Genomic DNA, 72,089 nt, shown 5'->3' with positions numbered 1-72,089 from the left:
ATATGTACTCAAAATGATTGGGTACATAGAAAACCTACAGAGGTTGGGATTCCCACTTGGCCAAGAGCTGGCCACTGACCTGATTTTGCAATCCTTGCCAGATAGTTATAGTCAATTTGTTCTAAATTACAACATGAACGAAATTGACAAGTCACTGCCCGAGCTACTTAGCATGTTGAGAACTGCTGAGCTCAACCTTAAGAAGGTTAAGCCCAACTCTATTCTGATGGTTCAGAAACACAAGGGCAAGGGCAAGCCCAAAGGTAAGGGAAAGTCCCAAGCCAAGGGTAAAGGCAAGGCACTGAAACCCAAAGGAGGGGTTGCCAAGGATGCTACCTGCTTCCACTGCGGTCAGACCGGGCACTGGAATAGGAACTGCAAAGTGTACCTGGAAGATCTTAAGAAGAAGAGAAGTGAGACTTCCACTTCAGGTATATATGTTATAGAAGTCAATCTATCTATTTCTTCATCATGGGTATTAGATACCGGATGTGCTTCTCACATTTGTACTAATGTGCATGCGCTGAGAAATAGTAGGGCATTGACGAAGGGTGAGGTGGACCTACGCGTAGGCAATGGAGCACGGGTTGCTGCTGTTGCTGTAGGAACTTATTCTCTATCTCTACCATCTGGGCTTGTACTAGAATTGGATGATTGTTGTTATGTGTCTACTTTTACTAAGAACATTATATTAGTTTCTTGTTTAGACAAGAAAGGCTTTTCATTTATAATAAAGAACAAATGTTGTTCAGTTTATTTAAATGATATGTTCTATTGTAGTGCACCTCTGATGAACGGACTCTACATTCTAGACCTTGAAAACCCTATCTATAACATAAGTACCAAGAGGTTCAAGTCAAATGAATGAACCAAACCTATATCTGGCACTGTCGCTTAGGTCATATAAATGACAAACGCTTATCCCAACTCTATAAAGATGGTTTGCTGGACTCATTTGATTTTGAATCATATGAGACATGCGAGTCATGCCTACTGGGCAAGATGACCAAGACTCCATTTAGTGGACACAGCGAGAGAGCGACTGACTTGTTAGGACTTATACATAGTGATGTATATGGACCTTTCAATGTCGCTGCTAGGGGTGGTTATAGGTACTTCATTACATTTTCTGATGATTTCAGTAGATATGGTTATGTGTATATGATGACACATAAGTCAGAATCCTTTGAAAAAAGTTCAAAGAATTTAAGAATGAAGTACAAAACTAGCTTGGCAAGAGTATTAAGATACTTCGATCAGATCGAGGTGGAGAATACCTTAGCCATGAGTTTCGTGACTATCTAGCTGAGTGTGGGATCCTATCCCAACTCACTCCTCCTGAAACACCACAGTGGAATGGTGTATCCGAAAGGAGGAATCGTACCTTATTAGATATGGTACAGTCTATAATGAGTCACACAGATCTTCCTATGTATCTTTGGGGCTATGCTCTAGACATAGCAGCCTTCATTCTCAACCAAGTTCCATCTAAGGCTGTAATAAAGACACGATATAGGATATGGACTGGGAGAGATGCCCAGGTGTCTTTTATGAGGATTTGGGGTTGTGAGGCTTACGTTCAATGTCAAGTCTCAGACAAATTGGGACCCAAATCCAATAAGTGCTATTTTATTGGATATCCCAAGGAAACAAAGGGAAATTACTTCTACATTCCCAGTCAACAGAAGATAGTTGTGGCTAAGACTGGGGTATTTCTAGAAAGGGATTTTGTTTCTAGAAAAACTAGTGGGAGTACATTCGATCTTGAAGAAGTCCAAGATGTGAACCATAGCATTGAAGCCTCGATGGAAGTTGAACTGGAACCACAAAGTGTTGTGGATGATGTTGTTCCACAAGGAGTTGAGGAACAACAACCAGTTCAAGTAGATCTACCTCTTCGCAGGTCTGATAGGGTACGTCGTCAGCCTGAGAGATATTCATTTCTCTTGTCTGACCATGATGACGTTGTGCTCATTGAGGATGAGCCTACCTCCTATCAGGAAGATGTGATGAGACCAGATTCCGAGAAATGGCTAGAGGCCATGAGATCCGAGATGGAATCCATGTACACTAACCAAATATGGACTTTGGTTGATCCACCTGAAGGGGTCAAACCCATTGGGTGTAAGTGGGTCTTTAAGAGAAAGACTGACATGGAGGGACTTATTTATAAGGGTCGCTTGGGAGCAAAAGATTTCAAGCAAATTCATGGTATTGACTATGATGAAACTTTTTCTCCAGTAGCGATGTTTAAATCCATTCGGATCATGCTTGCTATTGCAGCGTACCACGATTATGAGATCCGGCAGATAGATGTAAAAACTGCGTTTCTGAATGGAAACCTGCTCGAGGATGTGTACATGACACAACCTGAGGGTTTTGTAGATCCACAGCATATTGGCAGAGTATGCAAGCTGCATAGATCCATAAATGGACTAAAGCAAGCTTCTCGGAGCTAGAATCTTCGATTCAATGATGCAATCAAACAGTTTGGTTTCATCAAGAATGAAGATGAACCTTGTGTCTACAAGAAGGTTATTGGGAGCATAGTTGTCTTTCTTATAAATTATGTGGATGACATACTACTCATTGGAAAAGACATCCCTTTGCTGCAGTCTGTCAAGACTTGGCTAGGGACTTGTTTCTTAATGAAGGACTTAGGTGAAGCATCCCGCATTCTAGGTATACAGATCTATACAGATAGATCTAAAAGATTGCTTGGCCTAAGTCAGAGTACATACATTGACAAAGTATTATTACGATTTGCCATGCAGAACTCCAAGAAGGGATTTCTACCGATGTCACATGGTGTGAATCTTTCGAAGACTCAAGGTCCCTCTTCTAGAGAGGAGAGAGACCGCATGGATCAGATCCCTTATGCTTTAGCCATAGGATCTATCATGTACGCCATGTTATGTACTCGTCCTGATGTCTCGTATGCTTTGAGCATGACGAGCAGATACCAGTCAGATCCAGGTGAAAGTCACTGGATAGTGGTCAAGAATATTCTTAAGTACTTGAGAAGAACTAAAGAATATTTCTTGATATATGGAGGCGATGACGAGCTAGCTGTAAAGGGTTACAGTGATGCTAGCTTCCAAACTGACCAGGATGATTATCGATCACAGTCGTGTTTTCAAAAAGGGAAGAGTTCGAAGCAGGACACAGTCGCTGATTCTACAACAGAGGCCGAGTATATTGCTGCATCAGAAGTAGTAAAGGAGGCAGTTTGGATCCGTAAGTTCATTACTGATCTTGGGGTGGTTCCTAGCATAGCTGATCCGATTGAGCTCTATTGTGACAACAATGGAGCAATTGCACAGGTTAAGGAACCTCGCTCACACCAGCGGACCAAACACATACTACGGCGCTTCCATCTCATTCGAGAGATTATCGATAGAGTAGATGTGAAGACTTGCAGAGTACCCACTGAGTACCCACTGAGGCTAACATCGCAGATTCCTTGACCAAGGCTTTGGCATAGAGAAAGCATGATGGTCACACTAGGTCATTAGGCCTTAGAGCCTATACTGATTGGCACTAATGCTAGTGGGAGATTGTTAGTTAGAGCCCTAGAGCCAATCATTTGATGATTGTTGTATGGACTCATTTTATCATATTCTTATGTATATAAAGGCATTTGTTTATGATTATTATGCTTACTTGTATTGGTGGCAAATAACTAAGAATAATAGCGTCCTTGAGTAGAAGGTTCTTACCTATATCAATCGATTGGTTGAATCGATATTGAGATAATATAGAGAACACTACTCTTAATCATTTCTAGTCAAGTATTAACATTCAGGGACAATGTTAATGCGACAAGACTAGCATGTAGGTCAACTCGATGACTTGATCTCACAAGTCATGGATATAGAGATATCAAGTTGACACATGGGTATGCATTGAAGAATGTATACCTAATGACCCGTCATGAGAAAGTATCATGGATCGTTATATGAGTGTCATATACTTTCTCATGTGGCTATTAGTATGACTATTAGCCCTTGGACCTAAAGTCACCATGGTTCCCTACATAAGGAGTTACATACTTTGGCTTCTTTAAACGTCACCCGTAACTGGGTGGACGATAAAGGTAATTACTGGGTATGTAACAAATTATGCGGAGGGATGTGAGTGATGTAGATGGGATCTATCCCTCCTATATGACGGGAGTGACATCATTATTCTTGATAGAGTGAGACCACTAAGTGCATGGTCATGCCCAAATGAGTCAATATGAGATGTTGAGCTCATTTGATTGAGTGAGTCTACTTGGGATTCAAGATTTAGATTGATTAGAGGATGACACAGTCTATGCCTCATATTGATCAATCTAGATGCCAAGGATAGAAGGACACTTGTCATATATTGTGAGGGGTCACAATTAGTAGTCACAAGGTGATGTTGGATCTCAACATTCTTGTAACTTGGGTAGTAATGATGTATTGCTAGATACCGCTCATTACTTATGCTTCTAAATGGGTTTAGGAGCATTGCCAACGTTACAAGAACCTATAGGGTCACACACAAAGAGCAATTAGATGGAGATTAGGTTCATATGATCAACCAAGAGGATTAGGTTCATGTGATGAACCAAATTGGATTAAGAGTAATCCAAAGTAAACTAATTGAGTTAGACTCAATTTGGTTCATGTGTTAAATAAGTTTAATTTGGACTTAGACTCATTGAACCAATTTAATTCAATGAATAGAGATTCATTAAATTAAAATTGACTTGAATTAATGGTTAGATTTGATCAACCATGGGAGAGAAGTGGTCAAGTTTGACTTGACTTGAGAGGAAGATGAAAGGTCAAGTTTGACTTGACCATTGCCACCTCATTTGTGAGTTGGCATTAAGTGGACTAATGATGATGTGCCACATCATCAAGGCTAGCACATGTATGTGCCACCTCATGAGGGAGATCAAGAGTTGTGACTCTTCAAATCCCATGGAGGTTTATAAGCCTCAAAAGGTGGTCGACCACTAAATTCACAAGTGTGAGTTTTATTTGGTTTTGGTAACCTCCTTCTTCTTCCACTCTACCTTTCTTCTCTCCCTCTCCTCCACCATTGCTAATCCTCTAAGGTTGCTAGCACATCTTTAGAGGTTCTCTCCATTGATTTGTTCGTGTGGATACACATAGAGGGTTGTACACTTGACAACCTTGAGATTCGGCGAACCTTGGACGAGCGGGATTTACGAAGGGCTTCACATCATGGGTAATCTCTTTTTCTTTGTAGATCTAGTGTAGATCTAGGTTAGAGAAACTCGTACACGTGGAAAATTTTATTTTATAACTTCGCACGAATCCGGTGGCATGGGATTCGGGGTTTCCACAACGTAAAAAGCGGTTATTGCGACCTGAAAAACCCAACAGTAGATGACTTTCGGTGGGCAACAACTATAATATCGCAAAGTTTACAATTGATTATTACAATTAGTGCACTAATGAAAATATACCGACAGTACAAGAGATGTAGACGTAGTCGTTGAATGTCGGAGTAGCAGAGCGTCGCAACAGCGTTTGGAGCAGTACATGGAATAGCGCAGGTTGTTCTGTTCGAGATTGATCTTGAAGCTGCACCCCGAGGCCTCCTTTTATATCTCTGCAAAGTCTGATCCAGTTCCCCAGGGTTCGGGATCAAGTTTGACCTGAGACGGATCGGTCGACCGATCCCCTGTTCGGTCGACCGATCAGGCGATCTCCTCCTATCTGATCCGCCCGATCCTCTCGCTCCGCTTCGATCTGGTCAAACTCCATCCGAGGTTCGGTCGACCGATAAGTAGGTTCGGTTGACCGATAAGTCGAAGCCAAACCCTGGTTTGGTCGACTGATCCCAAGGTTCGGTCGACCGATCCACTAGTCGAGCCTGGTCTAACCTCTGAAGATCTGATATGCTTGGTTGGGGGTTCAGTCGACCGATCTCATGGCTCGGTCGACCGATCCCGGTCATTTCTAACTCTACACAAAAATGTTAGTCTCCTGCAACACAGAGTTAGAACATAATAGATAATATATAAGCAAATAAACTGACAGCCTTCGGACTGTCCGGGTCTGACTTCGGGTTTCCGACTGGAAACCCTAGGTCGACCCGATGCCTACTGTTCCCTCTACGGGGAACGCGTCCTCACCTACTCCACTCAAGAGATTTACCTGTTGCCAGTGCGATCCTCCAGATCGACTAGTCTTTTGCTCAGCGTTCGAAGCTTCCGGACTTTCTGCTGGACTTCCGCTTCTCGGCCCGTCTAGTCTTTCACCTGGTTCGCGACACCAGGACTTTCCACCTAGGGTTACCCCCCTAGGACTTTTGCCTGAAGCTCTCGACCCGCCAAGACTTTCCACATAGGGTTACCACCCCCTATGACCTAGGGTTACCACCCCTTAGGGTTTTCCACCTGCCTAACCGTAGCTAGGACTTTTGCCTAAGAAACCTTTGGACTTTCCTGCAAACTTGTTCAACATGTTAGAAAACAAAACACCTTAACTTTAAACCCTTTGACATAATCAAAATATGATAGGACTTTCCACCTACGGTTACCCCCCCCCTAGGACTTTTGCTTGAAGCTCTCGACCCGCCAAGACTTTCCGCATAGGACTACCACCCCCTATGACATAGGGTTACCACCCCCTAGGGTTTTCCACCTGCCTAACCGTAGCTAGGACTTTTGCCTAAGAAACCTTAGGACTTTCCTGCAAACTTGTTCAACATGTTAGAAAACAAAACACCTTAACTTTAAACCCTTTGACATAATCAAAATATAGGTTCGATCGTCGGATGCTTCACGCACCAACAGAGTTAGCTTTGGCTAAATCACCCAAAACTTAATATGATTCGTAGGTAACTAATTATCAATTACATCTCTATGCAACTCTTGTTTATAGGATCAAGATCCGCATGTATATTAAAACTTGAGTTAGCTTTGGCTAAATCACCCAAGAGTTAATATAAATTTGATTTTGACCTATCTACCAACCATTGGAAAATGCCTATAGTTAAACCCGATACAATTGAGTTTAACTAGTTTTACTCAATCTGATTGAGTTTGAACTCACCCAGACGTTGATAGGTGGGACCAAGATTGTCCCTCCGCACCCTACCAAGATAATATGCGTTGATCTGCTTTGGCAGATTCAACAACAACATGTGATCGAGGTAGTGATGGGTATCACGGCATGGTAGGCATTTTGAGTTGACACGATTAAGATCTAATCTAATCGTTGATGTGTATCATATACTCGATTTAGATCTAATCTAATCGTGGTGCATCATATACGCGATTTAGATCTAATCTAATCGTTAAGGCACTAATTAATTACTCTACTCTAGCATGTATCACATATACACACACAAGCAATTAATTAAATTATGGTTAGTCATGGCCCTACTACGATCTTCTCAAGCCAATGAGAAGATCTGATGGTCAACCTAGGGACAACAACTTCTCCAAGCTCCTCCCTTTGACCGCCATGTGTTGCTCGCACCCTCCTCGTAACTCCTCCTCGAGTGGACCTTCCACCGCTCCAATTTTGTACATTACAAATTTGAAACTCGAGTTACATTCAAGTCTAAACTATTTTATAATAGGAAATAAAATATAAAAGCACGACGCGCAGGTCGCGTATCACATATACAACACGCACAATCGCACAAAAATGGCGTGCAAGCCATATTATGAATTACAACACATGCAACTAATCCAATTGGGGTTTTTGGGTCATGACCATCAAAAATCATACATAATTCTAAATTATGTATTTTATATAAATTTCTGTGATTTTATTACTGTTTTTATGATTTTATGAGTCGCAACTTCCCGGCGGACCCGTTTAGCGGTTTTCGGGTGCGATCGCGGGGCAATGCCCCTTGCGGGGTTGGGGCAGCACCCCTTCTCATGAAATGAGTCTCACGAGTATCCCACGATGATCTTACAGCACCCTAAGCCACTGTCCCAAAACATTTTGGGTGAGACCTTGCCATTTCGGAAGGTGTTTCTCGGTAGTCGAAGCCTACAAGTGACCAAACACTTGTTGCTTCGCTTCTACGAGAAAAATACCCATAAAATACATAAAAATAGTAATATACAGAAACTTATAGATCTGTAGTTTTTCATAAAAATCAAAATAAAACACGTACACGCTTCGCACGTGGCTCTGATACCACTATTGGAACATTCGAGCCGCAAAAACCGCTTTTTACGTTGCGGAAACCCCGAAGTCCCATGCCACCGGATCCGTGCAAAGATTAAAAGAATAAAAATTTCATGTACATGTTTTCTAACCTAGATCTACACTAGATCTACATGTTAAGGAGTTTATACCTTTGATGCAAAGTCCTTCGCTTATCCCGCTTGTCCAAGGTTCGCCGAATCTCAAGGGTGTTAAGTGAACACCCCTCTATGTGTATCCACACGAACAAAAAAGGTGGAGAAGAAACCTTAGAGTGTGCTAGCACTCATGAAGGTTTTGGCCAAGGTGGAGGAGAGAGAGAGAAGAAGAAGCAAGGAGAAAGAAGATGGAGTTACACAAGCACACAAAAAATGCACACTTAAGTGGTCGTCCACTTAATGAAGGAGTTTTTATCTCCATGGTATACCAAGGGTCACAACTCTTGGTCTCCCTCATGAGGTGGCACACACTCATGTAACCTTTGATGATGTGTCACATCATCATTGGCCGACCCTATGCCAAGTCACAATGACATGGCACTTGGTCAAGTCAAGGTCAAGTCAAACTTGACTCTTCATCTTCCCTCTCAAGTCAAGTCAAACTTGACTTAAATTCTCCCATGGTTGATCAAATTCAACCTTTGATTCAAGTCAATTTAATTTAGTGAATCTCTATCCATTAAATTAAATTGATTCAATGAGTCATAATCTAAATTAGACTCATTGGACAAATGAATCAAATTGAGTTCAACTCAATTAGTCTAGTTTGGATTACTCTTAATCCAATTTGGTTCATCACATGAACCTAATCCTCTAGGTACACCAAATGAACCTAATCTCCATCTAATTACCCTTTATGAGTGACCCTATAGGTTCTTGTAACGTTGGCAATGCTCCTAAACCCATTTAGAAGCATAAGTAATGAGCGGTATCTAGCAACACATCATTACTACCCAAGTTACAAGAATGTTGAGATCCAACATCACCTTGTGACTATTAATTGTGACTCTTCACAATATATGACAATGTCCTTCTATTCTTAATATCTAGATTGATCAATTTGAGGCATAGACGGTGTCATCCTCTGATCAATTTAAATCTTGAACTCCAAGTAGACTCACTATAATCAAATGAACTCAATATCTCATATTGACTCATTCGGGCATGGTTATGCACTTAGTGGTCTCACTCTATCAGGAATAACGATGTCACTCCCGTTATATAGGAGGGATAGATCCCATCTACATCACTCACATCCCTCCGCATAATTTGTTACATACCCAGTAATCTCCTTTATAGTCCACCCAGTTACGGGTGATGTTTGACGAAGCCAAAGTATGCAACTCCTTATGATCCATGGTGACTTCAGGTCCAAGGACTAATAGTCATACTAATAGCCACATGAGAAAGTATATGACACTCATATAATGATCCATGATACTTTCTCATGGCGGGTCATTCAGTATACATTCTCCAATGCTTACCCATGTGTCAACTCGATATCTCTATATCCATGACTTGTGAGATCAAGTTATCGAGTTGACCTACATGATAGTCTCGTCGCATTAACATTGTCCCTGAATGTTAATACTTGACTAGGAATGATTAAGAGTAGTGTTCTCTATATCATCTCACTATCAATTCAACCAGTTGATTGATATAGATAAGAACCTTTTACTCAAGGATACTATTATACTTAGTTATTTGGCACCAATACAAGTAAGTATAATAACCAAAACAAATGCCTTTATATATATAGGAATATGATACAATGAGTCCATACAACAATCATCATATGATTGGCTCTAGGGATCTAACTAACACGAATCTGTGTAATCCACAGGGAGTAAATCATCTGTCTTGTAAACCAGCATATAATCTCTAGTCCTTTTCAGGTAGTTCAATATATCCTTTACGGCAGTCCAATGTCCTTGCCCTGGGTTACTTTGACATCTGCTAACCATGCCCATGGCAAAACAGATATCCGGTCTCGTATATAGCATCTCATACATTAGGCTCCCTACAGCTGAAGCATAAGGAACTACCTTCATGCCCTCTATCTCCTTTGATGTCTTAGGACACATATCTTTAGATAAAGGTACTCCATGCCGAAAAGGTAGAAAACCTTTCTTGGAGTTTTGCATGTTAAAACGAGCTAGGATAGTGTTGATATATGAAGCTTGGGATAAGGACAATATACTTTTCTTGTGATCCCTTATTACTTTGATCTCAAGAATATGTCAACATTCTCCCAAGTCCTTCATATCAAAACACTTGGACAACCATACCCTTACTTCTGATAACATTTTGACATTGTTGCCAATGAGCAAAATATCATCTACATATAGTACAAGAAATACCACCACATTTCCGTTACGCTTCTTATATATACAAGACTCATCCGGACACTGAATGAATCCATAAGACTGGATAACTTTATTAAACTGGATGTTCCAAGATCTCGAAGCTTGCTTTAGTCCATAAACTGATTGAGCTTACATACAAGATTCTCTTTGTACTTCGCAATGAATCCCTCTGGTTGCTTCATATGGATGTTTTCTTCAAGACTTCCAATAAGTAAAGCTGTCTTGACATCCATTTTCCAAATCTCATAATCCATATGAGCAGCAATAGATAAAAGAATCCGGATAGACTTAAGTATGGCTACCGGTGAAAAGGTTTCCTCATAATCGATTTCCTCTTTCTGAGTATACCCTTTTTGCAACAAGCCTTGCTTTGAAAGTTTTCACCTTCCCGTCTGTCCCTCTCCTTCTTTTGTAGACCCATTTACACCTAATGACTTTTACACCATTTAGTGGTTCTACAAACTCCCAGGCCTGATACATAGATTCTTTTTCAGAGTTCATTGTTCTTTGTCAAGATGCTGCATCTTTATCTTGGAGTGCTTCATCATATGTGCAGGGATCAGGTTCATGTTCACCAAGGATCTAGTCTGAAGACTCTCCCAAAAATATGAATCTATCAGGTTGTCGAACAACCTTCCCACTACGACGTGGCACTGCTTGTAATTGTGCATCATTTGTGACACGTGTTGCAGTTTCTTGTGGTATCTCATCTTGTACTGTTGGTACTAGAATTAGACGTGTCCTCTCTTACTTCTTCAAGAATAATTTTACGCATAGGCTTGTGGTTCATTACATAGTCCTCTTCTAACAATCGGGCATTGGTGTTAACAATGACCTTCTGATCTTTAGGACTGTAAAACAAACCACCTTTCGTTCCTTTAAGATATCCCAAAAACAAGCAGACTTCTGTACATGATTCTAACTTATCAGCGTCTCCCTTCAGCACATGTGCTGGACTTCCCCAAATCTGAACATGTCTTAGACTAGGCTTACGTCCATTCCATAGTTCTATGGGAGTAGAGGATACTGATTTAGAAGGTACTAAGTTGAGAATGTACGTTGTCGTTTCCAGAGCATATCCCCAAAATGAATTTGATAATTCAGAATAACTCATCATTGATCTAACCATTTCCATAAGAGTCCTATTCCTTCATTCTGCCATACCATTCTGTTGGGGTGTACCAGGTGCAGACAATTGGGATTAAATCCCGACCTCTGATAAATAATTACTAAACTCTCCTGAGAGGTACTCGCCACCACGATCATCCTGTAGTGTCTTGATACTTTTACCATGACGTTTCTCCACATCAGCCTTGTACTCTTTGAACTTATCAAAGCACTCAGACTTCCGGCGCATCAAGTAAATGTACTCGTATCTCGAATAGTCATCTATAAAAGAGATGAAATATTCGAAACCACCTCTTGCCTGGATAGTCATAGGTTTACACAAATCAGAATGAACCAATTCCATCACATCTTTGGCTCCATACCTTTTAGCCTTAAAAGGTCTCTTGGTCATTTTTCCTTCCAAGCAAGACTCGCGGGTTGGAAAGTTTTCCACCACCAATGAACCCAAAAGTCCATCGGCTATTATCCTTTGAATCCTACTTAAGTTAATATGACCTAGCCTTAGATGCCAAAGATATGTTTGGTTCATATCCGAAAGTTGCTTTCTCTTATTAGAATTAGAAGATGTGTTATTAATTTCCATTTGTTGCATTGTGGGAGTTATTGGATTAAGAGTATATAAATTGCCAACCAACGTACTAAAACAGATAACTTCCCTTTTTTTCTTGATAACAACTTTGTCATCAAAAGAAATAGTATATCCATCCTTAAATAGTTTAGAAATTGAAATCAAGTTCTTTCTAAAACTTGGTACGTAAAGACAATTTATCAAAATCAATGTTTTATTCTTATCAAAAGATAAATTAACATCTCCCACTACAACAGCCGCCACTCTCGTAGCATTGCCCATGTAGACGGTGATTTCCCCTTCATGTCGTCGTCGGGTTTCCTAGAACCCCTGCAATGAATTGCAGACATGATCAGTGACTTCTGCATCTACACGCCAGGTACCGATAGATAACACTACTAAACATGTTTCAACAACTAATGAATAGGATACACATTTATTGTTCTCAATTTTGTGAGGACAATCTACTTTTTGTTTCCAATCAATATAATTGGGACTTGTAAGTGTATTCTCTAATATAACAGCTAGGGGATTGATAAACATTTGAAATCCTAAAAATCACAAAATATTTGGTCAAGCCCTTAAAATAATATTGATTCCTCAATATCATTTAAATTCACCAACACCTCAAAACACCGTGAATTTTGTATGCCACATTAGTGTGGACGTATACAAACTCAAACATTTGTAAGAGGAGATTTTACCCATTAATTTTATTATCTTGTCAACTTAACTTTATGATAAATAAAATTAATAGTTGGTTTATCTTCGATCAAACATTTGGTTAAAAACTTAGGATTTAAAATAATATTGATTCCTCAAATAATATTATTTAAATTCACCAACACCTCAAAACATCGTGAATTTTGTATGTCACGATAGTGTGGACGTATACAAATTCAAACATTTATAAGAGGAGGTTTTACCCATTAATTATCTTATCAAGCTAACTTTATGACAAATAAAATTACCTCAAATACCATAAATTTTGTATGCTACGATAGTGTGGACGTATACAAATTCAAACATTTGTAAGAGGGGGTTTTACCCATTAATTTTATTATCTTGTCAACCTAGCTTTCTGACAAATTAATAGTTGGTTTTTCTTCCGTCACACAAATAATAGTAGTGACTCCGATGGGGAGGATACTATTAAATGCGTCTAAGTGTATACCATTAGCTGATACTTAGTCCATTAAATAGGATTGTGCCCCTTCAGATGGAGAAGATCACATGCTCCTAAATAATTTCGTATAATCATCCATTAAGGAAGTTTGATCTAGTGATCCGCAAACATACTCATCCGATGTGGAGGAAGGCACTCAGAGCCAACGTGCAAGTTTGAATGCATCACGTACAAACTAGTAAAGGAGGCCGTGGAATTTAAATAATTCCTCTCCCACTTAGTTATTTAAAAACGATACATTTTAACATGCACACAAGCACACAAACACAGCACACACATCACAGCATAAAAGGCAATAAATATGAAAGTTAATTTTCCAACTATTATGGCCTCATCCATAGCTATCCTCCGAATGCCGCCAACCCTAGCTGCCAAAGGGTTTACGTCGTCGCATCCATCATACTTCCTTTTCTGCTGCACCTCCGGTGCTCAATTAGTACCACACCTCGCAAGGATATGATCCATGATAAAAATAAAATTTTACATATATAGATCCTATATTCCACAAAGGAATGTACATAAAGTCTAGATCGAACAAAATATAAAATCCTAAAACTAATACAGCTCCTACTGTATTTAATAAATACAATCATGCACACACATAAAATGCCCTCGATATGTCCGAGGGTCCAATCACACATAATCACAATAGGTCATAATAGTTGGAGTCTGCAACCATAGAGTTAATCTATTTGCACATCCTACTATTTTCATGCCTAAAATATGTATGACATGTGCATAATTTGTTGGGACTTTCGGGCCGTAAAAATCGCTTTTTGCATTGCGGAAACCCCGAAGTCTTGCCACGGATCCGTGTGAAGATATATAAAATTATCATGTACATGTTTCCTAATCCTAGATCTACACTAGATCTACAAAAAAGGGGTTTATACCTTTGAAGCGAAGCCCTTCGTAAATCCCGTTCATCCAGAAGGGTTGCCAGATCTCAAGAGTGTCAAATATACACTCCTCTATGTGTATCCACACGAACAATAGGTGGAGAAAAACACAACTAAGAGTGTGCTAGCACCCTTAGAAGGTCACGGCAATGGAGGAAGAGAGGGAAATAAGAGAGGAAGAGAGGAGGAAGAAGATGGCTTCAATGAGCACACAATGCTCTTCACTCATGCAATAATGTGGCCGACCACTTCATGAGGGGTTTAATACCTCCATGGAATATCAAGAGTCATGGCTCTTGATCTCCCTCATGAGGTGGCACACCTTGATGATGTGGAACACCATCATTGTCCTGCCCCATGCCAAATGGTTTTGGTCAAGTTAAACTTGACCAATGAAGTGGCATTTGGTCAAGTCAAATTTGACCCTTCATCTTCCCTCTCAAATCAAGTCAAACTTGATTTAAATTCTCCCATGGTTGATCAAATCTAACCATTGATTCAAGTCAATTTGATTTAATGAATCTCTATTCATTAAATTAAATTGATTCAATGAGTCATAATCTAAATTAGACTCATTCAATACATGAATCAAATTGAGTCCAACTCAATTAGTCTAATTTAGATTACTCTTAATCCAATTAGGTTCATCATATGAACCTAATCCTCTTGGTTCATCATATGAACCCATTCTCCATCTAATTTCCCTTTGTATGTGACCCTATAGGTTCTTGTAACGTTGGCAATGCTCCTAAACCCATTTAGAAGCATAAGTAATGAGCGGTATCTACCAACACATCATTACTACCCAAGGTACAAGATTGTTGAGATCCAACATCACCTTGTGACTACTATTTATGACCCTTCACAATATATGATAATGTCCTTCTATCCTTGACATCTAGATTGATTAAATTGATGCATAGACCGTGTCATCCTCTAATCAATCTATATCTTGAACTCCAAGTAGACTCACTCTAAACAAATGAACTCAATATATCATATTGACTCATTTGGGCATGGTCATGCACTAAGTGGTCTCACTCTATCAAGAATAATGATGTCGCTCCCGTCATATAGGAGGGATAGATCCTATCTACATCACTCACATCCCTCCACATAATTTGTTACATACCCAGTAATCGCCTTTATAGTCCACCCAGTTACGGGTGACGTTTGACGAAGCCAAAGTATGCAACTCCTTATGTAAGGAACCATGGTGACTTCAGGTCCAAGGACTGATAGTCATACTAATACTCACATGAGAAAGTATATGACACTCATATAATGATCCATGATACTTTCTCATGGCGGGTCATTCAGTATGCATTCTCCAATGCATACCCATGTGTCAACTTGATATCTCTATATCCATGAATTATGAGATCAAGTCATTGAGTTGACCTACATGGGAGTCTCGTCGCATTAACATTGTCCCTGAATGTTAATACTTGACTAGGAATGATTAAGAGTAGTGTTCTCTATATCATCTCACTATCGATTCAACCAATCGATTGATATAGATAAGAACCTTCTACTCAAGGACGCTATTATACTTAGTTATTTGGCACCAATACAAGTAAGTATAATAACCATAAAGAAATGCCTTTATTAATATATAGGAATAGGATACATCGAGTCCATACAACAATCATCATATGATTGGCTCTAGGGCTCTAACTAACAATCTCCCACTAGCACTAGTGTCAATCAGTGTAGGCTCTAAGGCCCAATGACCTAGTGTGACCATCATTCTTTCTCTCTGCCAAAGCCTTGGTCAAGGGATCAGCTATGTTAGCCTCTGTGGGTACTCTGCAAATCTTCACATCCCCTCTATCGATGATCTCTCGAATGAATGAGATAGAAGTGCCGTAGTATGTGTTTGGTCCGCTGGTGTGAGCGAGGTTTCTTAGCCTGTGCAATTGCTCCATTGTTGTCACAATAGAGATCTATAGGATCTGCTATGCTAGGAACCACCCCAAGCTCAGTAATGAACTTACGGATCCAAACTGCCTCATTTGCTGCTTCTGATGCAGCAATATACTCTGCCTCTATTATAGAATCAGCAACTGTGTCCTGCTTCGAACTTTTCCAGCTCACAGCACCACCATTTAAGCAAAACATGAACCCAGACTGCGATCTATAGTCATCTTGGTCAGTTTGGAAGCTGGCATCACTATAACCCTTTACAGCTAGCTCATCATCGCCTCCATATATCAAGAAATATTCTTTAGTCCTTCTTAAGTACTTAAGAATATTCTTGACCGCTATCTAGTGACACTCACTTGGATCTAACTGGTATCTGCTCGTCATGCTCAAAGCATACGAAACATCAGGACGAGTACATAGCATGGCGTACATGATAGATTCTATGGCGGAAGCATAAGGGATCGTATCCATGCGGTCTCTCTCCTCTCTAGAAGAGGGACTTTGAGTCTTCGAAAGACTCACACTATATGACATCGACAGAAATCCTTTCTTGGAATTCTGCATGGTAAACCGTAGTAATACCTTGTCAACATATGTACTCTGACTTAGGCCAAGCAATCTCTTAAATCTATCTCTATAGATCTTTATGCCTAGAATACGGGCTGCTTCACCTTACAATAAATTGTAATAATTTTTGGGCAAACCAGAAATCATGTCTAAGTCCATCATGAAGTTTCTGAGCCATTCAGCTTCTATGGTGGAATCCGAAAAGCACCTATGCTTAACACTCTTCCATTGTTATGCCTTCACTTCCTAAAGTAAACACAAAACCCCGAGGTCGACTTACTATGGTCCTTATATGATTGGAAGTCAAAATTCGTGTAACCTTCTGGGAGCAAATTATCTACTTGATAAACCAACATATAATCTCTAGTCCTTCTCAGGTACTTTAATATATGCTTAACAATAGTCCAATGTCTCTGTCCAGAGTTACTTTTGATATCTGCTAACCATGCTCACGGCAAAGCAGATATCCGGTCTCGTGCATAGCATACATTAGGCTTCCGATAGCCAAAACATAAGGAGTTGCCTTCATGTCTTCTATCTCCTTTTATGTCTCCGGAGACATCTCTTTAGATAAAGTTACTCCATGTCTAAAAGGTAGAAAACATTTCTTTGAGTCTTGCACACTAAAACGAGCTAGGATCGTATCGATATATGAAGCCTGGGATAATCATAATATTCTTTTCTTGCGATCCTTTATTACTTTAATCCCAAGAATATGTGCATTCTCCCAAGTCCTTCATATCGAATTGTTTGGACAATCATACCCTTACTTCTGACAACACTTTGATATTGTTTCCAACTACCAAATATGTCATCTATGTATAGTACAAGAAATATCACCATGTTTTCATCACACTTCTTGTATACACAAGACTCATCCGGATACTGAATAAATCCATAGGTTTGGATTACTTCATTAAACCGGATGTTCCAAGACCTTGAAGCTTTGCTTCAGTCCATAAATAGACCGATTAAACTTACATACTAGATGCTCTTTGCCCTTTGCAATGAACCCCTCTGGTTGCTTCATATGGATGCTTTCTTCAAGACTTCCATTAAGGAAAGCTGTCTTGACATCCATTTGTCAAATCTTATAATTCATATGAGCAGTTATAGATAAAAGAATCCGGATAGACTTAAGTATGGCTACCAGTGAAAAAGTTTCCTTTTTCAACAAGCCTTGCTTTGAAAGTTTCCACCTTCCCGTCTATCCCTCTTTTCCTATTGTAGACCTATTTACACTCAATGGCCTTTACACCATTTGGTAGTTCTACAAGCTCCAGACTTCATTTGTGACACATGTTGCAATTTCTTATGGTATCTCATCTTGTACTATTGGTACTAGATTAGACGTGTCCTTTATTACTTCTTTAAGAACAAATTTACTTATGGGCATGTGGTTTATTACATAGTCCTCTTCTAAAAATCGAGCATTAGTGCTAACAATGACCTTTTGATTTTTAGGACTATAAACCTCCTTTATAAACCTCCTTTCTTTTCTCTAGGATAACTCATAAACAAGTGAACTCTTGTTCTTAATTCCAACTTATCAGTGTCTCTCTTCAGCACATGTGCTAGACTACTCCAAATCCAAATATGCTTCAGACTAGGCTTACACTCATTCTATAATTCTATGGGAGTAAAGGGTTCTGACTTTAGAAGGTCCTATGTTCACTTCCATTTTCAGAGTATATCCTTAAAACGAATTTGGTAATTGATCTAACTATTTCCAAAAGAGTCCTTTTCCTTCGATCTGCTACACCATTCTGTTGGGGTGTACCAGGTGCAGTTAGTTGGTATTGAATCCCAACTTCTAATAAGTGACTCCTAAACTCTCCTAAGAGGTACTCGCCACTATGATCTCACCGTAGTGTCTTGATACTTTTACCTTGACGTTTCTCCACATCTGCCTTGTATTCTTTGAACTTATCAAAGCACTTAGACTTGCGGCGCATCAAGTAAATGTACTCGTATCTCGAATAGTCATCTATAAAAGAGAGACGAAATATTTGAAACTACCTCTTGCCTGAATAGTCATAGGTCTACACAAATAAAAATGAACCAATTTCAACACTTCTTTGGGTCTATACCCCTTAGACTTAAAAAGCCTCTTGGTCATTTTTTCTTCCAAGTAAGATTCGCTGGTTGGAAAGTTTTCCACCACCAATGAACCCAAAAGTTCATTGGCTATTATTCTTTGAATCCTACTCAAGTCAATGTGACCTAGCCTTAGATGCTAAAGATATGATTGGTTCATTTCCGAAGGTTGCTTTCTCTTATTAGAGTTAAAAGATGTGTTATTAATTTTCATTTGTTGCATCGTGGGAGTTATTGGATTATAAATTGTCAACCAACGTACCAGAACAGATAACTTCTTGATAACAACTTTGTTATCAAAAGAGACAGAACATCAAGCTCTTTAATAGTTTAGAAACCAAAATCAAATTCTTTCTAAACTTGGTACGTAAAGATAATTTCTCAAAATCCATATTTTATTCCTATCAGAGGATAAACATCTCTCACTACAACAGCTGCTACTTTTACAGTAGTGTCCATGTAGACAGTGCTTTCCCTTTCATGTAGTTGTCGAATTTCCTGGAACCCTGTAATGAATTATAGACATGATAAGTGACACCTCGTATCTACACACCAGGTACTGGTAGATAACACCACTAAATATGTTTTAACAACTAATGAATAAAATACACCTATATTGTTCTCAGTTCTGAGAGGACAACCCATCTTAATGTCCAAGTCTTATTTCCAATCATTATAATTGGGACAACTAAGTCTATTTTATAGTATAACAACTAGGAGATTGACAAACATTTGAAATCTTAAGAATCACAAAAATATTTGGTCAATACAAACACCTCAAAATCCCCGTGAATTTTATATGCCACGATAGTGTGGACGTATACAAAATTAAACATTTGTAAGAGGAGAGTTTTACCCATTAATAACCTTGTCAATCTATCTTTATGACAAATAAATTACCTCAAACACCGTGAATTTTGTATGCCACGATAGTGTAGACGTATACAAATCCAAACATTTGTAAGAGGGGGTTTATCCATTTTATTATCTTGTCAACTTGACAAAGAAACTTACCTCAAACACCGTGAATTTTGTATGCCACAAGAGTGTGGACGTATACAAAATCTCAACATTTGTAAGAGGGAGTTTTAATTTTATTATCTTGTCAACCTATCTTTATGACAAATTAATAGTTGGTTTTCCTTTGGTCACACAAATAATAGCAGTGACTCCGATGGGGAGGATACTATTAAATGTGTCTAAGTGTATACCATTACTTGATACTTAGTTCATTAAATAAGATTGTGCCCCTTCCGATGGGGAAGATCACATGCTCCTAATTAATTTCCTATAATCATCCAAGATGGAAGTTTGATCTAGTGATCTGCAAACAAACTCATTCGATGGGGAGGGAGGCACTCAGAGCCAACACGTAAGTTTGTTGCATCTACAAACAAGTAATGGAGACTGTGGAATTTATTAAAAAATTCCTCTCCCACTTAGTTATTTAAGGTGAGGAATTTTAACCTAGCAAGCACACATCACACACATAACAGTAAATAAAAGCCATAAATATGGAAATCAATTTTCCAACTATTATGGCATTTTCCATCACTATCCTTCACGTGCTGCCAGCCCTAGGGTTCATGCCGTCGGGACCATCGAGCTTCCTTTTCCGCTACGCCTCTGGTCCTCCAATAGCACCACACCTCGCAAGGATACGATCCATGACAGAAATAGAATTTTACATATATCGATCCTATATTCCACAAGGGAATGTACATAAAGTCTAGATCGAAAAAAAAAAAGTAAAATCCTAGGGCTAATACAGCTCCTGCTGTATTTAATAAATACAATCATGCACACACATAAAATGCCCTTGACATGCCCAAGGGTCCAATCACACACAATCACATTAAGCCAAAATAGTTGGAGCCTGCAACCACAAAGTTAGCATATCCTACTATTATCCTGCCTAAAATATGTATGGCATGTGCATAATTAAACTGAAAGTCAAACACATAGAGGCAAACCCTAGCTCTGATACCAATTGTTGGTTGGTCCTAGGAAGATCATACCGGTTTCACTGTATACAAATTTGTACAAGTGTCGAACCTTTCCTAACAACCTATTGTGTTCTTTAGAAATTAAATTCAGAATCGCAAACGGACCTTAATATTATTGATTCCAAATTTAACTTATCTGTTTTTAATGGTTTAGACTTGGATCGCAAGCAGAACTTAACACTATTGATCCAAATCTACCTATGTTACAAATTTAATTAAATATTTATTTCAAAAATTGGCTCTCAAGTCAAACATGGCGAGGCACATGACCTTCTTGGGTATGGGAGCATCCACCACTGCCTCGACAAAGCCTCTTAATGAAATTCAATATTTAATTTCCTAAAATAACATTAGGTTTAACCAAAAAGAACAATCGAATCACAAGATCAAAAAAATAAAAAAAAACACAACTTCAAATATCTAATCCGAAAATCTAGAATCATATGCCTCTTGTGTTTGGAGTTCATACAAAGAAAAAACTAGTATGATGCGGAAATAATTACTAGTTATACCTTTCTTTGTATGCAACGACCTCTTGATCTTCTACCGTATTCCTCTTCTTATCTCGGACGTTGTGTGGGCAATGATCTACTGAGATGAGAACCACCCAAGCCCTTCTTCTTCCTTCACCAAGTTTCGGCCACCAAAGCTCCTCCAAGGATGTAGAGGTTCGGCCACCACCACCAAGCTCCAAGGGATGCTAGAAACAAAACCTCCTTTCTCTCCTTCCCCTAGCTAGAATCGGCCACCAAGGACTCCTTCTTGTGTTGATGCTGCCAGCCACAAAGGAGGAAGAGAAAAAGAGAAGAGCTAGAAACAATGGCCGGCCATCACCAAGGAAGAGAGGGAGGAAAAATATAATAGAGTTAGCTCCCATGAAGGCACCCCTACCCCCTCTTTTATAATCCTTAGTCTTGGTAAATAAGGAAAATTTAAATAAAACCTTCCTTATTTTTTTTGCCATGAAAAGGAAAATTTAATTGATTAAAAATACTTTCCTTTTCATGAATCAAGTGGTCGACCACCTCATAGCTCCAAGCAAGGAAAGTTTTAGCACAAAATTAAAACTTCCTAATTTGTTTCCGGAAATTTTAAAATAAAAATTTCTCTAATAATTTTTCCCTTCATGGTTGGTTATAAAAGGAATTTTATAAATTAAAATCTCTCTATTAAAAAATATGGATGATTTCCAAAAAGGAAAGTTATCTTTAAAATTAAAATCTTCTTTCAATCTACAAATAAGGAAAGATATCAAATCTTTTCTTAATCCTTTGTAGAAACTTATAAAAGGAAAAATTTATAATTTTAAAACTCTCTTTTAAATCATGAACATGGTTACAAAAAAGGAAATTTTTCTCAAAATTAAAATCTTCCTTTCAATCTACAAATAAAGAAAGATATCATATATTTTCTTAATCTTTTGTAGAAAGCTATAAAAGGAAACATTTAAATTTTAAACTCTCGTTTAAAACCATGGAATCTACATAAGAAAAATTTTAAAAATTAAAACCCTTTTAATTTGATTAGGGTCGGCCACTTATGCTTGGGCTCCAAGCATTGGCCGGCCACCTACTTGGCTCATCCTATTGGTCTTGGCCGGCCCTAGCTTGGGTTCCAAGCTAGCTTGGTCGGCCCCATTAGGATAGGTAGAAAGGTGGGTATAGGTGGGTATAATTCTCTATATACAAGAGGCTATGATAGGGACCGAGAGGAGGAATTGGTTTTGGTCTCCCGATGAAATTAAGCTTCCCGTGTTCACCCCGAACACCCAACTTAATTTCATCAATAATAATTCATTCCACTAAAGAATTATTATTGAACTACCGCACCAATCCCAAATTACATTTTGGGCTCCTTCTTATCATGAGTGTGTTAATCTCCCTATGTTTAAGATGTCAGATGTCCACTAATTAATTGAGTTACTGATAACTCACTTTAATTAATATCTTAGTCCAAGAGTAGTACCACTCAACCTTATTGTCGTGTCGGACTAAGCCCACCTGCAGGGTTTAACATGACAATCCTTATGAGCTCCTCTTGGGGACATTATCAACCTAGATTACTAGGACATAGTTTCCTTCTATAATCAACAACACACACTATAAGTAATATCATTTCCCAACTTATCGGGCCTATTGATTTATTGAGCTAAATCTCACCCTTTGATAAGTCAAAGAAATAAATACTAAATATATGTGCTTGTTATTATATTAGGATTAAGAGCATACACTTCCATAATAACTGAGGTCTTGTTCTTTTATTAAGTCAGTATAAAAAAAACTTACCTTAAATGGTCCTGCTCAATACACTCAGAGTGTACTAGTGTAATTTATCAGTCAAGATAAACTAATACCTAATTACACTACGACTATTCCAATGTTTGTTCCTTTTCATCTCAGTCGTGAGCTACTGTTTATAATTTATAAGGAATTGATAACATGATCTTTTGTGTGTGACACCACACACCATGTTATCTTCAATATAAATTAATCAAACAACTACATTTAACTTATAAATGTAGATATTTGACCAATATGATTCTTATTTCTAAGTAAATATTTATACAAAAAGCTAGACTTTTAGTATACATTCCAACAACTTTGTGAGGGAATTTGAAGAGATCCTTCAACTTTCTTGGTGATCTCCTCTCCATCTCTGTTCTAGATCTGATTGGGCACTAGGGGAGAGGGCTCTTCCTCTAAGTCGGATCCTTTCTGAGTAGTGATTTGGGGATCTCCCACAGTTTGTCTGCTCCTCAGCTCAATACGGTTACAGTGTTCCACTGGGTTTATATCAGGCTTTCCTGGAAATGTTCCCTATGCTCTTGAAAAAGACTAGGATATCTGGGCTATCTGGTTGTCTTGCATCTTCTGATGTTTTTCTGAATTTTCCAGTCTTTGAGTCAATTGCTTGATCTCATTCTTCATCTCTTTTTGCTCTGAGAGAGCTTCTTCAAGCATCTTTTTGATTCTGGACAGCTGTGAAGGTTGTTGTTGTTGATAATGTAAGGAACTAGATGCGCTAAACACTCAAACACGCAGCGGAAAATACTAGTTCCTCCAGAAGATCCATGCGAAGGGAAACAAAAACTTATACTAAGTTAGATCTAAAATATGATGGAGTATACCTTTGTTGCGTACTCACGGACTCCCGACAGCTCGGATCTTAGCACAAACACACGCTCGCGCCTCTATGGTATCCACACGAACAAGGGTTCGTTTGTCTCACAAACTCACTAAGTGGAGATGCCTACCACCTAAGGTTGTGCTAGCAGCCTTAGAAAGAGGATTCGGCCAAGAGGAGAAGAGAGGGAGGAGATGATGAAGAAGTTATGAAAAATGAGAAGAAAAATGGCTTAAGGATTTTCATCTAATGAAAATACTTAATAATCATTAATTCCATTAATGAGCCTTAATGCTCATTCACTCTCCATTAGGGATCACATTTGAAAACTCCTCATTTTCAAAACTCCTCATTTTCAAATCAAATTTGAAAATTGAATTGAATGAAATGATTCATTGAATTCAAAATTCAATGAATGCCTCCATTAAGTCTCACTTGAGTCTAACTCAAGTCTAATCCACTTGAGTCTAACTCAAGTCTAATTCAATTGAGTCTTACTCAATTAATCCTCATACAATTCAAATTCATTGAATCACTATTTCATTAATTTGAATTGACTTTCTCTAGTCTAGTTTGAATTGGACTTAATCTAATAATTAGATTCAATTGAGTCTAACTCAATAAGTCCAATTCGGATTAGACTTAATCCAATTATTCATCATATGAATATATCTCCAAATCTACTTGTTCTTTGTGTGTGACCCAATAGGTTCTCGTAATATTGGCAATGTACCCAAATCAACATTTAGATACATAAGCAATGAGTGGCATCTAGCAAGGCATCATTGCTACCCAAGTGACGAGAAGGTTAAAATCTGACATAACCTGTCCGTGGCTATTATCTTGTATGACTTGGTCCCTCTATTTTTGATATTTAGGTTGATCAATGAGGCATAGACCGTGTCATCCTCTTATCAACCTTTGTGTTTCCTGTTCTCTAAGTAGACACATTCAATCAAATAAACTCAATATCTCATATTGACTCATTTGCACATGGCCATGCTTTCTTGTGTCCAACTAATCAAGGGGCCCACAGATATCGCTTCCGTCATATGGAAGAGATTGATCCTATCTACATCACTCACATCCCTCCGCATAATTCATTACATACATAGTGATCGACTTTATTGTCCACCTTGTTACATGTGACGTTTGTCGATACCAAAGTACACAACTCCTTATGTAGGGAACTGTAGTGACTTCAGGTCCAAGGACTATTCATACCAATAGTCACATGAGAATGTTTATGATACTCATATAACGATCCATGAAACATTCTCATGGCGGATCATTCAGTATATATTCTCTAATATATACCCATGTATCAACCTAATATCTCGTATCCATGACTTGTGAGATTAAGTCATTCGTTGACCTACATGCTAGTCTCAATACATTAATATTGTCCTTGTATATTAATGCTTGACTAGGAATAGTTAAGAGTAGTGTTCTATATATATCTACATATCTCATTATCAATTCAACTAATTGATATATTGTAGATAAGAACCTACTACCCAAGGACATTATTATATTTATTCAATTGCCACTGAACTGAAATAAATATAATAATCAACTTTGCCTTTTATTTATAATAAAATATGATACAAAAATGTGCCCATTACAATCATCTCATAATTGACACTAGGGTTAATACTAATAGATAAGTCTGTTGTCCAGATGGGTAGCTCTGTTGTCCAGGTTGATAGCTTTGTTTTGCTGGTCCTTGGTCCTGATTATTCCGATATGAGAAATTTGGGGGGTTCCTCCATCCAGGGTTGTATGTGTTGGAGTACGGATTGTTTTACTTCTGGTTGTAACTGACTATCGCATCGCATTGCTCAAGTTGGTTTATCTGTGCCTGTATTGGCCCTAGGGGGCAAGTATCTTGAGCATGATCCATACTTTCGCAAGTTTCACAAATACAAACTATTGCATTGGTTGTGTTGCTTCCCATGGCCTCAAACTTCTTGGTCAGGGCGTCCAGCTTTGTAGACATTAGTGTGACTGCATCTACGTCAAATTTTCCTGACACCTTTATTGGATTCCCTGAGAAAGAACTACAAGATCTTTCATTTGCCCACTGATGGTGGTTCTGTGCCACATTCTCTATGATATCTTCAGCTTCATTAAGGCTCTTGTTCATTAGTGCTCCTCCTGCTGCAGAATTGAAGGATACCTTCATGTGATAGTTGAATCCATTGTAGAATGTGTGTAGAATCAACCATTTCTCAAGGCCATGATAGGGGCACTGTCTCAGCATACTTTTGAATCTGTCCCAGGCTTCAAATAATGATTCTGACTCTATCTGTTTGAAGCTTCCGATCAAATTCCTCATGTGAGTAGTTTTGCTTGGCAAAAATTTTTATTCACACTGCTCCCAAGATGTTATGTTGTTTGTTGGAAGAGAATTTAGCCACTACTTGGCTCTGTCTTTCAGGGAGAATCCAAAAAGAAGTAGTCTTACTGATTCTGGAGGGACCCCATTCACTTTCATAGTACCGCAAATCTCGTAGAAAAGCTCTAAGTGATGGTTTGGATCATCGTGCGGTCCTCCTCCGAATTGATTCTACTGAACCATGTGGATTACTATAGGCTTGATTTCAAAATTATTGGCTTCGATTGGTGGTCGAGTGATGCTAGATCGAACCCCTCGTGCATAAGGTGTTGCGTAGTCCTTTAACAATTTGTCAGTCATCTCTGAAGATTCCTATGCGGCTTGAAATTCTTTCTGTAGGTTTCTTCTTCTCAGGAAAGTCCTATCGATCTCTAGATCAAACGGTAGAAGTTATCCTGAAAGATTAGCTCTTCGCATGTAAAAACAAGATACAGAATATAGTAAAGAAGAAAGTGAAATAATATTATATATATATATATATATATATACAGGATTTTTAATAAAAAATGTAAAAAATAAAGAAAAGTAAAAATAAAATTATTTATCTCTAAAATGTAAAATATTAGAAAAAGAAAAGATAAAGGAAAAAGAAACTAAGTCTAGTCTAATCTAATATGACTTTCGCTAATGTTATAGACATAGTCTCCGACAACGGCGCCAAAAACTTATTACAAACTACAAGTGCACAGATTCATCGTCAGTAATAAAGATTATCGATCCCACGATGACTGGTTATAAGCACTAGCGATGGATCACTTTGGATTAGCTAAACTACTGATGGTTGTAAGTTATCTAAAGAAACGAGATTGGGAAGCAGAAACGAGAACTAGAAAAGTAGAAGCAATTGACTTAATTTATGAAGAGTCCTAGGAGTTTAGTTTCATTGTGGTGGTATTAGCGTATCACATTCTATCCTTTACTCATTGTCCATCAACATGCATTCGCCGGAAGCTAAAGCAACTATCCTTAAGTACCAAATAGAGAAGATCCCTATGAAATCCTATTACGATTAACCCCTGTCACTAGGGCGCCTCGGTAAATCACAAGAACGCAACTCTAATTGGTGTCATTAAGGATAGAAATAAGGAGCTTAGTTTGGTCTCTTACTTCCTTGTGGAAAAGTTGCCTCTCCTTTCAAGGAAGTACCCTAGATGTCCGTGAACGGGTTACCCCTGTCACTAGGGCCCCTCGGGTGTATAATCTAAGATATTCCCTCTACGAGGTTGGCAATTCCTACACAATCAATTAACACGATATAGAGATCGAGTAGTCGAAACAAAACAAGCGAAATCATCCAATGAAATAAAGCATCAATATGAGTATTACATCAAAACCAATCCACAATTACTCCCTCATCCTAGAACAAGGAATCTACTTCATAGACGCCGGAGAAAAACTCGAAGACATAATGTAAATAAGCATCCTCAAACAAGAAGAGAGAAAGAAGAAGTATGTGTATCCAACGACGACGAGTGATCTTCGGATCCAATCCTTTGCTTCTGGAGTTGATGTGGTGATGAAAGATCACTGAACAGAGGTCCTGGACGGCATGGAACGGCACCAAGGTGATTCTCCTATTGATGGCTCGCTTCTTGGCTCTCCCCCTTGAGAAGAAGGGTTAAAACCCTTTTATAGGCAAGGGCACGACTGTGGCGGCACAGCCGTGCCAATATGGCACAGTTGTGCCCTTTCTTGTCTCTAGTTGCGCTGCATGACCGTGCCAATTTGCACGCTCGTGTGAACTTTGGGCTCAGCTCCTGGGACACAGCCGTTCCTTGCTTGGCTTCGGTCGTGAGGGGTACGATCGTGCAAGTTTGCATGGCCATGCTCTGATCTACCTCTGGTTCGCCGCACGGTCGTGCAAGAGTTGCATGGTCGTGCACTGCTCCTCTTCAGTTTGGCCACATGGTCGTGTGAGGTTGCACGACCATGTTCTCTGGCTCGTTCTGGTATGTCAATAATTGCTGTTTTTGCTTTGAAAATTGTCCCTGCCAACACAACTAAATAAAGAGCAGATATCCAAACAAAAGAGTATATATGATTAGTACATGATAAAAGAGACGATCATGCAAAGAATATATACGTATAAAGTAAGTGAATGTGCGTTAAAACATGTATAAATGATCATAATATTTACGCACATCACACTTCTTGAATTTATGAAGGAGATTCCATCCAACTTTTATTCGACCATTCATAGAGGTTCAATGCCACTTAATTAATTAATGTATATGCTTCATCCATACTCTTGTTCATAAAAGAACCTCCAGCTGATGAATCCAATAAATATTTATTTGTGAAAGAAATTTTTCTATAAAATATGTGCAAGGTCGGCCATTTTTCCAAATCATGATGAGGGCATTGTCTTTGTAGACTCTTGAATCTATCTCATGCTTCAAATAATGATTCTCCATCTGTCTAAACAAAATTTGTAATGCAATTCCTCATATACACTGTTTTGCTTGGAGGGAAAAAAATGATTCAGAAATTTCTGCTCCAATTGTTTCCAACTTGTAATGCTTTGAGGACGGAGAGAATATAACCAAGTCCTTGCTTTATCTCTGATACTGAAAGGAAATGTCATCAATCGAACTGCATCCGCTGACACTCCTTCACAGTTCACCATATCACAAAGCTCTAAAAATGTCTCAAGGTGCAGATAAGGGTTTTCTGATACTTCTCCTCCAAATTTTTAACCTTGTATCATAACAATTAACTATGGGTCTAGTTGGAAACTTTTTGCTTCAATATGAGGTTATACAATCAGAGATAAAAAAATCTTACAGAAATAGGTGCAAAAAATTCTCTCAAAGGCTTGCTTGACATGTTAGTGCTCATGAATATCTAAGAAAAAAATTATGAGAAAAAACAAAAATGAAGAAATAAAGACAAGAAATAAAATGCTATATGAAAAATAAAAAGAAAATGCAGAATTTAAATTGCAAGAAAGAAAGTGCATAATGAAAACAAGAAAGAAAAGGCAAAAGAAAAAAAAAATTGTCTAGAGTAACTCATATGCTAATCAACTAATGTTAATCGGAAACAGTCCCCGACAACGGTGCCAAAAACTTGTTACGTCACCGTAAGTGCACGGTTACATTATCAGTAATATAAAAGATTATCGATCTCACAGGGACTATTGATTAAGCACTAGTTAACTTCGCATGGCAAATTATCTAGACAAATGTAACATTGGTTGGAAAAGAGAGAGTGAAGAAAAGAGCGAATGTAAAGAGTAGAGAAAGAGGGAGAGTTGGATTTTGGGATGGATAGATACTAGGATTTCAGTTTCGTTGTGATGCTAGTTAATGTCCCTATGCATTATTCATCTCCCTAACTCCATGCTTACACTTGTGTAGGAGTTTTAACTAAAGTCTGATACTATCCCGCGAAGATCACATTAAAGAGTTTACCCAAGTTCTACCACCATTAAGTAGAAGAGGTAATTTAGGAAGTCCGATTATAGGGAACATCCTTCTGTCACAAGGACCCACGGTCCACGTTCCTAGATTACACAGATCACTTTCTAACAGTAGATTAATACAATTATGTAGAAGAGGTAATTTAGGAAGTTCGATTATAGGGAACATCCTTCTTATACAAGGGCCCACGGTCCACGTTCCTAGATTACACAAGTCACTTCCTAGCATTAATTTAGGTGAATCCTCTAAACTTTAATAATCTTCCTAACAAGAATTGATCCCCATTTCAAGGAACTACTGTAGCAAGTAAGGGATACCTTCTGTCACAAGATCCCATGATTTTACATTCCAAGGCTCTTCCTCTACATGGTGATCTAACCCTACATATACATGGATTTACCTCACACATATTTCGTCAAACGCATACAAGGCACAACACACATAGATGATGATATAAACACATCATTGCATAGGAAAATATCCAAAAATATAGTTCATACATTCACAATCACATCATAGCTACTTCCTACATCCTAGATCTAGAGATCTACTCCATAGCAAAGGATTTACAAATAAGAGACAAGAAATTAAGCATTCCACACTCCAAAACAAGAGATAGAGAAGAGAGGAATGCTTATCTATGTGTCGTCGGTCTTATTACTTGCAACCCTTGCTCTGGAGATGGACAGATCAGCGAAGATGGAAGATCTAGGGTTCCTCCTGTTGGTTGCTACTCGGAATACCATTCTAGTTCCCTTGTACAAAAATTTATATAAGCATAGAACTATCCTAGCTACCCATGTGCTCTACTGAAGTTAAATTTGGATTGCAAACGATGCTTAACATTATTAATCCAAATTATCCTTCAGAAGTTAAACTTGGATTAGAAACGATACTTACACATTTTTACTCCAAGTTTAATCAATGTGTTCTTCATAAGTTAAACCATATTACAGAAGTTAATTAAATATCTATTTTAAAGATCATCTTCCAAGTTAAACATGGCGAGGCATTAGGCCTTCTTGGGTATTGGATCATCCACCACTTCCTAAACAAAGCCTTTCAAAGAAATCAGATATTTAACTTCTTACAGTAAACTAGGTTTAACTACAGAGACCTCAATAGAAGCACAATATCGAAACATGAAATCAAAAAATAAAATCGATAACAAAACGATAACCTAAAACCGATAACCTCTTGTGTTTGGTTTTTCAAGATCTATATAAAAAGATGAACTAGTTATGATGTGGAAACAAATAACTAGTTATACCTTTTGTAGCTTATAGACCTCTTGATCTTCTATTGTATTCCTCTCCTTCTCTTGGACATCGTGTGGACAACAATATTCCAAGATGAAATCCACCCAAGCTTCTTCCTTTGCTTCCAAGTTTCGGCCACCAACTAACCTCCAAGGGATGCTAGATAAGAGAGCTTCCTTCTCTTCTTCTTCTCCTTCAAGCAATCGGCCACCAAGAGATCACCAAACTCGATGCCGCCAGCCTCCAAGGAAGAAAACAAAAGGAGAATAGAAAAGGAAGAGGGTCGGCCACCAATGGATTGGAAGAGAAGAATAGAAGATGTGTTATCTCATGAGGTACCCCCTCCATCTCTTTTATAATCCTTGGTCTTAGAAAAAAAAGAAAGTTTTAAACATAATTAAAACTTCCTTATTTTCCTTGCCAATGACTAAAAAGGAAAGTTTTAAAACAAAAAATTAAAACTTCCTTTTAATGCTTGTCATGGCCGGCCCTACACATGTGCTCCAAATAAGGAAAGTTTCAAACATAAAATTAAAACTTTCTTATTTGTTTCTCGTAAGAAATTTTTAATAGAAAATTTCTCTTTTAAATCCCTTGTTGGTTATAAAAGAAAAATTGTATAAATTAAAATCTATCTTTTAAAAACATTTGGATGGTTACAAAAATGGAAAGTTTTATCAAAAATTAAAATCTTTCTTTTAACTACAAATAAGGAAAGATATCAAACCTCTCTCTTAATCCTTTGTAGAAAGCTATAAAAGGAAAGATTTTAAAATTTAAAAACTCTCTTTTAAAACCATGGCTTCCACAAAAGGAAAAATTTTAAAATTTAAAATACCCTTTTAATTTTTATGTGGTCGGCCACCTAGCTTGGGCTCCAAGCTTGGCCGACCACAACTTGGCTCTAATCTTTGGCTTGGCCGGCCCTAGATTGGGCTCCAAGCTTGGCTTGGCTGGCCACATCAAGATGGGTAAGAAGCTAGGATTTAAGTGGATATAAAGCTTTATAAATAAAAGGCTACAACAAGGACCGAGAGGAGAAATTGGTTTTAATCTCCCAATGAGCTTGAGCTTCCCGTGTTCACCCCGAACACCCAACTCAAGTTCATCAATAATAACTCATACCACTAAAGAGTTATTATTGCACTACCGCACCAATCCCATATTACAATATGGGCTCCTTCTTATCATGAGTGTGTTAGTCTCCCTGTGTTTAAGATATTGAATGCACATTAATTAAATGAGTTACTAACAACTCACTTAATTAATATCTAGCTCCAAGAGTAGTACCACTCAACCTTATTGTCATGTTAGACTAAGTCCACCTGCAGGGTTTACATGACAATCCTTATGAGCTCCTCAAGGGGACATCACCAACTTAGATTACTAGGACACAGTTTCATTCTATAATCAACAACACACCATATAAATAATATCACTTCCCAACTTATCGGGTCTATTGATTTAATGAACTAAATCTCACCCTTTGATAAATTAAAGAAATAAATATTAAGTATACGTGCTTGTTATTATATCATGATTAAGAGTACGTACTTCCATAATAACAGATGTTTTGTTCTTTTATGTAATCAGTATAAAAAGAAACTACCTCAAATGGTCCTGCTCAATACACTCATAGTGTACTAGTGTAATTTTACAATCAAGATAAACTAATATCAAATTACACTACAACCACTCCAATGGTTTGTCTCATTCCATCTTGGTTGTGAGCTACTATTTATAATTTATAAGGAGTTGATAACATGATCTTCTGTGTGGCACCACACACCATATTATCTACAATATAAATTAAATGGGTAACTACACTTAATATAAATGTAGATATTTGACCAATGTAATTCTTATAAATGTTTTATACAAAAAGCTAGACTTTTAGTATACATTCTAACACCTCCAAGGGGGAAAATGTTGGGGTTGCAAGGTTGCAAACATAGTCCCACATTGAAAATACATGGGAAAAATCATGGGTTTATAAGAGAAAAAATATCTCTATTGGTGTGAGACCTTTTGGGTAGAACCCAAGAGCAAAACCATGAAGGCTTAGGCCCAAAGTGGATAATATCATACCCTTGTGAAGATATCTAAATTTTTTTCGATCCTACAATTGGTATCAGAGGCCGAACTGCCAGAAGGTTTAACTGCCGACTGTGCATGAGAGTTATGGTCTGATTGAGCCATGTGGGTATAATATTGACCTCGAACAAAGAAAGTGGGGGCTCCTATATTCAGATCAAGAGGACTAGACACCAGGTAGGAAGTCCTAGTTGCGGCTAGGCAAGGAAGTCTTAGTAGGTCAGGTGGACCAAGGGGCAAGAAGACATGGTGGGTCGAGGATCGAACGTGGGAAGCCTGTGGTTCTTGTTTGAGGGGGGATTGTTGGGATTACAAGGTTGCAAACATAGTCCCACATTGAAAATACATGAGAAAGATCATGAGTTAGAGAAAAGATATATCTATTAGTGTGAGGCCTTTTAGGTATAGCCCAAGAGCAAAACCATGAGGGCTTAGGCCCAAAGTGAACAATATCATACCCTTATGGAGATATCTAAATTCTTTTCGATCCTACAGAGAACCCTTCTCCAAGGAATGGGGGTGAGCCCCAAGCCAAAGATTAGTGAAAATAGGAGAAAACCCCCTTTTATAGAGCAGAGCATGGGTACCACATGACCCGTGCCACGACCGTGTGGCATACACGACCCTGGCTGTTTTGCTCTCGGCCAAGGTCATACGACCGTGTGGCCTTCACACGGTCGTGTATTATTCTTTCTCTGGTTTGCTCACATGGTTGTGTGGCTCACACGACCATGCTAATCTTGGCCTCTGGATCCCTTACACGGTCGTGTGGCACACATGGCCTGGCCTTGCCTCTTCTTTGGAATGTTGCACGACCGTGTAGATCTACACGACTATGTTCTGGTCATGCTTGCGGAGGTGACACGACCCCGTGGCACGACCGTGTGAGATCCACATAGCCTCACCAGACTTCCTCTCGGGTTGAGTCACACGGTCGTGTGGAATCACACAGTCGTGGCCTTCTTCGCCTCTAGAAAGTTGGCACAGTCGTGCCATTTGGCATGACCGTATGCTATCTGGCCACAGGATATTGACACGGTCGTGGCTTGATTTCTTCAAAAGTTATTCTCATGTGCGTTTTTACTCCATTTTCACTCCAATATGCATCCTGTCAATCAAAATATATAAAGAGCATATCTCTGAATAGAATATAATAAAAGTATGATATTATAATGAAATAGGGTGCAATAAACATAGATTATGCTAATGAAATATAAGTAGATGTGTGTCAAAGTATGCATAAAAGTGTATATAATCTATGCACATCAATCACTCTCAGCTATTCATGCTAGTTCTTGAAGCTTTCTTAGAGTAAAATGTTGTTTCACTTCCAAGATCAAAAGGCGTTCCACACAAGAAGAAGAAGCTAGGGTTTGGATTTTATGTTGTAAATCTTGTAAGATTTTACTTGTATTTACTTCCTTTTCTTTCTTCTTGTATTGAGAGTTTGTACAAGGCTTCTCTGCCTTCGGTAGTTATCAAGAAGGAGTGTTTTATTAGTAGATGAATGAGTAAGGGTCGGATTCTTGGATTAGTCACCTCTTATTGAGGTGGATACCAAATATATCTTAGCGTTAGCATTGTGAGTGTACTTTATGTTGGAACCCCAAGGTTGTTTTGATGTGATCAACAAGTTAAGTTAGGTCCTGTGTATTTCTAACCTGGTGTCTAAGTGTGCAGGAGCTTAGGAGCACAGGTAGTCGAGTGGAAGACGCAGCTAACGAGAAGGACGGCACGCGGTGCGTCCGAGGGACGAGGCGCTGCGAAAGAGTACACCGGCGGACGAGAAGGAAGCGTGCGGTGGTTCCGAGGGACGAAAGCCAGAGCGGAAGACTGCTCGAGGAGCAAGAGACGTAGCTAGCAAGAAGGACGACACGCGGTGCGTCCGAGGGACGAAGACTGCGGATGAGTACGCAGGCAGACGAGAAGGAAACACACGGCGATTCCGAGGGACGAGAAGCCGGAGGGAAGCCCACTCGAGAAGACCAGAAGTTGAGTTTGGGTGAGCCCTTTTCCGGATGAAAGAGATCACTCAATCAAGCGGATCCAGAGTTAAAGACCCAGACCGAGGCGAACTGAACCGGAGCAGTGGTCCCCGGATGAAAAAGTCAACATCTGTTGACTTTAGGCTCCGGGGCACCCGGAACCATTCCGGGCGCCCGGACCTGGTTTGTTAACCAGATCACGTCAAACGTGATTTGAACATTGGGGGATAAAGTTTTATCCCCTTAGGGCACCCAGAACCCCTTCCAAGCGCCCCGACCAAGGCTATAAATATAGCCTTGATCCAAAAGTTTTTAAATCAGTTCAGAAATTGTAACAACGCCTGTGCACTTCCACTGTTTAGATTAGCTTCTTTCTTTCTGTGCCTACATTGTTGTAAAAGAGGCTTCTCTGCCTGTAGGAGATAATAGTGCAATCATTTTCCTTGGATTAACAACCTCCCCAGTTGTAACCAAGTAAACATCTGGTGCCTCGTCTTTTTCTGTTTTGATTTATTGCTTTTCTATTTTATATGCAAGTGTTAGTTTGAAAAGTCGGAAAGGGTTGTGTTTTATTTTTACAGGGCTATTCAACCCCTCCTTCTAGCAAGCTGCAACGGTCCCACAAGTGGCATCAGAGTCGAGGTGCTTCAGGAGGACTAACCGCCGAACGAAGCAACGAGATGGTCGGACCAAGCATCCGCCCACCGAAATTTGAAGGGGATTTCGCCACTTGGAAAAAGCTGATGCAGGTATTCTTTACCATCGATTTTGAATTAATGCTTACAATAGAATTTGGTTTTACAGCACCGGAAGGTAAGGAGAAAAACAATTGGACAAAAAAGGAGCAGGTCGACTTCGTGGCGAACGACAATGCAGAATATCATCTGCTAAGTGTTCTTCCACCTCAAGAAGTCAACAGAATCAGGAACTACGACTCGGCAAAGGAACTTTGGGAGAAGTTCCTCGAGCTGCACGAAGGGGCGTCCGAAGCCAAGCTCGCTAGACGAGATCTATTTCGCAATCAGCTCACCAGCCTACGACTTGGGGAAGACGAGACAGTCGTGCATCTGCACTCAAGAATAAAAGAAATCATTACCGGACTTTCAAATCTCGGAGAAAAGGTAAGTAACCGAGATTCTCTCAGGTACGCACTGAATTCCTTTCCTAGAAATACCAAATGGGCATCATTAGTATATGCCTTTTACATTTCTAAAGATTTAGAAAAAAATTCGTTAGAAGAATTCTTTTCAACATTTGAAGTGCATGAGTCAAGATGTGCAGGAATGAAGGAGCCCAAGAACAACGTCACCCTCAAAGCTTTGAGAGACGAACCAGAGTCGGAATCTTCTCTTGACGACGAGGAAATGGTAATGATGGTAAGAAGATTCAAGAAACTTTGTAAATCCAGATCTACTAACCATCCGCAGGGGAAGAAGAAAAGGACGATCCGCTGCTACCACTGCAATGAAAAAGGGCACGTCAAGGACAACTACCCCAAGCTTAAGAACAAGGACAAGGAGAAGGGTAAGAAGCCTATCCAAAAACGAAAGGCCCTAAAAGTGACGTGGGACGATACGTCGTTGGAGTCGGAAGTCGAGGCATTCTCCAGACTTGCTCTAATGGCAAGTCATCAAGATGATGACTGCGAGTCAAGCTCTTCCAAAATGAGCATCGAGAGCATCGATGAAGGGGGAGCCACGTCAGAAGCAAGCAGCAGTTCAGGGGGAGAAACGGACAATGAGATCGACAAGGTAAGTCAGGTACGATCTCTTCCTCCCCACAAAATGTTTAAGTTCATTAAACTTTTAATAAAAGATTGCTGCAAATTAGAAAATAAAAATAAAAATTTTAAAATAATTTTAGCTAAGTCCTGTCCCTTAGAAGAATTAGACAAATCAAAATTAGAAAATGAGAAATTAAAATTAGAAAATAAAGATCTGAAAATTCAAATAGATAATTTGAAAAATCATGAATGCTCATCTAATTTTAGAAAATTTAAAATTTTAAATTGATATTATAGATATCACTAAGGACAAATTAGGAATATTTCAAGAAAATATGTACCTAAGAAACATTTACTCAATCCAGTAGGCTGGAACCTATATTCGGTTCCTAAATCTTGCTTAGTCTAAAGTTTAAACGAAATTAGCGCCTTCAGTGAGAAAATTAAACAGTGAATTTCTCTATGAGACTTTGTCTAAGGAAGTGGTTGTTGCTCCAATAACCAAGAAAGCCTAGTGTCTCACTACGACCTGGAAGTCAAAATATTGAAATAAAAGTTTAATTAACTTACTAATAAAATATTAATATTAGAATTAATTAATGCTTTTAGAGTTTTTCAAACATTTTTTTTCCAAAAAGAATTTTTGCAAAGTCTAACAATTTTTTTTAGAAAAATTCTTGAGTGTTTTTTTTTCTTAGAAAACTTCTCTTTTATACTTAGAAAAATTTTCAGAAGATATTTTTGCCTAAGTTAGAATTTTTTTTACTTAGAAATTTTTTAAAAATATTTTTAACTTACAAATTCTTAAAGATTTAAGTTAGAAATTTTTTTAAATTTATCTCAAAAATATTTTTTACTTAGAATTTTTTTTGAAAAACTCTCAAAAATTATTTTTTTCCTAAGTTAAAAACTTTTTCCTGAAACTAGAAACTTCTATTCAAATTACTTAGACAATTTTTTTTTAAAACTTAGAACATTTTTAGAAATATTTTTTCAAAGTCTTTAACCCTTAGATTATTTTACTTGGAACCCAATCTTTTTTGTGATCAAAGGGGGAGAAGGAAAAGTATAAGTTTAGGGGGAGGTAGACCAAAATTTAACTTGTTTTATTTTTGCACTTAATTTCAAAGTTAGTTAAGTTTATTTATGTCTATTTTTACCATAGCTTAACTTGGATTGCTCACATCAAAAAGGGGGAGATTGTTGGAACTCCAAGGTTGTTTTGGTGTGATCAACAAGTTAAGTTAGGTCCTGTGTATTTCTAACATGGTGTCTAAGTGTGCAGGAGCTTAGGAGCACAGGTAGTCGAGTGGAAGACGTAACTAACAAGAAGGAAGGCATGCGGTGCGCCCGAGGGATGAGGCGCTGTAGAAGAGTACACCGGCGGACGAGAATAAAGCGTGCAGTGGTTCCGAGGGACGAAAGCCGGAGCGGAAGACTGCTCGAGGAGCAAGAGACGCAGCTAGCAAGAAGGACGGCACGCGGTGCATCCGAGGGACGAAAATTACGGATTAGTACGTCGGCGGACGAGAAGCCGGAGGGAAGCCCGCTCGAGAAGACCGGAAGTTGGGTTTGGGTGAGCCTTTTTCCGGATGGCAGAGATCACCCAAGCAAGCAGATTCAGAGTTGAAGACCCGGACCGAGGCGAACTGAACCGGAGCAGTGGTCCCCGGATGAAAAAGTCAACACCTGTTGACTTTAGGCTCTGGGGCGCCCAGAACCATTCCGAGCGCCCGGAGCAGCCCGGGGCGCCCGAAACCCTTCCGGGCGCCCCGAGCAGCCCGGGGCGCCCGGAACCCTTCCAGGTGCCCGGACCTGGTTTGTTGACCAGATCGCGTCAAACGCGATCTGAATATTGGGGGATAAAGTTTTATCCCTCCAGGCGCCCAAACCAAGGCTATAAATATAGCCTTGATCCAGAAGCTTTTAAATCAGTTCAGAAATTGTAACAACGCTTGTGCGCTTCCACTGTTTAGATTAGCTTCTTTCTTTCTGTGCCTACATTACTGTAAAAGAGTCTTCTCTGCCTGAAGGAAATAGTAGTGGGATCAATTTCCTTGGATTAACAACCTCCCCGGTTGTAACCAAGTAAACATCTGGTGCCTCGTCTTTTTCTGTTTTGATTTATTACTTTTCTATTTTATTTGCAAGTGTTAGTTTGAAAAGTCGGGAAGGGTTGTGTTTTATTTTTACAGGGCTATTCAACCCCCCCTTCTAGCCTGCCGCAACGGTCTCACACTTTGTGTGTATTTTCGCTACATATCATCATCATCAAAACAAGACAACGAAGCGCGATGAGCTATTCCCCCCCCCCCCCCCCTCTAGCTACAAATCGACCCTAACAACTCCGATGACCCAAAAAATCATTAGTGACCCAAGATCGGGGTGGGAATCCCTGGCTAGTCCTTCTAACACTCAAGTCAGTACATTTTTCAGAAAGTGGAGAGAGAACAGTAGGGAAAGTGCTCATGTGAAAGTAGGGTTCAGATGCGGAAGTTTATGTACCTTCTAGTGGAGAGGATCCCCTTTTTATGCCACCTCACATAACCTCAGCCATTGTAAGGTGGTACCTGAGTACCTCAGAGTTTGTTAGAAGATGAGAGAAGTACAACCTGCGCATTGTGTTATCATCCTCCGAGGAATCTTTTATCTACCCATAGATGTACCTCTTTTATCGCTTATCAATTAGGCTCTTTATGAAGTAATCAAAGGAGTATACTATTGTAACTAATCAATCAATGAGGAAGTCTCGAAGGAATATTCCCTGACAAATCTAATAGACTGTTAGAATATTGTCGACTATCTATTTGTTAGATATATCTCGGCTAGTCATTGAGTCAGCCGTATGCTTAGATTACCCTCTACTGAATATATCTCGGTCGGCCATTAAGCTAGTCGTATATTAAGAATGTCTTCTACTGAATGTATTTTAGTCGGTCATTAAGCTAACAATATGTAAGTTGTATGATAGACTGCCTATTATAAATATATTTAGAGTTTCATATGAAACTATTCTGCATTTATACCTAGGCAACCTGAAGTTTGATTAGCCTATGCAAGTCACTGAGATCAAGAACATTAAACCCATCCATCTACTTATCTTACAAAGAGAAAATAGATATATTATCTTCACATCAGCTGAACTCTCCTGGAGGTTCACATGGGGCTAGATACCTTGATCACAATTGGCTCTTATTTGGATAGTATATACTTGCCCTTTGATCGACCTTTCCTTAGAAGATTTATGGAGTTGGGCATACTGAGACTGGCCGGTCGTATATTTAGAACTTTGCAAGGCTAAGTGTTCTTAAATCCGCCCGATCTTTGCCAGGCCGAGCGCAAATAGAGATCCCTACGCTCGATTAGCCTTCACCCAGCCAATCGTATGCTAATAGCTTTATAAGGTCAAGTGTCTTTAGGCTCGTCCAGTGTTTTCCCGGCTAAGCACAACATAAAGAGTCTTTTGCTTGATCAACCTTTACCCAACCAATTATATGCTAAGAGCTTGCTAAGGGTGAGTGTCTTTAGGCTTGCCAGGTCTTTGCCTGATTGAGTGCACACAGGAAGTCTTAAATTTGATCTGCTTTCATCCGACCAATCTTATATTAAGAACTTTATAAGGCTTAAGTGTCTAGAACCTGGACGACGTTTCAGTTGGTCGAGCTCCCTTGAACCCGACTGTCCATTGATTGACCGAGCACATTATTTTTTTAGTTTCAGAGTAAAGTCCTAGGGTCCTTATACCCGATCGAGTCTATAACCGGTCGTGTTTCTTTGAGTGTCCTGCTTTAGGACTACCGGGCAAGACTTGAGAGCTTTGATGCTGGGCGATCAACAAAACCACATGAGGAATACCTCCCTATCTCGACTTGGCCCGCTACATCGCTTTGACTATGACTACCACGTCATCCTCTGGATCCGCTCAATATAACCCGTATTAACTAGTAATTTAGTTACCTTTTCATTTGCTATAGATTTTTGACTTGTTCCTTAATCCATTTCTTTTTTTTTTTAGGAGTCTTCCTTTGCTATCAATTGAACCTTTAAATTTCTCCATTAATATGAACCAGTTATTAATGTCCATTGTGGTGAAATGCTCTATCTGTGACTTTCAATATTAACAAGTTTCCATTCTGAATGGTGGAGGTACTCAATGTCAAATCCAAATCAGTCTCAGGGATCCATTCTAAAATCACATCTTCTCGTCCTTCCACTAGCACTATGCTTCTTCGATGGGTAGTCGAATAAAGAGTGGGCTTACTCTAATACCACTTGTTTGGATCATTGAAATTGCTAGAGGAAGACTGAATAGAGATTTGTGAATTTATTCTTAATTGATCATGTGCTCATCTACAACATGTTAATACATAGCAAAAAAAACATAAAGAAAATACAAAAACAAAGACATAAACTAATGTACATAGTTCGAAACCCCTGGTTCTTGCTGGAGACTTTCTAGAGGTGGAGAAACCTCTTACAGAACCCCTATTCATACAAGCAAATAAAAAGATAATAATGAATACAATATAAATCAATAATTTACAAATAAAACTTTGATTTGCTCACTATTGAATATTTTGGATTGCCTCTTGAGGTTTAAAAATGCAACAACACTCTTCTCTAAATCTCCAAGAACTAGCACCAAAATTCTCCTTAAAACTCTTCTTTTATAACCTTCATGTCAAGACTAATTTTTGCCTAACAGTCGACTACTCATCACCATCAATCAATTGCTTTGATGAATTTAATTGTTTCACTTGGAGAACAATTCTTCCACCTCCTCTTTGACTATCAACAATCAACTATTATTGTTCATCATTGTTTCACCTATAGAATAACTCTTCCACCTCATCTTTGACTATTGACCATTGACTATTATTGTTCATCAATTGATTGTTATTGTATCAGTTGAGTTCCCAGCTTGACCCAGAAACCTTCTGCTCACTACAATAGTAACAACAATTAATTGTTATTATTCACCAATCAATCGATGTCTATCAGTTGAGTTGTTCCACTAAGTTTTACATAATTTATTTGATGTTATAGTTTCATCAGTTGATTGGTCAAAATTATCAATTAATTGATGTGCCCATCAATTTATTGATCAACTACATCAATTGACTGATCATTCAACAAACAACCTTAAACCCTCTGAAATCTTGAATTGAGAATTTAGAGGTAATCAATCGATTGCTACTACCTAACAGTTGATTAATAGCTCTAATTTTAGCCTTTTCAAGGTTAAAACCTTATCTTTCCTAGTATCCAATTAATCTTAACTTTCCAAGACTTTATTTGCCCAGCATCCAAACAATCTTAACCAGTGGAGACTTTCCATTGCTTAGCATCTAGTCAACCATGGCTTGTCAAAACTTCATCGTTGTCTAATATCCAATCAACCTTGACTTGCTAGGATGTTATACTGCCTAGCATCTAGTTAACCTTGACCTATTGGGATTTCATCGTTACCTAGTATCAGATAAACCTGCTAAGACTTTATCACTACCTAGCATTTAGTCAATTTTGACTTGCCAAGAATTCACCATTGTCAAACATTTGGTCCTTCTTAACTTGTTTGGATTGCATTTCTTGTGCCTAATATCCAATCCTCCATAACTTGTTAGGACTTCCTCCATTGTCAAATATCTGATTAATTTTAACCCACTTAGATTTCACATCTCATGCTAAGTCTCTAGTCCTTTACGACCCACTTGGACTTTACTCTTGTAAACTATTTGACTATCTATTAGACTTCCAACCACCAAATGTTTTATCCTTCATGAGCCACTTGAACTTCCCCTATCATGCCAACTATTGGGATATGCCCGATGCGGGTGCGCGCTAGAACATATTTTATAAACATACGTAGTAAAAAATAAAATAATAATAATTTATAATTATTACATCACACACACCACACGCATATAAGGATACAATATGTCAAATATGATCGCATAATTAAAATTTTATGGAAAGTAATTTTATGCTAGATATATCTTACGGATGACTTGTAATGAGAAGGGCATCAACCGTAGTGACGTTGTTGAACCTTGTTTCTATTTGTATCCACGTCGATTTCCTCAAGACAACTCCTTGAGTACAAACCTCTCCTTCAGAAGTTACTAGCCACGAGCGAAAAAGAAGGATCAAGAGAAAGAAGAAGAGAAGCACACAAGGAAGAGTTTTTCTCCTTTGTGGTGGTCACGGCAACAAGAGGGAACACCCTCTTGTTGGCTGCGGGAAAGATAGGAGAGGGAGAGGAGGATTGAGTTTCCAAAAGTCAATCAACCAAATAATGAAACTTGTATCTAATTCTCTCCCAATTACATCTATATATAATCCTCTTTAATGAGTTGGATTAGAAAGGCCAAATCCAACTAATCCCTTAACTAAAAATTAGCTCATTAATCCCTTGATTTAGTTCACAACTAAATTAAGTTGGTTCATGACTAATTCATGATTAAACTAAATATGGTTCAACTCTACCATAAGAGATGTAGCTTATCCGTACTTCCATCATGACAAATATTTCCATATTTATCTTATGCACGGTCCAACCAAACATTTATCTCTTGATCTAAGAATCCTATTCTTTAACTTATTTTACGTCTTTTAGAGACTCGTTAGTGTGTGTAACCTAATAGGTTCTCGATTTATCTTGGTCGTCCATAATTAACTACTAATTATAGAACGGTCATGAGTAACATCTAGTAGTACATCATGATCCCTAATTAGCTAAAAAATCATAGTTGATCTTATAACTAATTCTAAACCCTTCAGCAACTATAGTGAGTCTTGCCTTGTTTCTTTCACTCGTCTTATACCCACTTGGTTCAGACACATAGACCATGTCTTGAACCATATCACACCTAGCCAATGTAATACTTTCTCGTTCTACAGATTCACATTACTCATCTTGTACTCTTAACATGTGATGCTTTGGATAAAGACTTTGAGTAATAATTCTAACGAGTGGCCATAGGGTATACGTCTCTTCGCAAGGAGCAGTGAATTCTTTGTGGGCTATCCAAACATTTTCGGACATTTCGACTTACACCCAATCATCCCGGTCCACACCTCAATGAGATAATTGCTTAAGATGTCAAAATATAAGTCTCCATAACCAAGATAACTTGTATATCTCAAGTCGAAGGAAATTTGCACTCGAGCTATAGTAAGAGCTTCACAAACATATCCATATATATAGATAATCATATGAAGTCTTACAATGAGTCACTCCAATGAATTAGTTACCATAACTAGCATCCACGTTTAACTCTCGACATCCCAATATCTCTAGCCAGTGAGAAAATAGCTGCTTGGCGAACCAAGGAGTATAACCCGTGCTAGTCTTACAGAATTGATAATGTCTGAATGCATCAATTCGACAACTAAGGAAATTTCAATACGTTCATAATGTGCACATGTAGAGATAATCACTAGTTGTGATTCAATCATAATTTCTCTCATGCTATGAATTATATTGCGGACATTCAGTAAATGAGTTTAAGATAATCAAACATATAATATGCACTCAAATAGTGAATCTATATTTAGTAAAAAATCGTAAGGCGATTGCCTTAGGACATCCCTTAAAATCTAACACCAACTCCCTATTAGATTTATGATTGTCAAGTGTTAGTCAACCATGCCTCACTTGAACTTCTCCACTATAAAGTATCCAGTTAAGACCTTCTTGACTTTTTACTCAACCATCCATCTTTGTCAACCTAATCCAAGGTTCACTACAACCACACCCAATAGGCAACGATTTTTAAAAAAATTGTTGTCTTTTTCTATTTAACAATGATTTATTGAAAATTGTTATTGTTGGCTGTGTTTTTCTTAAATAGCGGTTTTTAAAAAATCATTGTCTTATGTATGTCAAAGACAACGATTTTTAGAACCATTGTCTATAAGCCTTTTTTTTACGTCTATGACAATAGTTTTAATCAACCGTTGTCTATTAGTATTGCTTACATGATAATAAATAATGATTTTATTAAAATATTGTCTATGTGTATGTTTTTGAGGTTTAAGTCAATGGTGTTATCTTTAAAAGTTATTTTTTTAAAAAAAAAAGATTTTTACCCATTTTCATGGATAGTATTGTCTTTATAGATTATTTATCTGTGCTAATTTTCATGGATGAAGTGAAATTTATATCCCTAGATGTTTTCTCTCTTAAGATGAAGTTTGTGGTCTGTTTTGAGTTGGATGGATTTATTCAAATAGTCAAGGGAAAATTTGTAATTTTCTACCTAACCATAGTACCATTGCTCAAGTTTCTTAGATTTTTTTTTATCACATTGCCCATCGGAATTTTTTTTTTTAGTAAAATAATAAGGAGTGAATTAAAATGGTGCCACTAAAAACCGGGGCAGGATCCTCTGGTCCAAGATCCCTGGACCAGTCCTGGTCCCCTGTCCATTCATTGGCTGGATGATTTGGACCCCACCTGTTTAACAAGTGGGGTCCAGTTCATCCAGCCAATGAATGGACAGGGCCTCTTATGGTCAAGAAAATTCTGGACCAGAGGATCCCTGCACCCAAAAATCCACATACCAACCCTAATCACGCGCTTCTACCCAACTGCGTCGACCATCTTCTCTCCTTCTACTCCACGTCCGTCCCAAGTTAGTGATCGTCATCGCTCGCCAGCGGCCCAGACTAGGATTCGACCTAAGGTGCATTTTTCTTCTTCTGATTTGGTGAAGAATTACAGGTCTCGAATGCTCACTACAACAAAAACCCTCATAGACATCGGTTTTCCACCGGTGTCTATTTCATTTTCGACCGATGTCTATGAAGCCGATGTTAAAAGTCTGTCATTTTAGACATCGGGTTAAAACCGGTGTAGTATCACTTAACGACATCGGTTTTACAGCGGTGGAAAACCGATGTACTATTAGTTAATAACACCGGTTTTACAGCGGTGGAAAACCGATGTAATATGTATATTTTTTCACAAATTTGATTTCCGAAACCATGAAAAACCGACAATAACAAAAAAAATACACAAATATTCACAAATTATACAAATATTCTTCATTCAATAATATCCATAAAATACACAAATATTAACAAATTATATAAATAATCTTCTTAGAACAATATCCATAAAATACTCAAACATTCTTTTTACATCAAAAGCTAGCTAATAGATATACTATCCCTAACCATTAATGGGTACCCCACGGAGCAGTAGGCCTCACTTCCTGTCCAGATCCAACATTCAATCCTTTCCCTAGGTCCCATAGCATAGTTCAGTGGTCGGCTCTGAAGTCCTCAGTGGTAGAAGTCCGACCTCATTCTCCTTTTCTCGTTCGCTCCTCCCTTTTCCCAGTCATCCCTCTTCCCTGTCATCTGTGCAATTAGTTTGTAAATTCAAATAACCAGAACACAAGAAAAATATACATATTCAATGACATTCAATAAAATATATAATATAGTTAAACAAAGTGAAGACCTTGACAAAATTAAGACTCCAATGGTTTAGTCATGCATATTGCATAGAGTTCAATTGAGGAGTAAGAACTAAGAACCATATAGCTGACCAAATAGTTAGCAAAAATATGGGTTCATTGATGTTGATAATATATTTCTCTGTCCTATTTACTAATAACCACCTGATATGGGTTCATTAAAAAATTTTGTCATGCCCCACGGGGTTATCTCGGCTGGTAAAGGTGTGGAAGTTTGCCACTGAGAACATGGGTTCGAGTCCGCAGGGCAACGGGGATTTATTCCCTATCCCTGTGCAAAAAAGTCTCGGCCCACTGTGTACTTGCCACCGAGCTACCGTGATTTACCTCCCTCGTGATGACCCTGGGCAGGGTGCGGCGGGGGCCCTGAGGGCGAGGGTTTCGCCTTTTGCCACATTAAAAAATTTTGTCATATTTTGTCAAAATTAGAATCAACTAGCTATAGACTGAAACTGAGCCTAAGCAGAATCAGAATCATAAACTTGCTGAACAATCTTGGGCATCCTACAATAGATTATCCAAAAGTTGCAGAACAAAGTTGTAAAAAGTAGTAAAAGATTTGCAACTCTTATTCGATGCATAACAACAATTTTGATTTTGACACACGAGGCATTAACACTTGTTTTAACTTGACGCTATCTACTTGATAAAGTCAAGCAAAGACATTTACCTTCACTTCGATCCTTGAATCCTCGAATAATACATGCAAGACTCCAAGGCCTTCCACCAGAGCATGCTTTTGCTCCACCTTTTAATATGCCATTGTGTTGCTTCACTCTGAGAATATGTCATCTTTTGTCAAACAATGGGAAGGGTTTCACTTACATATGCACGAATCTATATATTCATCAACAACATCTTCCTGCCAGACGAATCTAATGAAGGTAAAGGCACACAAATAATACAAAAAAAAATTCTTCTGAGTGTGTGTTGATAAAATATGGCTACGCACCTTAAAAGTCCTCATATTTAACAAAGAAACTTTTCCACCTGATGCAGACGTTGCATAAGAGTCATTCTTAGATAAAGCAATACAAGCAGTTGCTTCTTCTGGATTGTTATCACTCCTTTCATTGGTCATAAGAATACCATTTGGTGGCTGACGGAGCTGAGGAGCAACAGATGCAGTTGTCTGAACAAGCAAAGCAAACAATCAGCACTAGGCTTATAGCAAATAGATAATTTCTTACAACTGTTTCTTTCTAACCTTGCTCGATGGATTTTGTTCATCGCACAGCCACTGCCAGAGTTTATGCACTGCATTGGAACCAAGTGCTAGTAAACTGCATCCAGAAGAAAAACTACATTGGAACCAAGTGCTTTGATTTTACCATCAGTTGAAGTTGAGAAGAAAAACTTCACAGATAGAAATAATGAAACACTAGAAATATATAATTCTGCTTCTGTCCAGTATATTGTTTCTGTCCAGTTGAAGCATCCCACACCTATTCATCATGCAACGGAACCTGTTAAGAACATACAATTCTTCTTGTACAATCTTCTGACTGATCAACCACATGGTTTTACTCACTTTAATTGCCTTGTCATTGCCGCAAGTGATGATCGAGAGAGTCTTCTTGGGATAGGAAAAGGCAATGTCATTAACACTGCCTATATGAGCATCAATCTGCAGAACAAGATGCTATCATCATCATCATATATATGGTTGCCAAACACCATAACTATTAACTGACCTCCAAATGTTGTCGTAATTCTTCATTTAAATTAAAAGCATAGATCTGCACTAGATGCTTTGAAAATGCAACACCTATTAGTATCACAGAAGAATAACAAGAATTTTAGTTTGATGAACTTGATCAAAATAATCCAACTTTATTTTTTTGCTTCGGCATACCAAGAATAGAACCTTCAGGACTCCACAAGCATCTGTTGACAGATTAGAACAAAAAATACTTTGTTCACTACAGCAAAGAACAAAAAATGATAAAATCTAAATTAATAAAACACATAAATAAAGTCCAATTCGATCGAAAGCTTACCACATATACACAACTATGCAAGTGTCTGTGATTGGCTTCAATTCACAAAAGGGAATTATGTCATTGCAGTTAACATAGACTGTGCGCTCCATGCCAAACACAAAAGGGAATTATGATATCAAGTAACTGTGTCAATTAAAGAGCAAGTTGAATCTCAAGTAGATGTTGATGGTCCATTTGCTGCATGCTTACATTGAGAACTTGTTGCCTTTGCCTTGTCATCTCATTCCCACCCACGAGAAAGTAAGCAGTGTGCCTGAAAGCCAGCCTAAATAATAAAAATAATAATAGTATTCATATCATCAACAAAGGAAGACACAGTGTGGGTTGATATGTGCCTGAAAAAATTCATCATTTTGACTTTTGAATTAGGATCGATGCTCATGGTGCTATCGAGTGCTTGTTGCATGTGGTGCAACCACCTCTCAGCAGCTTGGTGTGTAACAGGGAATGGTGCATGTCGTCCGATCAGAGCTGGATGACCTGCAATAATGATTGATTCAAACGAAACCGTGTTGCAACAATTCAGCCAAAGGTTTCCCTTCATTACAGAAGCAAACTTAGAACTGGAATCTATAGAGAGAGATGGATGTATCAATTTCTTGTATATTTTTCAGATTTTTTCTTCTGTATCAGCTGAGTCCAGATACTAAATTGTTCTTATGATTTCCTTACCAAATGAATAAAACATGCCTTTTGTTGCATCAAACTCCATAATACTGGTCTAAATATAGCAGCATATCCACAAACTAAAATTAATTATTCATAATAAATTCAAATGCACGAACTCAGGTGTTTCAGTTATGTGACTATTTTTGATATAATCACATAACCGAAACACCAGAGATATGATCGGTATAACAATATCTCAGTATGCATCAAAGTAGGACACCAACCATTCTTGTACTTCCTAACCACCATTCTCCTAAAGGCTCAATGAACAAATCCTGAACACAAGGTGATTACAAAAGAGAATAGAATATTTAAGAGGTCATATGAAATTACAATGATACGAATATCATCACAATAATCAATTTGTGTAAGATTCTGATCATATAAAACAAATATAAAATGGTAAATTTGGCAGATGCTAAATGATTTTGCTACTTTAAAAGGCGAAACAAATAGTGCAAGTTTCAGAAAGAAGCTATCAGACATCAAAAGAACAAGTTCCCTTCACCTTTCCTCTGGGAATACAGATTAGGGCCTCCCATCCTCTGAACGAAGAACTCGTACTGGTTCCAAATCGCGTCCTCCTTCTTCGAATTCAAAAAGATAGATCAGAACCCCACTCTTCCTCATCAGCGAAAACCCTACCAACCATCTGTGTTAACAAAATCAGAGATGGTCATAATCAATCGAGCATCTACAACGGACGGAGAGGGCCGCGGAGGAAGAGGTAGGTAGATCGGCTCACCTGTTGTATAAATTGGTTGAGAGATCGATGAAGGGCTGGATTCCGCCTAGGGTTTCGAAGAGGTTGGTCTCGTCGATGGCGAGGCATCGCTCACTGCCACTTCGCTCGAGGACGAAGGTAGCGTATTATCTATAGCCTTGATAATTGTGGCGCCGACCCATTTTGACTTAACCCACCTGCTAAACTATTGAAGATGAGGAAGAACTTCAGTAGCGACAATGGATAAAGAAAAAAAAATTCGGAATGTAAAGAAGGACTCCAACGATGACAGTGAATGTTGGACCGGAGATGGATGAAGGAAAAACTATCGGAATGCGAAGAAGGCCTCCTCTTCTCAACCAAATGGAGGAGTTGGAGGAGATGCGGTGTGGTTGGACAGAGAAGCAAGTTCGTCGTGTCTTGATCCTGATCGGGAGAGGATCTAGGAAGGGGGGAAGAGGGAGATGAGGTTGAGAGAGATGGTCGGAGGTTTAGGTTTAGGCTGAGAGAGATGGTCGGATGGTCGGATGGTCGGAGGTTTAGGTTTAGGCGGAGAGAGATGTCTCGGTTTAGGTTATCGCGAGAGAGATGGTCGCGCGGAGGAAGGGGCGGGATAAAGATTTAGGTTTGGAGGGAATTCACAGTGTGCAGATTTTGGCTTGTGGGGAAAATTAAAATATTTTATTTGGGTTCATTAACATCGGATTTTAAAAACCGATGTTAAAATCGGTGTCTATTAACGGAAAAAAGGGCGTTCATAGACATCGCCTAAAAAACCGATGTCTATGAGCTAAAATCTGCACTCATAGACACCGGTTTTTAGAAAAACCGGTGTAAAATACTCAAAGACATCGGTTTTAGCCTAAAACCGTTGTTGTTCCACTGATGTCTATGAGCGATTTTGTTGTAGTGGCTTTTCTCTCTTCTTTGTGATTTTTTTTTGTCGGGTATCATTTTTCCCAACTATCATCACTTTTCTTATTGTTCTCTTTTACTCACTTATTGCTTGGAAGCATAAAAATGTGTCTTGTTCCTTGAAATATTGTTACTGAATGATCTAATTCCTCATTATGTTTATTTTTCTCATATGTCATGATTGAGGGAGGGTTACATATCATCATCTACAAAAGGTAGGATACAAGTTGACTTAATTCATTTTCACTTCATGTTTGTTTTCTTTACTACCAATATCTTCCTTTCCTTTCTTTTCCATTTTAGTTTCTAACTCATGCTGAAACTTTGGCTACCAAAATTCTACAAAAATGAAATGCAATTAGCAAATCTCTACTGAACTGTGGCACTTTTGTTTCAATTGATTCAATATCATGCAGAGTTGTACATATCATCCCTAATCACATATCACTAGCACTGACCTATAGGTAAACAAACAAACAAACACATAAACAAAAAGAACAAAGAATTGTCATTTCATTTGTTCAAGACTTTTTGGTTCATATTCTCATGTACAATTCTGATCGCTGAAACATGCTCTATATTGCCAAAGAACACATCATCAGAAGCAACATGAACCATATCTCTTTCCTATAGCCTACGTGCCATGTCTTACATGCACCATGCTCTGACCTGTAGGACTTTTTGGTTCATATCCTTTTGTGCTTTTGCCAATTCATCTTCAAGTAATTTGATGGAAGCATAAGACTCAGATAATTTGCTGACACTAAAATCGACTCCTCTTTAAGCTTCTTCAATTTCTGCTTGATAGAAACTTCGCCAAGTTGAATTGCATTCTTTTCTTCAAAATATTTAAGACATGACATTGCTGCCTATGGAATAGTTATTGAGGTCAATGGAGATAGTCACTTTCTCAATGGTGTTCCATTACCCAAGAATTATATGCATGTATCCATTGATGAAGCAATACAAAAATCAACACATTGGCCAGTTCTGATTCCCAATGAATGTGAAACTATTGGTGATACTATTGGAACACATATGGCTAGGCCAAAACACTTGCTAATGCTACGACACGAGGTATATCTAAGATAATATTTCAAAGTAAATATCCATGAAATTATTTAGTATTGCACCTATATAAAAGTTTACAATTACAATTATTAAAAACATCAAATGAAGAAAACTGCTCATGTAGAAAACAACCAGACTTTGTCATCAAGTGTGCCAAGATCGTTACGCATGTTGTATTGTTATTGTAAGTCTAGTCTTAAGAATAGAAGGAAATTGTCAATTTTTTTAGATTATGAGGTATTTCAAGATGATTATGAACTGAACTTGCACCTTGAGGACATCAGTCATTTGTATCACTTGGAGCCAATTTCAGGAAATTATGTTTTTGTTTACATATGGTAAGTCTTCGAACTTCCTTAAACTTTGTTTGTTTTTTTTATTAATTTAGTATATATGAAGCACATACTTTATTAATTTAGTATTTAGTATAGTTTTGATTTTCTTTTATTTTAAATGATAGGCATCTTTATAAAATGTTGGTGAAAGAAAACAAGATCGATAAATTCATATTTGTAAATCTGCACAGCATCCCAAATTTTTAAAAAATCACAGGACAAAATAGGTAAAACTGAACAGGTTCAACCAAAGGGCATGTTTTTTATTGGATAGGATGAGTGGTGTATCAGTTAATCAATTAGTTTTGGTGCCAAGTTGCAATGGGTAATTAACATCCTTAATATCATTTTCAATTGCCTTTTTTAGTGAATTATATGCACTAATTATGTGTTTGTGTAATTTCCATTAGAATCTCATTGTCATTGAACCTCATAAGAAGATTGTTTACTTGTTGGATTCTCTAAGTCATCACATTCACGATGAGGATTGGAAATATATTGTGGAAATGTGAGTTCATATATGCTTTTTATTATGCATTTAATTTAGTCATAAAGCACTCATATATCAACTATGTTGAATGTATATATGAAGGCATTTAAATTATTTAATTCAAACAAAGGAAGGAAAGGAAGAAAGATGTACAATGGGAAGTGATCAAGATATGTGTACTTCTATTTCAATTAAATATTTTAATGTATATATTAGTTATTAACAATATGAATTTCCTTTAATGTAAGCTCCTAAGTAGCCAAATGCAAAACAATGCAGTTATTTTGTGATGAGATTTATGAAACAAATTACTGAAGAAGTTGCAACGATCGAGGGGGATGCACTGTGATTGATAGTAATATTATCTTTATTATCTCAAATAATTAGAAGTTATTTAGTTATTATTTTTTCTAACTAATTATGTTTTGTTCTTTAAGATCATATAATATATTTTTCCAATGGCTAGTGTTGGAAATTATATATTTGTCAAGCTGTCGTTGTTGTGTCCATGTTTGGGCCAGACAATGTATATGCATCATATCATAATCCGGATGTAGTTCACTTGCACACACTCTTTGAAACCTTGCAACTGGCATGTTTCCTTTACTTAATGTTGATTATCTTCTTGTAATTTAAGTGAGGCAACTTTCTATAGTTCTTTAAAGTTATAACCAGGACATTCGTTATACCTAGAGGAGCTATTTGTATGTCTTTTCATCTACAAGTATGGGAGCTATATTGGCAAATTTCTTACCACTTCCCTATTTCATCGCGATGGTTTTGTTGAAATAGGAGGTAGAGGTAGAAATTAGAATATGTGATCCTATGATAGTTGTACAGATTTCTATCAAACTCAGTTTGTTGAAAGGTTAACTTCCCCTGATTAGAAATGTATCGTCTACTAATTGTAATATCTCTAAAGATTGTGGGATACCTACGTTTTTTTTTCTACATGAATCCAATTAGCAGCGTCTGCATTAAAACCTATTTTTTTACCCTATGCTTAGAGCACTTCTTACTGACATTTGAACTTTAATAGATATGCTTGTTTATTCCCTTTTTGTTTTTTTGATACTATTATTATTGTTGAATTGGATTAAAATTATGTGATTTTTGTTTTCATAGATAGGAAATGGTATCTTAAAAGATGCACAAGTGGGGAAATTTGATCCAACAATACAAGATATTTTAGAATTCATATATGTGATTCTCTATTTGTTGTGAGTACTATTTAATTTTGTAAATTTGGCTCAGAAGTTTATGGAATATAGCTATATTTTTTTTTGTTTAATTATTAGTCTATTCATGATATATCTATTGTAATTCATGCATGTAGGTTCTTGATCAATAATACTTTGATGATTTTGGAATTGATTTTATATAAAATTTGATTGATATATAGTTCGAAGTGTGTAAGACCAATATTTTTTAATTATTTAACAAAATTATCTTTTAAATATAAGATAACAGTTTTGTAAATATATTATTTAAATAAAATAATGATTTTAAAATGATGCAAAATATAATTAAAGACAACGATTTTAAACTGTTGTCAAATTATTGTCTTTCAATTGAAAACACAACAGTTTTTATCAAACTGTTGTCTACCAAAAACAAAAAAACAATGGTTTTTATTTGTTGTCAAAGTGTTGTTTAATCCATCCAAAGACATCGATTTAAATACGTTATAAAACTGTTGTCTAAAGTACTTAAAGACAACGAATTTAAAACTATTGTGAAACTATTGTTGATTACGCTAAAAGATAATTGTAAAAAACTACTGTCAAATTGTTATCGTTGATCAAAAGATAATGATTTTTAATTGCTATCTTTGAACGTCTCTCTTAAAATATATCTTTTAACAATAATTTTTTTGAACCTACAACAATAGTTAAAAATCATTATTAATAAAAGTTTTTCTGGTAGTGGTTTGATTGTATTAACCATTTCTCTCTCTAACTAATTCTTCTTTCACTTAAATATCTTGCTCTCATCAATAATCATAGTACTCAAATTGAGCTAACTCGAACTTAATGCACTATCATTCATATTTTTTTTAATAGATGATTAATTTAAAAATATTCATCTGATGAATTATTTATTATTTTTTGATTTTATGAATACTTTTAAATCTATGTTGATAACCGATGAAATATTTTTATAAAACCAAATTCATCATCCAAAATTAATCGACTCATTCCAATTATATAAAAGAAAAATACCATTATTTTTTTGTTAATCCATTGGCAATACTATGAGATTACTTTGAAGTTGACAATTTACGGCGTGGGATATATTTAAAAATGACGATCCCCATTCCTCACCGCCTGTCGAGCGACGGACGCCACTTGTCGCAATACTTGTGATCTGTTGATTAAGCATCCCATCCCATACCGACTCCTTATCCTCTGGCCGTCCTCCCACCAACGAAATGCCCGCTACATCTTCTCTACCGTGCGGTTTCCCTTCCCTTCCCTTCCTTTCACTGCTTTGCTGCGAGCAGTAAGATCAAAGTCGCGGATGGAGAACCTTACAGCTAGCGAGATAGCTGGGTTCGGAGTGGGAACTCTCCTGCTGTGCGCAACCATAGCCGCCACTAAAGTCGACGCCTTCATCTCATCCTCCCAGAGGAGGTCAGTCCTCAAATTATACTCTTTTGTTCCTTCTCTTGTTTTTCCTTTCAGTTTTTCTACTTCTTAAACACGCCCGCTTTTCTTAAGTTGTGAAATGTTTTGAAAGTGGGAGTGGGAAGAGCGTCCTTATTAATCACGAAGCAGATTACCCTGATTTTTTTTTAATATCCTAAACTCCACGGGAAGTGTTGAAAATTCAAAACTTGTGTGTCAGCACAAGGTTGAATGTTGAAAACTACACTGTTTCCTCCATTTCAAGTAACAAAGAAAATAACATGACCGGTTGTAATCTGTCCGGTTCAGTAGTCACCATGGGATCATCATCGAGAGTTATGGGAGCCAAATGAAAGGAATCCGGTCACCTTTAAAGTTAATGGCATTGGATGAGTAAGTGCTTTGTTTCTCATTGTCATTTTAGGGTGAGCCGGTTTTGGCCATACTTTGTTCCTCCAGTAGAAGATCCTTATGTTAACTGAAGCTTGAATTTCCATATCTTCATAACATGATTCGGCAGTGTAATTGAACGAGGTCCACTTCATGTAATTTTCTTGAAAGCAAATGATTAACTGAATTGCTTAAAAAAATTAACAGTGACTCAAATTGTATAAACCTTTGACATAGTAAATAGTACCTGAAAAGAAAAATGGCTATTTATTCTAATATTCTTGCCATGTTGAAGCATAAATCACATTAAAGGGATTACACAAACGAGCCTATTGTGCGGTTTGATAGATATAAAGAATTTGTCATCCCCTCTCCCTTTTTTGAAATGGAAAATGTTTAAGCTCGACTCTGGAACACAAGTGTTAACATAGAAGAAATACTATTTAAGATAGAACATCATACTTGTTACAAAAAATTTAGAATGTGAGCATTACTAGCCACCCCTATTTAGCATAAAACATTGAGGTCTATATTTAGCATATTGAATAGTGGACTATCATTTGATTTAAAGAGAGATTGATACTATGCATCATGTACCACTATTTGCATCCATGTTTTTTATATCTACATATTAGTTGTTGGAGTTGACCAACATTATGATTGCATGGTGGTGCTTGTATCTGTTAACTATTTTTAAAACTCAGTAAAGGCCTATCATAGCCTATCTCAACTGCAATAATGATGATATAAGGCAATCTGCAACATCTACTGTAATTGGTGATGTTGCTGTTAGAAAATATTGGGCTAATTGTCGGTATTGAGGAAAAAGTTAAGTAAGATTTGCAACCTTGAAGTATCTCAAATGCGACTTTGATAGTGTGCTTCAAGGTTTTAGTTTCATGAGATCTTAGTATAACTTTCTATATTTTAGTGCCAACTCTAGGTAGCTAGAGTCGAGCAGTTGGATTTTGCAGGAGGTGCTAGTAGTGAGATCTTGATTTACATATAGATCATATCTTAAATAGTAAGGAAATAATTTTTATTAGGATTGGATGACCAAGCTAGAGGGGTTGAATAGCGATCGTTAACCTACGAGTGATGACTATATGCACTTGCTATTGAACTAGAAAGGTCGAATAAGATTAGTGTAGTGGAATATCATAAACAAGCAATCAACCACTAATCAATTGTAAACACATGCCATTTAAGGTTATTCAATAGTCCCAGGTTCCAACGCCAAGGCCTATGATTTATTGTTGGATTACTCCTCTAAAGACACTAACTTTCTCCTTCTTAGTCAATTACCGGAAGCAGAGAAACCTCTTACAAGCTCAAGATATTTATAATGGATTACAAGAAAGCTTAGAGAAAAGGGAGAAGCTCTAATAAGACCTAACCATCCTTATTTTCCCTAGCATTAAAGCCTCCAACGAGCTCTCCATTTATGGCCTTCATTCCTCCAATATCTTTTGTTGTTTGTCGCCTAAAGTTGATCCATCAGTTAATTGGTCTTCTTGATCCGACTATTATTGTGCAGTTATGGATCTTTTCTGCATTCCATGTCCACAATCACTCGATTGAAGCCATCAATTGTTTGATGCCATCAGTTGACTACTTAATTGACTTTGCTATAAACAGAACCATTTTGTTCAGGAACTCCATGGACCCAATTGACTTTCCCAATTGAATGATCCACTAGTTGGCTTGATATCAATCATTAATCGAATACTCAAATTATAAATCCCGAAACACTTTGGGGTCTGGGTTTCCTAGCTACTAGTCGATTGATCTCTAATACAAATTGATTAGTAACCCCAACCCCCACTACCACCACTCTAAGGTCGAGTGTGCTTATGTTGAGTTCTACCCTTCAACCCCATGGATATAGGCAACTCAACGCTCGAAGCTCACCGAAGTTTTACTCTTTGTAGCTTTACTTCACCCCTTGGCCATCTTTCATCAGGTTGGTCTCTTGGATGTGCATGAGCCCTCGGCTCATCCACATGCCATCCTTCACCTACGGAGTTTGGCTTCATTTGCTGTTGTTCTCATTGTCTTGATGCTACTTATGTTGCAATCCCTCAGTTTGCCTCATTCAACCTATTTCTACATACCTCAAGCCATCGAGTTGTCGACCTAACCAAAGTAGTTCATTGCTCTAAACTTGCTCCAACACCACCTTAGTGCTCTTTATCTTGCAATCTTTCAAATGTCTCGTACTATTCTTCTCTAATGTCACTGGACCTCCAAACTACTGAGGGTACCACTTTGACCACGTCGAGCCAACAACATATACTCGATCTCATTGAACAACCACGAGCTTTTCGCATTCCATGTGTGTTCCTGCAAGTCATTGCACTCTCAAACATACATATTAAATACACAATGAAAGTCCTAAACTTATTCCTTTTATCTAAACATCAAAATTCAAGGTCACACCGGACCATTTGGGAGATGATTACACCAACAATCTTCTCATTTTTTTGTTGATGATCCATTTAAGTTGATTATAACAACAATGCACATGCAATAAATGCGCTATCATACACCAAGACCTACACCTAAGCTTCCCCTAAAAATAGATTCTTTAAAAAAACATCATTAGAGAAGAACAAGGTTCTCACGACCTTTTCTCTCTTCTCCCTCTAATTTCAAATTAAGGTATGTTATCCCCTTGAAAATCTCTAGACCTATTCCTAGGCATGTGTGTCTATCCTTATTGAATTTCTTGCCTAGCTTCCTAACTACCTTCCTATCTTTAGGAAAGGTAGGTTTATCATGAACCTTAATCGTAGTGTTATCATGAACATGAACCCTAGATCTATCATGATATTAGAAGCCAAAATTCTTTATGGTACATGCATATATGTATTACCCCTAAATATGGAATAATTGAAATTTAAACTTGAATTAAAGCAAGGAAAGAATACTTTCTCCTTTACCTTTAGAGTTCCCCCTTGGCATGATCATCCAACTTTCTTTCATTTTTCATGTGGTAGTGACCTCTTTCTGCATGCGTGAAGCAAATGATGTATTCTTCTTCTTAGCTTCCTTTTCCTTATAACTTGGTTTAGTAGAATTAATGAATCCAACATATTTAGAATTTACCTTCTTTACCTCTTTTTTTACGAATGAGCACCGACTATTGTAGTGTTCATGTTGATTCCACCTATAGCACATGATATGCTCTTTTGGCTTATTGTCATGGAGGTGTTCTTCTAAGCTTGCTTCTTCACCTTGTTTGGACTCATCTTCATCCTTGGAAGAGGTGGATGTCTCCACACTTGATCCATCCAATGTAAAAGGCTTAGGGTCCTCTTTGACTTCCTTAATTATTAGATTACTAATGTCTTCCCCTTTTACCTCTTGTGGTGCTTCGGATTCATTTTCACTTTTCTCCACTTCCTCCTTAATTGTCTCCTTGTATTGGAATTTTTCTCTATTGAGGTTTTAATGAATGAGCACAATTTGCTCCTAAAGGTCTCATGCATGCTTGCATTCTTCATTTATCTCGTATAAGATTTTCTTTCACACCACAAATATTAAGGTATCACAAATCTTCTTTTTATTTACTTTATATAATTTAATTTGTTGCATTTTCCAATTTCTTCTTCAAATCTTCTTTCCTTCATCTATAGTCCTTTGATACCCAAAGCATGACGAAATTTCTTCCATAATTGATTGAAAACTAACACTCCACCAAATCCTTCCTAAAATTGAAGTCCTCATGATATGGTGGTATTTTATAGTTTTCATCAAACAAAGACATGTTGTACTCCATTCTGGTCAGCTTTAATTTGTCCTCTTGATTTTTAGTCCAACGAAAAGTAAGATGCTTTGTACCATTTGTTAGGATTGAATAGCTACGCTAGGGGAGGTTAGGGGAGGGGGTGAATAGTGATCGTTGACTTGTAAGTGATGATGCTATACTCTTGCTATCAAAGTAGCAAGGACGAACAAGATTAGTGCAGTGGAACAAACATAAACATGAAATCAAATATTTGTAAATCAGTCAACTAGTTGACTCCATGGACCTAGTTGACTACCCTAATCAATTAATATCCATCATATGCCTATGTTGAGCTCTACCATTCATCCCCATAGATACAAGTCACACAACACAAAGCTCAACATAGTCTTTACTTTTTTGCAGCTTAATTTTGCCCCTCAACAATTTCTATTAGGTTACTTAGTCTCTCATATATGCATGAGGCCTCAGCTCCTCCATATGTCATCTGTCACCCACTCATCTTTGAAGCTCGCTCTCATCGGTTGTTATCCTTACTTAATGCTCCTCGTCCTATGGTCCCTCGCAATGTTTAAAATTTCGACCCGTGTCGAGGTTTCGGTCTTGGACCGGAACGATACAGTTTCGGTACTGTATCGTGTCATGCTGATATAGTTTCGGTATTTTTTAAATATAAAATATATTAATTAAAAATTAAAATATTTAACATAAATATTTAAAAAATAAACTAGATAAAAAATAATCTATTTAAAAAGGAAAAGATATGAAAATAGATAAATAAATAAATAAAAAATTTATTATAATTTTTAAATTAAAATAAATAGAATATAAAATTAATTAGATAATTTTATTAGGGTTTAATAAAGTCTCTTTAGATTATCTCTACCATAACTAGGAGTTGATTAAAATAATTAACCTAAGTTTCATTAAAAAAATTTGAAATACGACACCACTCGCGAGCCCGCACGACTTCGGCGTTGTCGCGGGGTTGCGTGACCAGCCATGCCCGCGGGGATTGCGTGACTCCGACGCGACCACGTTGGTCGTGCGACCCCTCTGCAGAGAGACCGCAGGGTCGCACGATGCCTCCGCGGCGACAACGGAAGGGTTATGCGACTCCTCTGCTATTGTTGCAGGGTCGAGCGACCCCTCCGCTGTGACTACGGGGTCGCGCAACACGTCGCACTTGTCGTGGGTCGGGTGCCGGGGTCGTGCCGATGCCCGTCGTCAAGCGGAACGAGACGTTTCGCCCGTTTCAACTGTTTCAGCACGACACTTTAAACCATGGTCCCTCGGTCTACCTTATATAATCTTCTCCGATCTTTACAAACTTGGAGTCATTGTGCTGCGAACCCTACCATGCCAGATCATTACTCCCAAGTTGCTTTGCTTTGATATTCCATATACACAACAACCCAATCAATAACCATACACTCGACCTCATCAAGTCATATGAGCTCTCGAAGCTCCATATATGTCTGCAAATTCCTTTAAACTCAAATATACATATCAAATATGTAGGGACATATCTTAAATCCCAAACATTAAATTCCAATGTTACACTAGACCACTTGGTGCATGATTACACCAACAATTTTGATGTCTGCATTTTTTGAATCTTATTAGTTTTTGCAAATTCACATTGATTAGATGTTCACCTGAATCTCTAGTTTTTAATGATCTTGCATGGGCAAGATGTTTGTTTAAATATTCTCCTTTTGCTAATCTTGCATAAATTAGATCCCATGGAACAAGCTCCGTTTCTACATATATCTTGTACACTAGGTGTTATAAACAAGTTTCATGGAGCAAATCTTGTTTACCACATGGCTATGAATACTATGAATGATCTTAATGGTTTCGACCATTTTGTGCAACAATCTGTTGCACTTCCATGAGAACTTTATGATGCTCTAATTTACAAGATTGTTGTGATGTTTTACATATGCTATATTATTACTACCTTAAAAAGGAGGGGAAGATCTACTATAGGTATGAAGCATAATAAAGAGTGGAGTGTTGTTACCACGAGATGAAGATCAAATACAAGAACAAAGAAAAGAAAGCATACCAAGGCATTGGATAGAGGTGAGGATGATCCATTACTTATGTTCACTAGTGTTTAAGAATATACCATGGGGAGTGATACCCATTTAGAGAAAAAAACAAGCTTTTATCTGATCTAGGTCACTATAGGCTAATTAACCTAAATGCAACAGTGGCAAATTAACACCCAACAAATCTTAGTCTAATACAACACACATAAACTAGACAAGGATTTACTTTTGTAAATTGAAAATTATATTCAAATATATGAGATCCTAACCTCTTTTGATAAATTGATAAATCGACTTGTTCTTCATAAAACAATATACCTTTTTAATAAAAACCATAGACTTATTTTAAAAAATTAAATATATTTATATGGAAACTAGATATGTTATCATATCCTGTAATTTATAGAATATTTTTAGCTATATATGGTTACAAAATTATATTTTCTCACATTATCTTCAACATGGATATAATACTATGAAACTCTGAGCTACTTAACCCTTTAATAACTATTTCTACAAAAGTCGTCCATGTGTAATGTTAGATTACAAATCAACCCTTCTCTCTAGCCTCCTTAATGAAGTGTTAAATGTATTTCATTCCATCATGTTGAACTATTAAATTTTGAGCTATGCTAATCGTAGTTTTGTCCCACTTGATCTTCAAGCCTTCGAAGATGATTTTTAATGTAAGTAGTTCACACACACCATGAACCATTGCTCAAAATTTTGTCTCTACACTAGACCACTATGTTGCAACATTTTGTTCTTATTCTATGTCACAAGGTTACATAAGGGTGCAATATCTTATGCTTGACTTCCTATTAACCATTGATCCAACATCATAATCATACATATATGCCTCTCGCATCATCAATTCTTTTAAACAGAACAGCCTTTGTTGGTGTTCCTTTGAGACATTGTAATGGTTGGTGAGTTGCTTGTAGATGAAAGGAATGCCCACCGACACATAAACTTCTCTTGATGGAGGATAATAACACTTGTACTCATTCTAAGAAAAATAATCCAAATATCCTATGGACAAAATTATTTGTAGTGTGCATGTTTAGATACAATGTTAAGGTTTTATTGGATTCTAAACCCGAAGAAATCCAGTTATGAAGGTTAGTGTCGAGGAAAAATCAGCAATGAAAACCAGCAACAGTATGGAAAAATCTAACTATGAAGGTCAGTAAAAGAAATTCAACTTTGATGGCTAATAGAAGAAATCCAATTTGAAGGCTAGTAAAAGGAATCCAACTATAGAAGTTGATAAAAGAAAAAATTGGCAATAAAGATCGAGCACAAGGAAAATTTGGCACATAAAAGAATCCAACTGTTAAAAGAAAAAATCAACAATAAAGGCTGAACAAAAAGAAAAAAATCCATCAAAAACTCAACAATGAAGGCTAATCAAAAGGGAAAAAAATGTAAAAGGAATCTAGGTTGGCAAAAGAAACAAATGGCAAGGAAGGCTGAGCAAAAGGGGAAAATCTAACTATGAAGGTCGAGGCCGGTTAAAAAAATAAAAACAAAAGCCAAGCAACTATAAAAGATGATAAAGTGAATCTAATTATGAAAGTTGGATCAAAAAATAGTAATGAAAGCTGAGCAAAAAAGGAAAATTGCATCTATGAAAGGTTGGTAAAAGGAATCTATTAAAAAAATGGCAATGAAGGCTGAGCAAAATAAGTCATGAATGATGAAGGTTAAAGAAAAGAATTGAGGTATGAAGGCTTATTATAAGAAAAAGGAAAAATTCAAGAATAAGGAATCAATAATGATGATGGAATAAATGGTGAAAGATGGAGACAACAATAGATGTGTAGAGGATGACTTAAAAGAAATGATGTGTGATAATAAAGAGAGAAGGAAAGAGAAAAGAAGTTGAATTATGCTATTGTTGGTTTAAGATTTTGATTGAAGGCGTCACAAGGGGGAAAAAAAAAGAGAAAAAAAAATTAAAATGGAAGTAGAGGATAAATGACAAACCTTATAATTGGCGAGAAGCAAAGAGATTTTAAAAAATAAAGGTAGTGGGAAGAAAAAGAATATAAAGATAAATGCTAACAATAAAATAACATAAACATAAAAATGAGTTAAGGAAGAAAAAATAACAATAACAAAAAATAAAGAAAACCTAAAAGGGGCTGAGATAAGGAAAATAAAAGAGCTTTAAGGTGAGAATAAAATTTAAAATAAGTTATGACATGAAACAATGTGAAAAATTGTGTTTCCCAGAGTAAATAGTTATTGTTTCTAAACTTCTTGGGTTGCTATCATTACTAAACTTGTTGGGTAGAAAACATATTAGTATCACGTTCATTGGTAAGGAAGAGATGTGTGTTGCTGGGATATTTCTCTAGTTGAGGATAAAGATGAAATTGTTCATTAGTATTATGTATATATATTAAATGCCATATCAGTATATATAGGTTACCATAATATTGGTATATATTAGTTAATATATATCTGTCAATTAGGCTAATTGTCAATTAGGTTAATTATCAATTAGTCTAATTATAGTTTCCTAAAATATATCCCTAGTTTGTATATAAATGCCTTACTATTTAATAAAGTGCATGAATATTTTTTATCTCAATATGGTATAAGAGCATTAGAAATTCAAAATTAGGGTTTATTCTATCGCTGCTATTTTTGTCCCCTAAATCCGCGTATGACAAAGCCTCTTGCCACCCCTTCTTCGTCGACACATCACGTGCCCCTCCCCCCCAACCACAGTTCACTTGCCCTTACTCCCCTCTCGCCACAAGGACCCTGGCTCCTTCCCCGCTGCCACTACTTCATAGCGCTGCCTCCCACCCTAACACGGCAGAGAGAAAACAACGAAGTCTTCTGTCATTGTTCTCCTCTCACTTGCCATCTCTTGCTTGCTTTCTGAAACCTTCCTTTGCTGCTACCTCACACCGTTGCCTCCAGCCCTAACGTGGCGAAGTTTTTTGTTGTTCTTTCTTTGAGCAGTCATAGTTGCCGCGTCTCCCTTCGACGACAAACAGAGAAAACAACGAAGTCTTTTGTCGTTCCCTCTTCGAGCAGCAACAACAAATAGAGAAATCTTCCTTTGATGCTCTCATCTCCGAGTAGCCGTTGCATCTTAGTCTTCCTTCGACAGAAAATAGAGAAGTCATCTTTTTGGTGCTCTCCTCTTCGTGCAATCACTGCATCTTAGTCTTCGTTCAATAAAAAATAGAGTATTCTTCCTTCCTTTGTCTCTTATTTGACTTCCTTTGGGATAAAGATCTATGAAGTATTGACAAAGATGGTCATTTGACTAATGACCCTCCTCAAGATAATTCAAAGCACACATAGCTTAGAGAGGATGCTCGCTTGTTCCTTAAGATTCGGAATTGCATTGATAGTTAGGTAATTGGATTGATCAATCACTGTGAATTTGTTAAAGAACTAATGGATTACTTGGACTTTCTATACTCTGGAAAAGGGAATCTCTCCTGCTTGTATGAGGTTTGCAAAGCATTTTACCGTGTGGAAAAACAAGATCAACGTCTAATCAATTATTTTATGGCATTCAAGAAGATATATAAGGAGCTTAATATGTTGTTGCCCTTTAGCCTTGATGTGAAGCTTTAACAATGCTAACAAGAGCAAATGACTATAATGAGCTTCCTCACTAGGCTCCTGACTTTGAGTCAGCTAAGTCACAAGTTCTCTCTGGTTCTGAGGTCTCCTCTTTATAAGATGTATTTAGTCTTATTCTCTGTACAGAAAGTACTATACCTATTCCTCTTAGTGGTGCTTTGGTGAGTCGTAATACTAGTTATGTGCCTGGAAGATCAACTAGTCACAATGCACCGAGCCCGTTGACTCTTTTCCCGTGCCATCCTTCTCGCTAGTTGCGTCTTTTGCTCGACTTCCTGTGCTCCTAAAGCTCCTGCACACTTAGACACAGGGATCAAACCAAAACAGGACCTAACCTAACTTGGTTGATCATATCAAAACAACCACGGGGTTCAATAATCTCCCCTTTTTTGATGTGCATCAACCCAAGTTTAAATTAGGGTAAAATAAATAGATCAAAAAAATTTGCAAAACATTTTAAATATTAAATTGCAATATAAGAAATTGCAAAAACAAGTATAATGCAAATTGAGTTAGAAATATTCAAATTGAAAAAAAAAATCCTCACTCCCCCTAAACTTGTATCTTTCCTCCCCCTTTGATCACATTAAAAAAAGTAGGAAAAAATTTTGAAATTAAATCTTTGGGGGCAACTTAGTTAAAAAAAATAGTAAATCTTGCTAGTTAACCAATTTCTAAGTCATGAAATTTTTAAATAATTGACAAATATTAAAAGCATTATTTATCTAATTTGAGAAGTTTATCAGTTTGTCAATTAAATATTTAATTCAGTAATTGGCTGGCGAGCACTAGGTCTTCTGTTTAACCTGCCATGAATTCTAAGTTTTGATTTTTTTTGAAGTTATTTAATTCTGAACATGCACCTTTTTTTCAAACTATCGATTTGCATTTTCAACCTTTAAATTGTTTAATTGTCCTTTTAAATCATCGTTCTCTTTTTCTAATTTTGCCAAATCTTTGGTAAGAATTTTAATAAACTGAAAGGACTGCTTGGGGGATAGAGCACGTACCTCACTTACCTTAAGTTCTGATGCTCCCCTTTCATCGTTGCTTTCTTCTAATGATCCTCCCCATTCATCTATGCTCATCTCTGAGTTGGTCTCATCTTCTTCTTGATGGATTACCATTAGGGCTAGTTCGGCGTATACTTCGATTTCAAATTCAGAGGATGACGACTCGTCCCACGTGGCTTTTAGATTATGTTTGGGTTGATCTGGCTTCTTATTCTTTTCCTTGTCTTTGTTCTTCAGTTTCAGGCCGTCATATTTGATGTGTCCTTCGTTGCAATTGTAGCATCGGGCGGTCCTTCTATTTCGAAGATGTTTTCTCGTTTGCAATTTAAATTTATTAGATTTAATAAATTTATTAAACTTTCTTATCATAAGAGCCCCTTCGACTTCATCGATGGATGCTTCGGAGTCTTGATCTTCCGTCTTTGCTTTTAAGACAACATTGAGATTTGTCTTTTTTATTTCTTTAGGATCTGCAATTCGAGATTCGTGAAGTTCAAAAGTGGAAAACAAATTCTCTAGCGTCCTTACCTCAAGATCCTTAGAGATGTAGTATGCATCTACTAAGGACACCCATTCTGAAGTTCTTGGGAAGGCGTTGAGCGCATACCGGATTGAATCTCAGTTTGTTACCGATTCTCCGAGATTGTTTAACTGAGTAATTAGTTCCTTGATTCGTACTTGGGGTTGCGTTACCTTTTCTCCATTGTTCATCCTTAGGTTTGTTAGCTGGGTTCGGAGAATATCTCGCCTTACTAACTTTGTTTCCGAGGTACCTTCGTGAAGTTCTAGAAACATCTCTCAGAGATCTTTGGCTGAATCGTAGCTGTCGATTCGATCGACCTCCTGGGACGGAAGGACGCTGAGCAGATGGAACTCTGCTTTACTGTTCGCCATGAAGTCCGCTTGCTCTTTCGTCCACTGATATTCTTCTTTCTTGGCTCCGTGTTGATCCGTAGGTGCTACAAAATTGTATTTCATTATTAACATAATTTCAAAATCTGTTTTGAAAAATACCTCCATTTGGTGTTTCCATTGTGCGAAGTCTCCGTCGAATTTTGGGGGGTGAATGCTTGCACCGGCCATCATCTTGATCTTGATACTTCAGTCGACGGTTAGTCCTTCTGAGGCGGTTGGGCTCTGATACCACTTGTTGGCGCAGCGGGGTTAGTAAGAGGGTTGAATCGCCTGAAATACTAAAATACCCTTCTCGTTCTTTCAACTCTATTTAAAATGCAACAGTAATAATAAAATAAAAGTGACAAAAAATAAGGAAGAGACTCAGGATTTACTTGATTATAATCTAGATGATTGTTAATCCAAGGCGGTTGCAAAACTTATTAAGAATCTCCTTCTCTAATGGTGGAGAAATCTTTTACACACAATGAAAGCTCAAGCAGTTGATAGGAAGTTAATACAAGAGTTAATGATACTATTTCCTAGCTCCAGGGGTCTTTTTATAGCTCTTGGAAATCCTATTAGTAGCTTGAGGGCGCCTCCAAGGGGAATGGAGGGCGCCTCCAGTGAGGCAGCAGCGGATAAAGGTTTATCCGCTGCTAACGGCTACTTTGGCCAAGTCGAGGGTGCCTTCCATAGGCATGGTAGGTGCCCTCCGCTTGAAGGAAGCGGAGGCGCATGGGGTGCCTCGGAGGCATCTTCTATTCCTTTAGAAGGCGCCTTCAGCAGATTCTCCAACCTCCATATGGACTTGAGCTGCTCCGATCTGGGTGATTGTGGCCTACCGAAATAGGGCTCACGCGAACCCAATTTCCGGCCTTCTCCTCGAGTAGGCTTTCGCTCCGGCTTCTCGTCCCTCGAACGTCGCGTACGTTCTTCTCGTCCACCGGTGTACTCTTCCGTAGTACTTTGCCCCTCGGATGCACCGAGTCCGTGGGCTCTCTTCCCGTGTCATCCTTCTTGCTAGCTGCGTCTTCCGCTCGATTTCCTGTGCTCCTAAGCTCTGCACACTTAGACACAGGGATTAAACCAAAACAGGACCTAACCTAACTTGGTTGATTACATGAAAACAACCACGGGGTTCAACAAGAACCATGTAGTTCATCTAGTATATCATCTAATCTAGGAATAGGATGACGATACTTTACTGTAATGTTGATAGCCCTGCAATCAATGCACATTCTCCAGGTTTCATCCTTCTTAAGCACAAGCAAAGCAGGAATTGCATAAGGACTCGAACTTTCTCGGACATATCCTTTTCTCATGAACTCTTCAAATTGCTTTTGAAGCTCCTTCATCTCCATATGATTGCTCCTATAGGCTGGTTGATTAAGAATGGATGCTCTTGGGATGAAGTTAATCTGGTGCTCTATTCCCCTAAGTGGTGGCAATCTATTAGGAACTTTAGGAAAGACATCATTAAATTTCTACAAAAGAGATTTAACAACACTAGGCAAAGAAGGGTTATGATTATTAATGTTGAAATAAGCCTCCTTGTATAAAAGTACAATCATCAGCTGTTGAGAATAAAAAGCTCTCTTAACCTCTCTTTCACATAAAAGCTCCCTTTTTTACTCTCTTGCTCTAGATTTTTTTTCTTTTTCATTTTTTTTCACTCCTCTCCTCACTTTTTCTTTTCTCACACTTCTTTTCTTTTCCATTTTTTCTCTCACAATCTTTTCTTTTTTCACTCTCATTTTTGATCCTCAATTGATCTTCGTATACTTGCTTAGGAGTTAATGGTACAAGAGTTACAAGTTTACCATACATCTTAAAAGAATATTTATTTGTGAACTCATCGTGCATGCCCCTCTTATCAAATTACCATGGTCTGCCTAAAAGCAAATAACTTGCATGCATTGGTACAACATCACAAGAACATCATGATACCTACGAATGGATAATGAAACCAACACTTGCTTAGTGACCTTAACTTTCCCGCAATCATTCAACCATTATAGTTTATAAGGTCTAGGATGCTTAGTGGTAGGTAAGCATAATTTCTCAACCAAGATAGTACTAGCTACATTAGTGCAACTTCCCTTATCTATAATCATACTACATACACTTCCCTTATCTATAATCATACTACATACCTTATCTTTGATGTTGCAACGGGTATGAAATATGTTAATCTCATTGTTCTTCATCTTCTTCACTTGCACATTTAGAGCACGCCTAGTGACAAGGGCTTCACCTTCAACGAGATACTCTTCGACATCACTTTCTGTCAATGGTGTCAAGGCATTATCATCTTCAGACTCACTCTCAATTTTAATATCACCATTTTCTTTCAAAAGCATACTTCTTTTGTTTGGACATTGTAAAGCAGCATGTCCTCTTTCCAAACACTTAAAGCATTTAATATCTCTATTTCTTGAAGATTGGATAGGTTCTTTACCTAGACCAATGGAGAACCAACATCTTTATTCTTCAAAAACTCGGTCTTACTCTTTGATGCAATTTATCATCTCTTTTATTCCAACTAGATTTCCAAGTGGATGAATAAGAATTTTACCCATGCTTGATTGAACCCTTCCTTTTGAGTTGCCTTTCAACTTTCATGGGCATATGCACCATATCTTACTAGCTCCATATAATGTTGCAACTCTACTACATTTACAATTTTTGAATTCAAACCTTGTAAAAATCTTGCATGGTTGCTTCTTGATCCCCTCCACATTGGCTCGAATCATGACAATCTCCATCTCGTTGTGGCATTCCTCCATGGTCTTGGATCCTTGGGTTAGACTTTGTAGTCATTGGTACAAATCTAGATAGTAATGTGATGGAATGAACCTCTTTCTCATAATTAATTTCATCTCTTCCCAAGTGCCAATAAGTCTCTTGTTGTTTCTTTTCCTACTTAGAATAATTTGATCCTATCAAATAATAGTATAATCAATAAATTCAACAACAACAAATTTTACCTTCTTCTCTTCAGAGTAGTTATGACAATCAAACACTAATTCCACTGTCTTTTCTCATTCCAAATATATGTCTGGATTACTTTTGCCTTGAAATAAAAGAATTTTCATCTTAATTTTTTCCAAGTTTCTATCAACATAATCATTCATCCTTACTTTTCTACCACCAATTCTAGCATAACCTGATCTGTTACTAGAAGCTCTAACATCAATATCCTTAGAAACGCCATCATCATCATTACTGTTGTCATCACGGTTATATTGCCTTGAACTTCGTGTAGGAACTCTGCCAGCTTGCTATTTTGCAATATAGAAATTATATCATCTTGTCTCTCTAATCTGTCGAGGATTTGATTGAATCTGATTTCTGTGTTCCAAATGTTGTCTCAAGACACGTTGTTCAAGTGTTTCTCTAGGTCTTGCTTCCTCTCCACTTGTCGCTATTAATGTAATCTGTTGTCACTCAATCACTCAACTCACTAATGTTAGCTCTTTAAAGAAATTAGAATTGTGACAATTCCCTATAGGCGTTCGTTGACTAATTGAAAATCCCAAGGGTATTAGGATAAAAGATAGGGATTGATAGAAGAATGCAAATTGCAGAATTGAAAACTTAGATTAAGGGCTGAAAAGAAATTTGCCAGAATTAAATCTTGACAAAAGCTTAAATAGAATTGCGGAATTGAAAAAAAAATGTAAGTGTACTAGGTAAAACTTTAAAGGAAATGCGGATTATACTAGGCAAGATTTTAAAGGAAATGCGGAATTGGAAAATACAAGTATTCTAGGTACTAGGTATCATGATGATATTCTTTGCCAATGCATGCAAGTCATTTTCTTTTAGGTAGACCATGGTAATTGATAGGAGGGTCATGCACAATGAGTTCACAAATAAATGTTCTTTTAAGATGCATGGTAAACTTATAACTCTTGTACCATTAACTCCTAAACAAGTATATGAAAATTAATTGAGGATAAAAAATGAGAGTGAGAAAAGAAAAGATTGTGAGAGAAAAAAATGGAAAAGAAAAAGAGTGAGAGAAAAGAAAAAGTGAGGATGAGATGAGTGAAAAAAAATGAAAAAGAAAAAAAATCTAGAGCAAGAGAGTAAAAAGAGAATTTTTATATAAAAGAAAGAGAGGTTAAGAGAGCTTTTTATTCTGAGATCCGATGATTTTATTTTTTTCATCACCCTCTATTTCTATAATTTCAACAAATTACCCTCGTTTTTTGGACACATCACTATGACAGATTTTAGTTTTGTCATTAAATCTGGCTTGGTTTATGAAGTTAAATATATCGATTGGTTGAATTAAATTAGTTGAGTTCAGTGGTTGTTATTTCTTCTTTGCAATTTTTTGCAGTTCTTTGGGCATGTGTAAGAGATGCGGAGATCTAAGAATGATTGCATGCTCGCGGTGTAAAGGAGTTCGATCAGCCAAGAAAGGAGGCCCCTTTAGTTTCATCATGTTGGAAGAGATTTCTGAGGCTTTGGGAGATGGAAGAACCCAAAAACAGTTGATACCATGCATTAATTGTCAATCTAAGGGAAGATTGCCATGTCCGAATTGCTTGAAGCTATCCTGATACTTCCTATTTCCTCGGATATATTTCATCCAAGTTTCATAAAATGTTTTCTGCCGGAGGACGAAAGACACCAACTTCACCAATTTTACAGGCTGTTAACGTTTTCAAGTGTGAGCAATCAAAATGGCAATGCTATATATCACAGGTGGCATACGTGCTAACATGCAGGGGTAGCGACTGCGAACTTGTCTGTCGATGGCAAGCTAGTTGCCAACATTCTCAATGTATTTTTCAAACGTTTGCACTGAAAATGTCATTGTTTATGGTTAGCAAGTACTTCGATTGTTGAAGTAATTGACAAAATGTGTTGGTGAAATATTCGATTTTAGTTTGCATCATGTTTGTGCATTCATTTGAATATCCCACAGTTCAATTAACAACAGATTTATCAACCAATTTATTTCTTTTTAAAATAAATGGTTTAACTGAGTTCAAAGCCTACATTTATATTTTGAAAGAACAAACGTAGGCATAACATAAGTTGTGCTTTTGCACATTTTGGGGTCATAACACTCCAATGAATGTTGATACGGGTTATAGCGAGCGAATTTAAAAAATA

General features: G+C 37.6%; 1 protein-coding gene and 1 non-coding gene across 2 annotated transcripts; both read left to right on the top strand.

Annotated features, from left to right (window-relative positions):
* Window positions 1–28,781: 28,781 nt before the first annotated feature.
* LOC122049807 lies at window positions 28,782–28,887 on the top strand. The gene has a single exon (XR_006131063.1). It is a non-coding gene; the product is annotated as a small nucleolar RNA R71 (small nucleolar RNA).
* A 26,085-nt stretch (window positions 28,888–54,972) lies between these two features.
* Window positions 54,973–71,868, top strand: LOC122045584. Its single transcript, XM_042605866.1, has 2 exons — window positions 54,973–55,245; window positions 71,308–71,868. The coding sequence occupies exons 1-2, from the start codon at window positions 55,133–55,135 to the stop codon at window positions 71,528–71,530; spliced, it is 336 nt and encodes a 111-aa protein (XP_042461800.1). The 5' UTR covers window positions 54,973–55,132; the 3' UTR covers window positions 71,531–71,868.
* The last annotated feature ends 221 nt before the right edge of the window (window positions 71,869–72,089 follow it).

This window comes from Zingiber officinale, chromosome 2B, assembly GCF_018446385.1.
Source record: "Zingiber officinale cultivar Zhangliang chromosome 2B, Zo_v1.1, whole genome shotgun sequence".
Lineage (NCBI taxonomy): Eukaryota > Viridiplantae > Streptophyta > Magnoliopsida > Zingiberales > Zingiberaceae > Zingiber > Zingiber officinale.
Note: the sequence above shows the minus strand (reverse complement) of the source record. Positions and strands in the feature narration are given on the sequence as shown.

Bases quoted from the DNA above. Each gene is read 5' to 3' on its own strand.
- LOC122045584 (XM_042605866.1), top strand. From the start codon at position 55,133: ATGGAGAACCTTACAGCTAGCGAGATAGCTGGGTTCGGAGTGGGAACT. The intron at 55,246-71,307 runs GTCAGTCCTCAA...AATTTTTTGCAG, and splicing joins ATCTCATCCTCCCAGAGGAG to TTCTTTGGGCATGTGTAAGA.